The following is a 66,060-nucleotide window of genomic DNA, read 5'->3' on the forward strand; positions in this document are numbered from 1 at the left end:
CCGGGGAGGTGACTGAACCCCCATCCCTGGAGGGGTTTCAGAGCCACAGAGATGTGGTGCTGAGGGCCACGGGCTAGCACCAGACATGGCAGAGTTAGAGAACGGCTGGACTGGATGGACTTAAAGCTCATTTCCAACCAAAACGATTCCACGACCCCGAAGTCTCCCCCAACACCGAGAGCCCCGAGAGAGGTCTCTGCTGCGGGGCGCGGGGGTGCGGGGAGCTGCAGCGGACCAAACCCTGTCCCAATCCTCCTACTCCTCCCGCTGCTAGGTCAGCCCCAAAAATAGCCCTCCGGTAACTCCCTCCCCCAGCTATTGTCATCGTGGTGACGACGTCAGCGCTGCCCCGGTGCTGAGCTCAGCCGCACTGTGCCAATGGCTGCCGCCGCGCCGGGGCCGCCTCCCGCCGCTGCCCTATTTAACGGCAGCGCCGAGCCGGAGGCTCAGACTGAGCCCAGCACAACCCAGCGCGGAGTCGCCGCCGTTACCGGGACCCTTCCGCCTCGCCGGAGCCCAGCAATGAGCCAGCGCCAGAACCAGCGCCGCGGCCCCCGGCCCGACATGGCCCCGGAGATCGCCGCCGCCGTCGGTTTCGTCTCCAGCCTGTTGCGGACTCGGGGCTGTGTCAGCGAGCAGCAGCTGCAGGTCTTCAGCGGGGCGTTGCGGGAGGCCCTCGCAGGTGAGGAGGAGGAAGAGAGCAGCTGCTTTGTCGGGAGGAAGGATCGGGGTTGAAATCCACTCCAGCCTCTTTCTGTCGTCCCCCCACCCCGGGGCTGTGTGCCCACCGGTGTCCTTCCTCAGATCCCCTCGTGTTGCTCTCAGGACCTGCTGCCCCCTTCCGGGTGCCCACCCCTGCCTGTCCCTGGCACCCGGCTGTGTCCTCCTTGATGCCAGGTACCTACGTGTGCGCCTCCCTGGCTACCCTCCCGTGGGGGACCATTGTGTGCCTCTCCCTGGCCACCCTCCCGTGTCCCCGAGGGGTGCTGGGCAGCTGCTGCCTAAGCCCCGAAGGTGAGCAGGTTCCCTGCCTGGTCTGAGGGTTTTGTGCAGCTCCCCCCCTGCCCTCTCTCAGCCGTAGCCCATCTGCTTGAAGCCCTTCCTGCTAGGGCTTGATAGGGATAATCCAAAGCTGCTCTGTATCCCCCGGCAAGAAGAGCTCAGCCCTGTGGTGGAGAGGTTTTGGCACTCCCCGCAAGTGTCTGGGGTTGGGCACGGAGTGGGTGGGTCAGGGGTCCCCTCCCAGCTGAGCACAGCCCTGTGTTATCAGCCCGAAGGAGGGGAGGTTTGTTTGCCGCTGTGCTGAGATAAGGGACAGCGACATGCCCGGAACTTTAAGAGAATGACCTGGATGCTGCTCCCAGCTGTGGTCCTTTGTTGGTGGTGATACGGTATCTGCCCCAGCGGTGTGGTACCTACCCCAGCAGCTGGTGAGGAGGCCTCGGTTGAGGTCCCATCGCCCTCCGTGGCACCGTTGCCCTGCCTGGGGTTTCTTGGAGCCAAAGAGCTGCGCCGTGGAGCAGGCAGTGGCTGAGGATCTGAGTGCTTGGCTCTGGATCCTCCATCTGCGGGAGGCAGCTGAAGGAGGTCTCAGTTTCCTCCACCCCCGCAGCGAGATCTCGGAGCCCCTTGGGGAGCCGCGGCGGGACCGCGCACGCCGCCTGCGAGCCGCGGCTGACGGCTCCTCTCCGCTTGCCTTGCAGAGCACTACAAGCACCACTGGTTTCCCGAGAAGCCCTTCAAAGGCTCCGGGTACCGCTGCATCCGCATCAACCACAAGATGGACCCCATCATCAGCAAGGCAGCCAGCCAGATCGGACTCAGCCTCCCGCAGCTCTACCAGCTCCTGCCCAGCGAGCTGACGCTCTGGGTGGACCCTTACGAGGTCTCCTATCGCATCGGGGAGGATGGCTCCATCTGTGTCTTGTACGAAGCAACTGCGAGCAAGGCTGCCGGCCCCAAAGCCGCCAGCTCCTGCGGGATGCTCACCTGTAAGAACCAGCTGATGCTGGGCCGCACCAGCCCCTCCAAGAACTACATCATGACTGTCTCCAGCTAAGCCCTCCCTCCTCCTCCTCCTCCTCCTCTCGTCCTTCACCCGCTGCCAAGACACAGCCTACTGTAATACCTCACCTGAGGATTTATTTTTTAAGATGAAGAGCTATTTATATATTTTTTAAGAAAACAGAAAACCAACCAGAAAACAGCCAGGAAAAGAACCCCAAGAATTAAAATGTTTGGGTGCTGCTGGGACCAGCGGCGGTGCCCCAGGTGCCTTTTTTTTCCCCCCCTCTCCTCCTCTTCTGTGTTTTTAAAGCTGTTGCAAGCTCGTGAGTTTTTGATCCTGAAGCTGAGCTCTACCTAAGCTAGTGTTGGATGGCGACTCGGGGCTGGCTCTGGCTCGCTGGAGGAGAGGCAAGAGCCAGGCTGGGAAGTGTGGCTTGGTGGTGGGAGATGCCTGCGTGGCCTCCTTGCCGTCCTGCTGCCCAGCGGTGCTGGGTAGCTGTTGGAGGAGGGATGGAGGAGTTGTTGTCTTCCCTCCACTAACTTCAGCACTCCCCAGCTGCTCTGCTCCCTCTGAGGCCTGGATACGCTGTCTGGGGAGCCTTGCCTTGGGGCTGGGTGATGCTGGGGACCCTCCTTTGCTCTTGCACATCTCCTCTGGACCCATTCACTCCGTGAGTGCTGCAGCTCTGCTCTGCCCTGCTCCTGGGCACAAAGCAAGGGGGAAAAAGGACCTGGCCCCAGCCCCTCCATCTTTCCTGCCTGCTGCTGGGCTGAAAAGGGCCACCCCTGGCTCTGTGTGCTGTGAAGTGGAGCAAGGCAGAGCTGAGCTGGGGGTCAAGCTGTGCAGAGAACCCTCCCCCCAAGATGAACTTTGCAGCTCCTGTGGTGGCCTTGGAGTGCTGCTTGTTCCCAGTGCTCCCCAGTGCCTGGCTGCCACCCACTGCTCGTTGCACACTGAGAAGGGTGCTCCAGACCCTGAAACCAGCACCCAAGAGCTGTGAATTCACAAAGCCTTTCTGCTGTGGGTGGCTTAGACATCAGCCACCACCTGCTCCTGTGTGGCCTCTCTGCACTCCCAAGAGCAGACTCTGGCCCCTTGCTTGCAAGAGTTGCCTGATCCGATGCTGACGACTTGCTGTGGCACTTCTCCGAGCTGCTTCAGCTCCTCTGCCTTGTGCTGTAGAGGTTGGTGTGAGAGAGCTCCCTCCATTGCCCTGGCTCTTGGAAGTGTTGGGGGGGGTGTCTCTTTCTCCTGTGTGTGGGGTGCTCAGGTGCTTTGGGGTCTTCACATTGCTTTTAAAGTCACAGCACTTCTTGCCCCTCTGAGTGATCTGTCCCTGGGAGCTGTCTCTGTTGCTACCTTGGCAAGAGACAGCTTTTGGCTCTGGCCTCTTGGTGCACACCTGGTTTGCACGACGAGTGCCTGCTCCTGTGCCCTCTCTGTCCAAGCAAAAACTCTTCCTGGACTCCTGGTGGTACTCAGGGAGACTTTGCCCGAGAATTGTGCAGGATGTGGCCTTCAGACTGCTGTGGCTTGGGTGGGAGCTGGAAGTGCTGCCTTCAAAACCTCTCCCACCTGTTGGGAATGAGCCTTTTTGCCAGGATGCTCTCTGTCCACTGCCTCTTTGGTGGGTTTCCCTCACCAGCTGGTGCTCCTCCAGGGCTCCTGGGAGAAGGGATTGGCAAAGCAGGGCCTTGACCTGGTGGTTTGTAAGGAAACTTTCCCAGGTTTGCCTCTCAGCACATCTTATTTGTGTGCTGTTTCTTTTCCACCTTTCCCTTTCCTGAGCTGGCAGCTTGGTGGTGGAAGCAGAGCTGCTCCTGCCCAGCCTTTGGTGAACCAAGTTCTCAGACATTTGTGCAATATATTTCCAAATCTTGGGTGCTCTGGGGGAGAGAGAGAGAGAGAGGAAGGAAACCTCCCTCCCCATCATCTGCCACAGGCTCTTAGCTTCTCTAATGTCTCAGACCTGCAGCCCAGTGCAGCTCCCCAGCTCTCACCTCAGCTCAGATGTTTTCTATCAGCTTCATAAATCAAAGAATTCCAGAACTGGAATCCCAGACTTCCAATTCTGTCCCTTTCAGGTGTCAAGGGGTGAGCTCTGTTTGTCCTTCAGCAGCAAGAGCAGGCTGGGTTGGCTCTTGGAAGTTGCATCACTTCCCTCTGCATCACTTGAAAACTTCTCCTGGCAGCACAGCAGAGGCTGAACTGCAGCACTGGGGCTTTACCCTTGGTGAACTTGTGCAATAGGTGACCTCACCAAGAGGGGAGTTTGGCAACTTCCAAAGAAAAGCCAATTCCCTTTTCAGGGAAAAAGGGATCTTGGGGTTTTTTTGGGGGGGAGTCCTCACTTCCCCTGCTTGCTTAGGTGGGGGGAAACACAAAAGCCCAGAGGGAGAACTGCATCCAGGAGGAGCAGTGCTTGCTTGGCTGAGCCTCCTCGCCTGCATGTGGAGCTTCCTGAGGGCTGCTACTTCCTTGGCACCATCCAAAGCAGTCTCAACATTCACCCCCACCCCCACACTTTTCTTTACTCTCTCCCCTCCCTCTTCCCAGCATCTTTTGTTCAGGAACAGCCCACACCAAAGGAATACACTAAACCTGCTCCTACCGCTGCACCCACCCCCAGAACCAGCCCAGCCTTAACCCCTGCTGCGGAGGAGTCTGCTGGAGGGGGGGGGGGTCTGGTGGTTTTGTGTTTAGCTTCCCAAACCTGGGTGAAATCCATTTCTCTCCTAGCTGGTTGCACATGAAAGCTGTGAATTAGTCTCTCTGTTGCCTTTTCGGTGTTGCCTCCAAGCCTGCCCCTGACAGTGCCTCGGAGGTGCTTCTGTCTGGGCTTTGTCTGGGGTGGGTGGGGGTTGTGTTTAAGGAGCTGGACTGTTGAACGGGACCTGCTGCTTGCTCTGTTGTGGTGGTGTTCCTTTTTGTACCCCAGAGAAGGGGAAGGGAGCTTGTGAGCTGCGCTGGGAGGAGGGGGGTGGCCGGTTCCCGGTTGTACAGCAGTGTTTTTATACCCAGGGTGTACAGATCCTTTTGACAGAGGCTTTTGTTACTTTAATAAAAATGTAGCAGGAATAAAAACCAACCCAAAGCTGAGCCTGGTTTTCTTGCTGGGAGCTGGAATTCCACCCTCTGAGTGCTGGGAGGCTTTTGGTTGGAGCCTGGCTTTGAGGCTTGGTCATGACCCAGCGGTGGCAAGGAAAGGGGTGGTGGAAGAAAGCTGCTTAGTCAATGTGCTGACTCCAAACCTGCCCAGCTAAACCTGAGGAATTAAGGCTGGGAATTGGTCTGGTGACTAATGTGGGCTGTGGGTGCCCTGCTGTGTCCTTCCCTGTGCTGCCTGCTGGCTTCTGGCTTGGGCAGAAGGGGATTTCTCCAGTGCAGGGCTGTAGAACTCCTCTGTCCTGCCAGGGCATGAAGGTTTGGTGTAGTCCAACTGCCAGATCTCCCACCCAGGCCCTCAGAACTTCATACAGGCTTGGGAAGAAGGGATTCATGATGCCAGCTCCTGGGGAAGCCTCCCTGTCCCCCAGTGTCCTTTCCGGGGTGACTGAGCGGGGGGAGGAGGAAGAGTGAGGATCACAGGGCTGCAGTGCTGAGCTGTGTGCAGGATGCTCTGGGCCTGTCATGATAAAGGCAGCTGGGGCTGATTCACAGGAGATCCTGTTTGCATGCTGACTCCAGCACCAAGCTCTGACCCTGCTCCCTAGCATGGGGATGTCCAGTGAGTGCTTGACCTTCATCTCCACTCCTCTTTGGACTGGCCTGGCTTAAGGACCTTGGCTGTTTCCAGCCCAAAGCTCCATTTTCCCAGGCTCAGGAGGATTTCAGTGCAGCCTGCCAGGGTCACAACCTGCTCCCTGTGCTGGTGCTTTCCTGGAGAGGTGATGCCAAGGGTGTGTGGCACAGCCCTGATCCCACTGCTCTCCTTGGCTGGGGGCAAGGCTTCTTCCTCCCCTCCTGCTTCTCTCATAAGGTGCCAGCACTGAGGGGAAAAACAACTCGTGGGCCCATTTTGGTGCTGTGTCCAAGCTGCTCATCCCTTCATTAGTGTCCCTGAACACACCCAAATTGCTGCTGCTTGTGAAAGAGGCCTGGAATGGGCGTCCCAGGCAGTTGCTGATTAGCTGGAGAGTCATCAGGGTTCAAAGGCTGGGTGCAGTCAGATGATGGTCTCCTTCCTCCCTCCAGCCTGCCCAGACCAGTGTGGGCTGCCTGGACCTGTGTGCCGTGGCCCAGCTGGAGGCTGGCACAGTCCATGCCACGGCCAGCCTGGTGTGCTCCTGCCTGCTCTGGCCTGTGGCTGGGTTTGGGGCCAGCAGGCAGAGCCCAGGATTATCTAAACTCTTGAGCTGCTCTCAGCCAAGATAAAAATACAGCTCTTAGGCCAGGGAGTGCTCAGTGAGGAGTCAGCACTCCCTGTGCCACATCCAGCTCCCCCCCAGCCTTTCAGCAGCTGACTCAGCTGCTATTTTTATTTTGCTTGACATTTTTTTCTGGTAGGGTCATGAAACCCAGAGCCCAAGCTGAGTTAATTTGGGGCTGCATCTTCATCTGCCCCCCTCCTGAGGCTTTTTTTGGCTGCTTTGGCTCAGCTCTCGCCACATTCTCTCGCTGTGGGATCCCTGATCCACGTCACAGGAGCTGCTCGGGGATGCAGGAGGGGAGGCACAACCAGAGCAAGGCACTGGGGCCCCAGCTGCCTCCCAGCACGCTCGAAGCAGCTCTGGAAAAGACCAAAAGTAGCTCAAAACCACCCTGAGCCATCACTGCCTGCCTCCTGCCGGGGGAAGCCTGAGCCTGGGGGCTGTGGAGCCTTCTGCTGGGTGTTTTTTTTTTCCCCTCCAGGAAATCCAATCCAAGCAGCCTGGGTCGAGCCTTGTCCTCTGTAACCGGAGAGCCTCGCGTTGCGTAAACCCCAGCCTTCGCCTCTGACGTGGGCTGGCCGAGAGCTCAGCCCTTCGCCCAGCAGCCCTGCCTGCTTCCCGGCACCCTGCGGCGGAGCCGAGCCCTGCCCGCGCAGCAGGCTGGCCCCCAAAGCCCGGAGAGCGTCCCTGTGCTCCCCACCTAGAGATAATCGCCCCCCAACAAACCCCCTGCTGCAGGGAGGAAGGCTGGTACTGGTTCTTGGAGGGGAAAACCCCTCTGCTCCCAGCCCGGGAGGCTGTTTGGTGCCTGCTCAGAGTGGAAAGTGCGTGGGCTTGAACGTCCTGTCCCCTGCCCTCGATGTGCTGTCCCCTGCCCTCGATGTGCTGTCCCCTGCCCTCGATGTGCTGTCCCCTGCCCTCGATGTGCTGCCCCCCTGCTACGCCTGGAAGGCTTCCCAGCCGTGGGTGTGCTGCAGCAGGGCTGTGCTGCCCTTGGCTCGCTGGGGCTGGGCTGGTTTTGGGGGGGCTGGGCTGGTGAAGAAAAGCAGATTGTGCCTCCTGACCCAGCACAGCAGCAGCCCCCCCCGGATGGGGTTCCCCACCCCGAGTCTGTGGGGGTGTTTAGGTCTGAGGGTGCAATGTTTGACTCCTCTGTGTGTTTCTCTTTCCTGGGGTCCCTTCAGCGGAATTGGGCTGTTCCTAAATTAGCAGAAGGGCAACATCAGCACTGAGGATGTGAAACTGCTGGGGGTGGGGGTGGGGGTGGGGGTGATGTAACTTCTGCCCTTCTCACAGGAGCCTGAGCTCATCCCACACCAGCCCCCATGGTCCCATCCCTGCCTTCCCCCTTTGAACCCCGCAGGAGCTGGAGCCCTCCAAAATGGGGCAAGAGACAGAGGTTGCTTAGGAGGGGAAGAGGTGATGGGGACAGGGATGGCTCTGGTGTGGCCACCACAGCTCTGAGCTCTCCCTCCTTTGCAGCTGGAGGAGGGGGCAGAAGCAAAACTGAGTGCTGCTGAGTGCTCCTCCCCACACCAGCAGGTTCACCAAGGGCTTGGCCCCCACCAGGTGCTTCCTGCCCTCCTTGTTTGCTGGAGGGTGAGGGGAAGCCAGCAGGGATCTCTGCTGGGCTGAGGCCAGCCAGGCCCCGGCGTGGGTGCAGCCTTGTCTGTATCTGGGCAGACACAGCTGGCAGAGCCCAGCCCTGGGAACAGGGAGAGGCTCAGGCCCTGGGGTGCTCCATCACCTGCGGTGCTCCAGAGCCTGGATCCTCTTCCCAGCATCCACCAGAGCCCTGGAAACTCAGCACCACGTGGCCCAGCAACGGGAAGGTGGTTGGTGGGCTTTGGAGGGGCTGGTGTGGTGCCAAGCCCCTGGTGGTTTGGGCTGCAGCCCTCTGGCAGGCTCTGGCATCGCTGCTGCCTGCCCTGGCAGTGTCTGGCAGTGCTGCCTGCCCGGCTGGAGCTCTGCCTCCAGCTCTGCACCCTGCAGGGCTGAGCTCAGCCCTCCCCTGGGGCATGGGAAGACATCAGGCTGGTTTCTGTCCCTTGGCTGGGGTGGCAGAGGGATTGCTGGCTGGGGACTCTGCTCCCTACCTGCCCCTCTTCCTGGCAGACCTTCCTCTCCCTCCTCTTCCCTCCTCCAGCTTCTGGCCTCCCTTTGCAGCTGCACAGAGGCCATGGCCAGACCTTGAGCTTTCCCCAGCCGTATCTTGAGCTCTTCTTGGCCAAACTTAAGCTCTCTGCAGCCATGACCCTTCCTTCCCTACCCATGGCAGGGGGGGTGGAACTAGATGACCTCTAAGGTCTCTGTCCAGCCACAGAATCACAGAAGGGTGAGGGTTGGAAGGGACCTCTGGAGATCATCCAGCCCAACCCCCCTGCCAGAGCAGGATCACCCAGGGCAGAGCACCCAGGAACACATCCAGGCAGGTCTGGAGGCAGAGAAGGAGACTCCACCACCTCTCTGGGCAGCTCTGCCACCCTCACAGTACAGAAGTTCCTTCTCACGTTGGGGTGGAACTTCCCATGCTCAACCTTGTGCCCCCTCCTCACTCTCCTGTCTCTGCCCCTCCACCTCCGAGCACCCCAAGGGCTTCGCACGCAGCTGGGGCTCTCCAACCAGCACGGGGAGAGGGGGGAAGGTGCCAAGCACTCTGCCTTTCCAGCCCTTGCTGAAAGCTGAAGCAGGCAGTGGAAAGTCCCCTTCCTGCCTTCCTGCCTGCCTTCTTTCCTCCCCCCAGCGAGGTCGGGGCAGCTGGCAGCGCGTGTGCCCCATGCCCACTGGCCTGCCCCCCACGCGCCGCGGGAGCTGCCTCGCTGCTCGCTCTGCTTGGAGGGACTCCAGCAGCAGATGGGACAAGCTGTGGCACGGCTGAATGCTGACCTGAGATGAACAACACATCCCTCCCCCCCGCCCCCAGCAGGCACAAAACCTGCCAGCAGGCTCAGCCCCACCTCTGCTCCCTGCCTGCTCTGCTGCCTCCCTCGCCGGCGCTGGGGCAGCAGCACACAGAGAGGGAGTCCTGTGCAGAGCTCTGCGTGAAGAGTGGGGAGGGAGGAGGGAAAGGGGTCCTGAAAAGGGAGTGGGGGTCCAGTGGCCTGAGAGCAGAGCTCTGGGAGGGGTCATCCCCCACCCAGATAAGCAGCTTGATGAGGGCAGAAGTGAGGTCTGGAGAGGGGCAGCTCACCCTGGCCCTGCCGTGGGTCCCTGTGACTCCTTGCTCCAAGGGGCTCAAGGGCCCTGGGGGCCAACTCACCTCAGCCACCCCCTTGCTGAGGGCAGCTGGGGGAGAGGAGCCACTTCCAGCTGCCTTTTTTGTGTGTTTGCTTTCCAATGAGCATCCCACAAGGAAAACCATCCCCAACCCCTCTACCTCATCCCCAAACTCATCCTCAATCCCCCCCCATCCCCATCCCCATCCCCAACCCCTCTACCTCATCCCCAAACTCATCCTCAATCCCCCCCCATCCCCATCCCCAACCCCTCTACCTCATCCCCAATCCCCATCCTCAGTCCCCCAGCCCCAGTCCCAAATCCCCTTCCCCAACCACAACCTCATCCCCAGCCCCCATCTCCAATCCCCATCTCCAATCCCCCATCCCCAATCCCATCCCCATCCCCATCCCCATCCTGGCCCCTCCAGGAGCGGCTGCTGCCCTGTGCTGGGGCCAGCTCCAACGCCCTCCTTTACGACCTGTTGGGGGATAAAAAGGGTTTGCTGGCCCCAGCGAGCAACTGGTGTGCAGGGACAACTGTTGCCATCTGTCTGCTGGGGGCTGGGGTTTTGTCTCTCCTTTCATGCACCACTAAACTTTGCACCTTTTGTTTCCCAGAAGCAGGGCTGAGAGCCGGGGAGCAGAGAGGCCTCTGTGCCGCCTGGGTCAGGGCCGAGCTGGCTCAGCTCACAGCAGGGCTGTGTGTGAGTTTATTAACTGTTCTAAGAGTAATTAATGGCGTTGGAGGAGGCTGTGGGTGGTGGGCAGCGTGGTGCTGAACCCCCCTGCATCCTGTGCTCTGTGCAGCAGCAGGCAGCAGCCATGGCCACCAGTGCCACCCTCGGGCACCTGAGGTTGTGTGGTGCTTTGCCATCTCTGAGGGATGCTGTGCCCCAGGACCCAAGGGGCACCATGGCTCTGTCACTAAGGGATGCTGTGCCCCTGTCCCTAAGGGGCACCATGGCTCTGTCAGTAAGGGATGCTGTGCCCCAGGACCCAAGGGGCACCATGGCTCTGTCACTAAGGGATGCTGTGCCCCTGTCCCCAAGGGGCACCATGGCTCTGTCACTAAGGGATGCTGTGCCCCAGGACCCAAGGGGCACCATGGCTCTGTCACTAAGGGATGCTGTGCCCCAGGACCCAAGGGGCACCATGGCTCTGTCACTAAGGGATGCTGTGCCCCTGTCCCTAAGGGGCACCATGGCTCTGTCACTAAGGGATGCTGTGCCCCTGTCCCCAAGGGGCACCATGGCTCTGTCACTAAGGGATGCTGTTCCCCTGTCCCCAAGGGGCACCATGGCTCTGTCACTAAGGGATGCTGTGCCCCAGGACCCAAGGGGCACCATGGCTCTGTCACTAAGGGATGCTGTGCCCCTGTCCCCAAGGGGCACCATGGCTCTGTCACTAAGGGATGCTGTGCCCCAGGACCCACCAGCTCGAGTTGGGATGTGTTGGGGCATCCCTCCCGGGCATGGGTCGGGTACCACTCGTCCCTGCAAGGTCCATTTGTCCCTGTGGGTATCCCTGTGCCCGGCACAGCAGTACCCAGCCCCGCGGGGAAGGGACAGCTCTCAGGGTCACCGCCGGGGTGGGGTGCAGCAGCCGGGCGACCCCCACCCCCGTGTGAAAGCTGCACCCTGAGAAAGCTGCAGCCTCACCTCGGGGGAGCCGCCGGGGAAGCGGCTGGAGGCGACCGGAGGCGACAATATCGCTAAGCCCTGCGCGTCGGCGGCGTTCCCAGCTGCCAGACGCAGCGCCAGCCTCATTTTCCCTCTGACAAAGCCCTTTTAGCAGGGAGTTTGTTCCCATTATAGCCCCGGATAAAACCGAGGAGGGGAAGGAAGGGCTGGAGCGGAGCAGCTGCCCTCCCCGACTCGTTGGCTGCTTTGTTGTGAGTTAAAAGGCTGCGGCGGCGGCGCTGAGACCCCAGCCCCGGCGGCCTTTAAAGCATGAGGGCTTGGGTCCCCCCCCCGCCCCTTCCTGACCCCCATGGGGGGGATTCAGCAGAGGGTCTGGCTGGGATCTGGGTGGTCAGCACAGGCTGTAGCACTGGTCTGGGGTGCAGAGCCTGCTGGGGGTCTCTGCCAAGCTCTGCCAGCCTGCAGGGAACTGAACTTTCCTCTTTCTTCCTTTCCTCCTTCAGGGCAGCTTCAGTGATGGGCTTCCTGGATCCTACCGATGGTTGAGGTGTCAGAGCAGTGCAGCCCCTCTTAGTGCCAACCCAAACCCCTCCAGGGGCACGAGGAGGGGCAGAAGCAACGCTGAGCCTGTGCCCCAGCGCCCCAGACCCCCCCGACAGCAAAGCAGGGGGCACGGAAAGGCCCCATGGCTGTGCCAGCCCCCTGGCAGCTTTAAGGCTGGCAGCAGCCGCTGCTGGGGAGGGCTGGGGGCCACGCCAGGGCTGGGGCCTGGGGTGCAGGCTGCCTTTTGAAGCAGAGACAAAGGCTGTCTGGGTATTTATGGCACGTGCAGGGGGGTGCAGGGCTGCGGGACAGATGGCGACGAGGACAAAAGGGGAGGCAAGAATGGGACCTGAACAGATTGGGAATTTCCTGCCTGGCCCTGTCCCCCCAGAGCCCAAACACCGCTGGGGAGTGGCACTGCCGGTGCCCAACGGTCCCCTCAGAGTGGTCCCTCCCCTAGAGGGGCTGAACCCCCCCCCAGCTGCTCTGCTCTGGAGCCCCCAGACCCCGGCTCCGGGTTGCTCCTGAGAGGGAGCTGCATGAGCAGGGCCTGCGCTGATGCCTCAAGCCTCAGCCTGCTCCGGTGTGAAGTGGGACCTTAGTTTGTCCCCCAGGAGGCGAGGAGGTCCTGGTGAGCTCCAGCAGCACCGCTCCGGGCCCCTCCCCGCCGTCCTTTTCCTGCTGCCTCGGCGCTTTCCTTATCTCCTCCCAGCGCCGTCGCAGCTGCCGCGGGCCGGATCCAAACAGCTGATTAATGATCAACTTTTACTGCTGGTCCCCGCCCGGAGCACGTCTGCAGAAGGCTCAGGCGTGGTGACCTGGCCACCAATCCTTTTGTCCTTGCAGCTCCTCCACTCAGCGAAGCTTTGAGGGGAACTCCAAGAAGGAGGAGGGAGAGAAGGGAAGGGACCAAGGATGTGGCTCTGGGCTCCACTTCCCTGGGCTCCACAAACACTTCGGTGTCCCAAGGCGCCTGGAGCTCACATCCCTTTACTGGGGGGGTGAGGGGGTGCTGCTCTGCCCACCCTGGGCTCCTCCAGCCCTGGGCTCCTCCAGCCCTGGGCTCTTCCACTCACACCAGGGTCAAACCCACTGCTTGCTGCCTCGCTGCCTTCTTGCATACATCCCCCAGGGGAAGGGCTGTGGGGGGCTGTGTTTAAGCACAAATCCTGGGGAAGCCTCCTAAGGGGGGGCCAGGCCTGAGGGGTGCTGCAAAGGGGACAGAAAAAACTTGTGGGGGGGAAGAGAACCTGGGGGGAAGAGGCTGGCAGGAAGTGGGAGTGGAATCTGGGGGGGGTTCAGGGGAGCTCTGGAGAAACCCTGCCTGTGCCCACAGGGCACCCAGTGGGAGCTGCTGGGTTTTAGGGTCTCGTGCAGGGCCAGCCCCAGGCTGGGGGCCCAGGCCCAAGCCCATGGTCTGATCCCACAGGGTGATGGTGAGGGGCGGTGGGGCTGGCAGGAGCGGTGTGGGGAGTGGGTGTGGGGTGTGGGTCTTTGACATCCCACCGAGGAGAGTCCAAACCAGACCTTGGTGGGGGCTGCAGCTGCTGGTGCCTCCTGCAGCAGCCCCACAAAGGCTCTGTGCTCAGAGCACACCTCCAAGGGGGGCTGGGGGAGCTGGGTTTTGCTTGCTTTGGGGTTTCCCTTTCCTTTATGTTTCTCTGTGGATCTGGACAAAGCCCTGCACTCCCCCCACCTCCTCCTCCTCCTTCCTGGTGGGATACAGGCTGCTGGGGCCCCTTGGACCCAGCATGTCCTCCCAGCAACAGGAGGAGGAGGAAGGGGATGAGAAGGGGGGGCAAGCCCCCATCTCTGCTATCCCCACCACAACAAGGCAGCGATTGGTGCCTGTGGGCTTGCCCAAGGCCAATCGAGTCCTCTCCTTTTTTGGGAGGAGGGGGAGAAGCAAGGCAGGAGTTGCACTGACCCTCTGCCCCCTCACCTCCACTGCTGTGGGATGCAGAACCACTGCCCCAGCTGGTGTCAATCAGCACTCCCAGTCCCCCTGCCTGCATAAAGCAGCTGCTGGAGGCAGCAGTGGGAAGCTGCCTCTCCTGGGCTTCGCTCTGCTGCCAGGTCTCCACCGTGGTGATGGGTGGGAGCCTCTCTGCAGCCACCCCCCTGGACCCTTCAGCTTCTGCAGGCTGCTGTTGGTTTGGGAAGGAAGCAAAAGGCAGTGGTGTGCTGTGGTGCCTGGGCAGCTCCTGGGCATGGGCAGGAGGAGGCTTCTTGACTGCTGTGTGGGTGAATCCTGCCAGCATCCTCCCCTGCTGCTGTTGAGGAGATGTGGCATGGGCTGGGGGCCTTGTCACTCTGTTCCCCACTCTCCTCTGGCCTGCTGGATGAGGGGAGGAGGAGGAAGGGCTGTGGCATGTATCCCTGGGGGCTGGTGAGCATTGCTGGCCCCTGGTACCTCAGAACCAGGGGCAGGTTTGCCTCCCTCTGAGCTGGGTTTCCCCCCATGTCTCAGCCCAGCTTCACCCAAGCCTGCACCGGGTGGGATGAGTCCCCCTGGGGGCAGGGCACCTCCTGGGCCTGGCTGCTGCTCCCTGGGGAGGGAAAGCCAGGGTCACCCTTCCAGCGTGGGTAGGGTGTGACAGGCAACACCAACACCCAGTGATGGTCCTGGGCCAGCTGAGGCTGTGATGGGGATGTGCCTGTCCCTGTGCTGCCCTGGGACACAGGACAGGGTGGGGAAGGGCATGGATTGGGCTCTTCTGGCCTCCCCTTCTACCTGGTTTCTGCAAGAGCCTTGGCTGGAGTTGGGGGAGGGCTCTTTTGGGGGATGCCAGTGGGGAAACCCCCACCTCCTGCACCCCCCCTCCCCCCCCCCCCCCCCCCCCCCCCGGAGTGCCCAAAGGCTCTGCCTCCCTAACTGGCACCAGCCCAGAGCCCAGCGAGCCCCCAGCGTGCAGGGGAGAGGCTCCAGGCTGGGAAATGTCACTTTCTGTGTGACTCCAGGTCTGGAAAACGCCTGCCCGCGGGGAGCTTTCCTCCAGTTTAGCTGCTGAAGATGAGCCGGGATGAAGGCTGGAGAGCATGAAAGCACTTGGGAAGTACCCAGAGGGGTGGCCCCAGCGTCCCTTCCCTCTCAGCTGCCGCTTTTCCGTGTCTTGTTTTCCCCTTTCTGTAAACGTCCTTGCGCGGGGCTGAGCCGCGGGGCCGAGCCGCAGCGGGGCCGAGCCGCGGGGTGCTTGGAGCCGCAGCGGGGCCGAGCCGCGGTGCGCCGGAGCCGCTCTGTGCTTGGAGCAGCAGCAGCAGCTCCCGAGCCGCTCTGTGCTTGGAGCAGCAGCAGCTTGGAGCCGCGGTGCGCTTGGAGCCGCGATGCACTTGGAGCAGCAGCAGTTCCCGAGCCGCTCTGTGCTTGGAGCAGCAGCAGCTCCCGAGCCGCTCTGTGCTTGGAGGAGCAGCAGCTCGGAGCCGCTCTGTGCTGGAGCAGCAGCAGCTCCCGAGCCGCTCTGTGCTGGAGCAGCAGCAGCTCCCGAGCCGCTCTGTGCTGGAGCAGCAGCAGCTCCCGAGCCGCTCTGTGCTTGGAGCAGCAGCAGCTTGGAGCCGCGGTGCGCTTGGAGCCGCGATGCGCTTGGAGCAGCAGCAGCTCCGAGCCGCTCTGTGCTTGGAGCAGCAGCAGCTCCCGAGCCGCTCTGTGCTTGGAGCAGCAGCAGCTCCCGAGCCGCTCTGTGCTTGGAGCAGCAGCAGCTCCCGAGCCGCTCTGTGCTTGGAGCAGCAGCAGCTTGGAGCCGCGGTGCGCTTGGAGCCGCGATGCACTTGGAGCAGCAGCAGCTCCGAGCCGCTCTGTGCTTGGAGCAGCAGCTCCTCGCTGCGGGCAAGGTGGGGTAGGGACCAGCCGCGTCTGCTCCAGCCGCCAGACGGCGAATCCAGCCCCGGAGTGCGGCTGCGGGGAGGATCTGGGCTGCAAGAGAGGAGCTCGGAGCCGCTCGACCTCTTCCCCCCGCGGCCGCGGTTCCTCGGACACGTTCAGTGCAGTTACAGAAAGGGCTTTATTGCTGGGTGTGAGATCTACAGTTCATGCGGTGGTGACAGCACGGGGAGGGGGCTGGGGGGGTGGGTTTGGGGTCTTTTGGGGTGGTTTTTTTTTGCATGCAGTTTAAATGTGGAGGGTCTGGATGTGGCCTCAGCAGCTTTGCAGAGGTCACCTCCAAAGCTCGGCTGCTCCTTGGGGTTCTCAAACGAAGCCATCCGAGGCAGCAGGCTGGGGGGGTTGTGGTGAGCTCTGATGTGCTGCAGGTGTCACTGGGGGTTGAAGTGGGTGATGCTGGGTGCCTGGGCAGGGAGGGAGCTCAGAGCCAGGTGGGGGGTGGTGAGCTGGGTGGGGGTGGCACCGGGAACTGCCCCATCCTGCTCTGAAGCAGTGGTCTGGGAGGAAGATGTGAGACCCCTCTCAGCCCTGGCCCATGGACTGGCTGCTTCCCAGGGTGTTTCTCTCTGAGCTCAGCAGTGGCAGGAGAGCTTCCTCTGCTTCATGAAGAGGGAAGAGTGGGATTGCCCTTCCCCATCCCAGACTGAGGGATGCTGGCAGCCAGGAAACCTTCAACCCTTTACCCATCCAGCTGCCAACCTCCTGGATGTTCCTCCCAGGGACCACTCTCTCCTGGCCCAGGGTGAGTTGGTTTAGATCTGCAGGTCCTGCAGGACCCAGCCCTGACCCCCTCCCCGCTGGGGTTGGATGCTCAGTGCCGTGCCTGGGAGGTGGGAGGAGCTCTCCCCCATCCCTGCCGCATCCCACCCAGACCAGGAGAGATGGTGAATGGTGGGGTGGCCGTGGTGGGGCCAGACAGGTGTAGGGGAGCAGTGCCAGGACCTGTGTGGCTGGAAGGAAGGGTGGGGGGGAGGGGGGAATGTTCTGGGGAGAACAGCTCCAGCCCACCTGTGTGGGCTGCTGCTGGAGCTCCCTTGTTGCACTATTGCAGAAGCCAAATCAAACCATCAAGCTGCGTTAAAACGGGGGTGAGGGTCTCCCCGGAAAGGGGAGAGCCAAGTCCTGAAGGGCAGGGGGCGCCGGGCTAGATCTCGATGACGGTGGCACGCCGCAGGCACAGGGGGGCGTCGGGTGGCACCGCGTTCCGCTTGATCTCGTTGCCGTCGAGCCGCAGGACCTGCAGCCTGGAGTAGTTCATGACGTCCACCACGGTGCAGAAGCTGCTGATGGAGAACTCTGGAGGGGGAGGCAGTGAAGAAGAGAGGGAGAGCTGAGCTCCGACCTCCGTGGCGTGACTGACCTCGGGAGGAATGTCCGCGGGAGGCTGCTCTGGGGACGGGGCTGAGGATACCGAGCTCGGAGAGCTGGTTTGTGTTCAGGTGGGCAGGGCAAGACCTCCCCCCGCCCTTCCCTCCCCCCCCATCCACCCCCAAATTGCCAATTCCTCCAAATTTGGGCTCCACACTCTCTGCTCTTGAGCTGAAAGGGTGATTGATGCTCCCAGCTGCAGTCAGAGCATCACAAACTGGTTTGGATGGGAAGGGACCTTGCAAGCTCATCCAGTCCAACCCCCTGCAGCCAGCAGGGTCAGCCCCAACCAGAGCAGGTTGCTCAGAGCCCCAAACAACCTGACCTGGAATGGTGCCAGGCATGGGGCAGCTCGGGGCAGCCTGGGCCAGGCTCTCACCACCCTTGGTGTCAAACATTTCTCCCTCCTCTCCAGTCTCAGTCTCCCTCTTTTAGTCTCAAACCAACCCCCCCTTGTCCTGTCCCAACAGTCAGAAGGAGCCTGTGAGTTTGTGCCCGTTTGAGGGCTTGGCAGTGGTGGCAGCCCCCACCCCTGGCTGCCTCTGCCCAGCCTGCCTGGAGGACTTACAGGGTTAAAAGCTGTTTGGAGGCTGAGGGCTTTTTTGCCTTGGGAATTGCCTCCCTAGGCTGCAGCTTCCAGCCCCTGCCCGTAGGACCACCCAGAGAGTGTGCCTAGGAGCGAGGACATCCCCGTCCCTGTGCCCACCCGTGTCCCTGTGCCCACCCGTGTCCCTGTGCCCACCCGTGTCCCTGTGCCCGTCCCCGTGCCCGTCCCCTCTCCATTCATCTGCCACCCGCCGGCGGCGGCAGCAGGCAGGGAAGCTGCGGCCCGGGGCTGGGTTTGGAGGGCAGAAGCCGATTGAGCTGCGAGGATTTTGTGCGGGATGTGGGACAGGAGGCACCGACTAGATGGCAGCAAAGCTCCAGGCCAGGCTGCTGCAGGGGAAGGCAGCGGGGTGCTGGGGGACCCCTGCGCCCACAGACTGCAGGCTTGGGGGGCTGCAAGCCCTGTGGTGTGCAGGGAGGCAAGTGAGGACCCCCCTGGGTGGCTGGGGGGGAGGGGGGGAGCAGGCGGCACAACCTTGGCTCTGATGCCCTATGGGGTCGGATGTGTCCCCCCTCAAAAGAGGTCGATGCTGCACGCCTGGACCTGCAGCCCCTCGCTCCTGGGGCTGCTCTGCAAGGTCAGCAGCAAAGCCTGCGGCTGGAGGAGCGAGCACGGGAAAGGCTGCAGGGCTCCGTGGTGGTCTGGTGGCAGCTGTGGGCAGGGTGAGCAGCTCCAGGGGCTTTGGAAGCAAACGTTTGGGAGTCTGCTCTGGTTTGTTTCTGTCGATTTCCCTCTGCGGGGTTGTGAGTTCCCTCCGCAGCAACCTGAGGGCTGCCCCGGCTCAGCCCCAGCCCCAGCCCTGGCTCAGGGGCTCCAACGCTGCTCCAGGAGGGTCCTGCCCTGGGCTGAGAGCAGCCAGCCTGGGTTTTTCCAGGAGGCTGCTGGCTTTGGGGTGGTTGTTTTCTCCCCCCTCCCCAAGCTCATTGTTATAAATAGCAGCCCCAGAACAATCTGTTCCCTTTTATTTATTTGTGTATCAGTGGAGTGAGTTTCAGCCCTGGCAGAAGCTGCTGCCTTGATGGCTCTGATAACCAGGAGCTGCTGTCTGTCCCTGTGACAGCCACAGCAAGGATGTCCCCCCCTTGGCTGCAGACCACCCCCCTTGGAAGGGCCTTTGGGGCCATGGGCTGTGCTGGTGCCCTGCAAGGCCAGGAAGGGTCCCCAGTGCTGCAGACCCTTGGCCCCCACACAGCATGTCCCTGGCCCCTGCTGTAGCTTGGCCAGGCTGAGGTCTGTTCCCACCTGCTGGGACCCCCACCCCTGTTTGTGATCCCCCAGCCTGTGTGCAACACTGGACTGAAGCCACAGCCCCCTCCCCATCAGCTGCTACCCACAGCTGGCTTCTGGCACCTCCAAGCAGCAGATGCTCAGCAAGAGCTGCAGGGAAACCACTGCAAAGCTGCCGTGGATGCCACAGGAGGGCTCAGAGCTGGCAGCTTCTCAGCTCCAGGTGTGCTGGGCCACAATGAGCTCTGTTCTTGCCTTGCTCAGGGCCACCTAGAAGCCTCCCAAACCCCATCCTCCTGCACCCCCATCCCCCATCCTCCTGCACCCCCATCCTCCTCATCCTCACCCCCATCTCCTGCACCCTCACTCCCCTCCTCCTCATCCCTCTCTCCTGCACCCCCCCATCTCCTGCACCCCCATCCTCCTCCTCCTCACCCCCACCCTCCTCACACTCACCCCCATCTCCTGCACCTCCATCCTCCTCATCCTCACCCCCATCTTCCTCACCCTCCCCCCCATCCCCTGCACCCCCATCCTCCTCCCCCCCATCCCCTGCACCCCGCTCCCCTCCCCGCGGCCGTTGCCTTTCTGCTCACCATCGATTTGGTTCCCTTGCAGGTAGAGGTTCTCGAGGCTGGTGCTGACCCTGGGGATCTTCTGGAGCCTGTTGTAGGAGAGGTCCAGCTCGAGGATGCTGCTGCTGTTGAAGGTGTTGGTGGAGAGGCCCTGGTTGGTGAGGCTGTTGTGGGACATCCGCACGTAGAGCAGCTTGGGGGAGACCCTGAAGTAGTCCTCGGGGATGGTGTTGATGTAGTTGTACTCCAGGTAGAGCTGCTCCAGGGACGCCGGGAGCCCCTCGGGGACTTTCCTGAGGTGGTTGTAGCTCAGGTCAGCAAGGATCAAGGACTTGAGCCCTTTGAGGGAGGCTCCCATCTCGAAGATGAAGTTGTGGCTGAGGTACAGAGCGGTGAGGTTCTCCAGGCCCTCCAGGGCGTTGGAGGGGACCTTGGCGATCTGGTTGTAGGACAGGTGGAGCTCTCTCAGGGAGCGAGGCAAGGGGCTGGGCACCTTGGTGAGGTTGTTGTTGTTCATGTACAGCCTCTCCAGCCTCTTGAGCTTGGCAAAGAGCCTCTTGCCCATCCTCTCGCTGCTGATCTGGTTGTTGTGCAGCGCCAGCCACTCCAGCTCGGTGGCGTTGTCGAAGGCTCCCTCCTGCATGGCGGCGATCTGGTTGTTCTGGAAGTAGACGTACTTCATCCTGGAGGGCACGAAGGGCAGGTACCTCAGGTTCCTGGTGTCGCAGTACATGGCTGAGGAGAAGTTGGGGGGGCAGTCACACTCCTGGGGACACTGCCAGGAGGTGGCTTGTTGAGGCTCAGGGCCAGGCTCTGCCTCGGTGTCCGGAGCGGGGAGGTAGGAGTAGACGTAAGGAGGGTTCTCGTCCTCGTAGTAGGGCATGTAGTTGTAGGAGGACATCCTGGACTGCCTCATGTAGTACTGCAGCCAAGCCAGGTCTTCTTCCTCGTTGTACTGGCCCAGGGAGGCTCCACAGAGCCCAGCCATGATCAGGATGCTGGCCCAGTGCATGGTGCTGGTGCTGGAGGGACCTGGGGTGGGGGAGAAATGGGGAAGAGGAGGCTCAGGGGAGACCTTCTTGCTCTCTGCAGCTACCTGAAGGGAGGTTGGAGCCCGGTGGGGGTTGGGCTCTTCTCCCAGGCAAACAGCACCAGAACAAGAGGACACAGTCTCAAGCTGTGCCAGGGGAGGTTTAGGCTGGAGGTGAGGGGAAAGCTCTTCCCAGGAAGAGGAATTGGCCCTTGGGATGTGCTGCCCAGGGAGGTGGTGCAGTCACCACCCCTGGAGGTGTTCACCAGGGGATTGGATGTGGCACTTGGAGCCTTGGCTTAGTTGTCAGGAGGTGCTGGGTGGCAGCTTGGGCTTGATGATCTCTGAGGTCTTTTCCAGCCTGGTTGGTTCTATGATTCTAGCAGCAGTGGTATGAGGGCTTGGGGCAGGGGAGCTGCACCCCATGGGCTGGGCATCCAGCCAGGTGTGGGGCTGGTGGGAGACCCTTCCCCAGCTTCATTGCCCCCCTCTGGACCTGCTCCAGCCCCTCAATGTCCCTCTTGGAGTGAGGAGACCCAAAACTGAGCCTTACCAGTGAGGTGCAGCCTCACCAGTGCCAAGCACAGGGGCACAATCCCTGCCCTGCTCCTGCTGGCCACACCACTGCTGGTCCAGGCCAGGAGTGGAGGATGGAGATGTGAAGTCTGAGCCTCTGTGCTCCCACAGCTCTGCCCTGAGGTGCCAGGCTGTGCCCAGGAGGGAGGAGGAAGGCCTTGGCCCCTCTCTGGCCAAGCAGAGGAGAGCATTGGCTGTGAGAAGGGTTGCTGGAGCTGCAGGCATGTCGTGGTGCAGCTCTGTTTGTGCTGCTCTGGCTGGTGACATGATTTGCTGTGGGCTCCATCCAGCTCTCCCTTCCCACCCCCAGGGGTGCAGGATGCTGCTGCTGGGGACTGAGGCAAAGCTGCTGAACAACTCCTGGCTGATTTGTGAAATGAAACCACTTTCAAGCTTCTGTTTCCCCCAGTTCAGCCCCACCAGGACAAGTGGCAGCATTCAGCTGGGAAGGACTTCTGGCAAGGGATAGGATGAGGGAGAATGGGTTGAAGCTTGAGGAGGGGAGGTTGAGACTGGAGATGAGGAGGAAATTCATGGCACTGAGGGTGGGGAGATGCTGGCACAGGCTGCCCAGGGAGGCTGTGGCTGTCCCCTGCCTGGAGGTGTTCAGGGCCAGGCTGGGTGAGGCCCTGAGCAGCCTGGGCTGGTGTGAGGTGTCCCTGCCCATGGCAGGGAGGTTGGAACTGGCTGAGCTTTGAGGTCCCTTCCAACCCAACCCCTTCTACTCTGTGACTCTCTGGACACCTCCAGACCTCCTGCTGCTCAAACCCTGCTTGTGCCATGCAGCTGGCACTGCGTGGTGCTGGTGGCAGGAGGGCTCCAGCTCCATCCTTCACCCTGACTCCTGGTCTCAGGGCTGAAGGAGCTCACAGAGCGGCCTGGAGCTAGGCAGCTTGAAATGCCTCCAGGAAATACGTGGGGCTGTGCTTTCTGGAGGGGGAGAGGAGCTGCTCCTGCCTGCTGGCTCCTCTCTACGTGGCTGGGAGCAGAGGGCTGTGGGGCTGCTGCCACATGGCTGCCAGCTCCGCTCCAGCAGCGCGGGCAAGCGGCAGGCAGGGGCCAGCGGCAGCTCCTCGCTCTGGGGTCACCTGATGGAACCTCACTGTGTCCCCACCCCACAGCTCCGAGTGGATCTTGCCTGGCAGACAAAGAGGGCACAGTTTGCTGCTGGGCAGCAGCTGCCCTGCCACCGAGGCACCCTGGCAGGCTGCTTGTGCTGGAAGAAAAGAGGGATTGAGGCGGCGGCAGGCAGGGGCAGGGGCCCGGAGCCGTTTGGGTTGGAAGAGGGCTTTGAGATCATCAGCTCCAGCCATGGCTCCCTCACTTTCTCCTCCTCTCCCTCCTTCCTCCTTCTGCATGCTCCTGAAGCTGAGGGGCAGAGGAGACGTGGCCCTGTGGGATGCTGTGTGCCACAGAGGAGCTTGGCAGCCACAGCGGAGTTTCTGCTGCTGCTGCTGCTGCAGGGCACTCTGCCTGCTGACATACCAGAGCTGCCCTGCTCTGCCCCGGGGGCTTCTCCACCCAAGCAGAGCTGCTGGGCAGCCCCTTCCAAGGGGCTTCTCTGTGCAGGGCAGGACAGACCCCTGGGGCCCCTCCACCCTTCCCAGTGCCCCTCTTTGACATATTGGCAACTCCAGAGCCTGTCCTCAGCAGGCACCGCTGCTCCCTGCTTCCCTTGAAGGTTGCTTCTCCCCTCCCCAGTGGCTTTCAGCCCTGGTTTTGGGGTGGGATCTGAGCTGAGTGCATCACCCACGAGACCTCTGTCATCTCTGGTCCCCACTCTCCTGTGCCAGAGGCTGCTGGAGTCAGCTGCTCACCTGGAGAGGGAGCAGGTCTTGGAGCCAAGGGGCTTCGCAGCCTGTGGTCAGCCATGGGCTGAGGCCAGTGCTGCTGTGCCAGGTGTGAAACCAGTTTGCCCCACGCTGCAAGAGCTGGGATGGGCAGTGAGCAGGCACTGCCAGAGGTGCCCAGCTGAGCGGGCAAGGAGCTGCCAGCCGGGCAAGAGCTGTGGCCAGCAGGAGAGGGCTTCCCCACCCTGGCAGCTCAGGAGTGCTGGCACTCCAGCTGTGCCACCCCTGTGGCTGGCATCAGCTTGGCATGGCAGCTGCCTGCCTGCCGGGGCGAGGGGATGGAAATCAGCCTTCAAAGGGGGAGGAAAAGAGAGGCAAATAATAATGATTAAAAAATCCTGGGAGAGAGAGGGAGAGAGAGGGAGAGAGAGGGAGAGAGACTTACCAGGCTGAGAGCCTCCTGTGCAAAGCCTTTGCTGCTCTTGGCCGGGCTCTGCCGTGTGGCAAGCAGCATGTGAGTTGTGCCTCCTGGTCTGCAGGGGCTGCTGCCCGCCCCAGATCCCAGCTCGGATGCTGTGCTTGCAGGTCACAGGCTGGGCAGGTTGGCTGGGGAGTGACCTCCCAGCAGCAGCAGCAGCAGCCCAGTTTGCAGGAGAGACTGAGGAGACCCTAACGCTGCCTGGCGTTATAAATAACCTGCTTTTTTCTTTCCTTCCCCTCTCCCTCCTCTCCCTCTCTCTCTCTCTCTCTCTCTCCTCTCTCTCTCTCCAGTCTTTTCTCCTAGGAGTGTTGGCACTTTTCAGGCTCTCTCTGTTTAACGACTTAGTGGAATTGGGGATGTTGTTTTTTCAAAGGCTGTTGTCAGCTCTCCTGCGTTTCTCATCAGGAAGCAACCAGGAGGCCTCTGGCCAGATGAAAAGAAGGACAAAAGCCTCTGACCTGGGGGGCTCTGGGGACGTGATGCTTAGGGAGACACCAGAAAGTGCCTTTGACTTTTGCAGTGCCCAGGGAAGAGGCATCAGAGCCTGCTCTGGCTGCAGCGTGGGCTCCTGCCCCAGGAAGCCTCAGTGTATGCAGTTCTGCCCTTAAATATTTGGGATAAACATTTCCATGAACGATAAGGTTGCAGCATCCAAGGTAAATAAATTGCCTAGCAAAGGGCCCCTGTGTGACAGCAGGAATCTGCCTTCAGCTTGCTGGGGGAGAGAGATGCCAAGCTGGCATTCCTGCAGGCTGTGCCCCTCCACCCGGGAGGAGGGGTCCACACCACCCCAAGACTAACCCAGGGATGGCTGCAGGGGGGAGTGGGGCAGGGGACAGCTGCTGAGGGCACCCACGAGTGGGCAGAGAGCTCAGAGTTTGCAGCTCTGCCTGCCACAAGGCTCAGCTGCACCTCCTGCAAAGCTGGGGAGGGGGGAGGCTGGTGGCACTGCCCCCGGTCCCCATCTTGGCTCTCTGTGCCCTTCGGCTTGGGGATCAGCTCCTCCAGAGCTCTCAAAGCATTTCCTCCAGCGAGGAAAGGAAAGGAGGAGCCCTGACCGCTCCTCACCATCCCATGCCCGGCTCCAGCAGCACGCCCAGGTCCTCCCAGGAGCCTGGAACTACTTAGTGAAGCTCAGCAGGTGCCAGACTCCCTCTGGGCTTGTTTTCTCCTTGCTTTCCACTGGAATTTCCCAGCCCAAACATCCTCTGCCCCCGGGGAGCCTTACAGAGATCTTTATCGTGCCGAAGGTCCCGGCTGGAGGGGGGAGGAGGGCTCGGGGCGGTTGGCTGCCGGGGGACACGCTGTACACTGGGGACTCTGCCAGGAAGCCTTTCGAGCTGGGAAGGAAGAGTGTGCCTGGAAAGCACAACAGCACGGAGCTGGGATCGGCAGGGAGAGAGGATTCAGAGAAAGCTTTGACTTGGAGTGCTGGGGGGGGGGGGGGGGGGGGGGGTTGATGCTGCCTAAAAGGAGGAAAAACCCTTCTGGGGTAGGGGGAGGTCATCGCTGGTAGCATCTCCCCTTGCCACTGAGCACTGCCGTGGCAGCGGTGTGGGGCAGCTGGAGGAGGGCTCTCACCGCAGGCAGGGAGGTGGTTGGAGGCTCTGGGTGGATGTGGAGAATGAGCCGGCGTGGAGGGAGCTGTTCCTGCTGCCAGGGAGCTGGATTCCAGGGACAGTGGTGGGGAGGGAGGTGGCAGCCAGAAGGAGCTGCTGCTGGGCGCTGGGATGGTGTCAGCCAACCTCACATCTCTGGCAGCTGGAGGTGTCCTGGGGGCCAGCACCTCAGAGGCTTCTGCAGGGCTTGGATGTTGCTCTGGAAAGTTGTCCCCAGCTAGGTCAGATAAGAAGAGAGACCTCTCCAGCAGCTGCAGGCTGGAAATGGTCCTGACCCAGGATGTGCACCCACAGCACCCACTGGGCTCAGGCACCCACTGTGGGTGCTGGGGCTTGGTGGTCCCACAGGAGGTGCTGAGGAGCCCTCCCTGCCTGAGCTGGCTCTGGGTGCTGCCACATTCTCCTTTCCCAGGGTGAGTCAGGAGCCAGCCCCATGCCTGAGCTCGGTTTGTGCACTCCCCAGGCTCCAGGGCTTCCTTTGCTGCAGCAGGGCAGGCTTAGGTTGGACCTGAGGGACAATTTCTTCCCCTTGAGGGCTATTAAGTCCTGGCCCAGGGCTGCCCAGGGCAGTGGTGGAGTCCCCATCCCTGGAGGGGGCTGCAGGGCTGTGGTGCTGAGGGTTAGCAGTGGAGAGGCTGCTTGGGCTGGATGCTCTCAAAAGGCTTTTCTGTGATTCCATGAAACTTTTTCAACAGCTAAACCCTTCTGACAGTTCAAAGCAAGCCCTGAACTGGTGACAGGAACTGGGAACACAGAGTTCTGCGTGCTCCAGGGCAATGGTTCCTCTCCCTCTTGCAGCCTGGGTCTCATCAGGGGCAGGCAGCTGCTGGCTCTGCTTTGCTTGGGTTTTCTAGCCCAGGCTGATGTGCACAGAGTCTGTTTGGGTTGGGCTCCTTCCAGCTGTTTGGTGATCAAATGCTCTGGAGCTTTTGTCTTTGAAACCACTGAGCCTGGCCCCAGCCTGCCCTTGGTTTGCACATCCTGCTCTGGGGGCTGGCAGTGTTGTCCTCCATGCCTGGGTGAGGGCTTCTCAGGATGCTGCTGGCACAAGGACCAAATGCTTCCCAGTGGAACAAAAGAACCAAAGCTCCTTCTGCCTGCAGGAAGGAGCAGCCCCCTGTGGGGACAGGCTGGCAGAGCTGGGGCTGTTCAGCTTGCAGAAGAGAAGGCTCCAGGGAGACCTGGGAGCAGCCTGGAGTACCTAAGGGGGCTCCAGGAGAGCTGGGAAAGGACTTCTGGCAAGGGATGGGATGAGGGAGAATGGATTGAAGCTTGAGGAGGGGAGGTTGAGACTGGAGATGGGGAAGAAATTCATGGCAGTGAGGGTGGGGAGATGCTGGCACAGGCTGCCCAGGGAGGCTATGGCTGTCCCCTCCCTGGAGGTGTTCAGGGCCAGGCTGGATGAGGCCTTGAGGCTGGTGGGAGGTGTCCCTGCCCATGGCAGGGGGCTGGAGCTGGCTGAGCTCTGAGGTCCCTTCCAACCCCTTCTATTCTGTGGCTCTCTCAGGGAGTGCTGCAAACCCTCTCCTGGGCATCCAAAAGCAGCCAGTGGCAGCAGGGTGGCTACCTCTGAGCTTCCTTTTCCACTCCCTGCCCCTGCTCTGTGCTCTGCTCTGTGGGCCTGGTGCCACCCCTGAGTGACAGCTCCTGGCCCTCTGTCCTTGCCCACCCATCCCAGCATGGCCCAGCAGTGAGGGGGGGTGGGGGTCAGGCTGTGCAGCAGCCACAAGCAGCTCCAATTTGCCTTCAGATCTCTTGGAAGGAGCTCAGGGGAGGGGGAGCAGACCCCAGACCCCTTGGGCCGTGCCCACTGACGTGGCATGGCCACCAGCACTGGGGAGCCCTGGTTTGGCTGGGGAGGGATTTGCCCCATCCCACCATAATTGCAGGCTGCCTCTGGAGCCTCATCTAATAACTCCCTGGTCTCCTGGGGGCTGTGGATTATTATGGGGTGGACTCAGCCAGAGCCAGGAGCGTCCCTGCAGCCTGTCCCACAGCTCCCAGCCCCACAGACATGGCTCTGGGTCCCCACTGCTCTCAGGGTGTTTGCTCTCATCCCACCCCCTGCAAAGCCAAGGCTCTGGATCTCCTAAGGCCCTGTCTCTGGGCCCTGGTGTCCCTCCCAGTGCAGCAGGGCTGGTGCCCTGGGCTGTGCTGGCAGGGGAGGGTCAGAGCTCCTTACAAGCCCTGTAAAATGTGTTTGAAAAGGTTAAGAGCTTAATTTGGAGCAGAGCTGGAAACTCTGAAGCGTTTCCTCATCCCTCCACTCCCTGGCCCTGCCCCTGCTACCATCTCCATGGCTGACAGAGCCTGGTTGTCAGCATGCAGTGGAGTACCTTGGGGAGCCTCTGGGTCCTGCAGAGGAGCCAGGAGAGCAGCTGGCACAAGAGCAGCCAAGGGCAAAGCCGCCGACAGGACAGGGAGGGAGCTGCCGTGGTCCTGGCAGGTGTCACAGGCTCTGCTGCTGCTGGCCTTTGTCACCTGGCATGCAGATGTGTGCCCACAGCTGGCTGGGTTCTGCTCCTGGGTGCCAGGAGCAAAGCTGGCAGGGTGCTGACCCTTTCCCAGAGTCATCTTTGGCACCACCACAGCCCAGTCTGCCGCAGCCTGGCACAGAACCTGCCCCCCAGGGTGATGGGTGGCCAAACCCAGAGCCCCTGTGCTCAGCCATCCCTGCTGGGATGTGGCAGCAACTCCCTGCCCCTTGCTGGCCCCTAGAAGGGGTCAGGGGCACAGCAAGCTCCAGGACATTTGCTGGTGGTGGCTGCTGTGTGCTGTGAGGCTGAGCAGAGGTGTCCCACCAGCAGCCAGCTCTCCACCAAGGTAGCTCTGAAGGCTGCCAGGTGCTGGCTGCAGCTGTCCAAGGAGCAGGAGGAAAAAATGCAGCATTTCCTTGCTCAGAGCCTTCAGTTCAGGTTTTCAAAGGCCCTTTGAATGCTTGGCTCCTCTCTGAAGCCTCCCAGCTCTCCTGAACAAACAGCAGGAGGGAACAGCTCCATCCCAGCCCATGGACTGAGGCTCCTGGATGGGGAAAACCTAACCTCGGGGTTCCTACAAGTGGGGACCCTCTGAGCCCTCTTGCAAAGCACTGAGCCCAAGGGATGGACCTCTGCCTGTCCCCCAGCCCCAGGCCTCTCCTCTCCAGGGCTCTGTGCAGAGCTTCTCCTTCTCCAAGGTGAGTTGGGTTCTCAAAGCTGCCTGCAGACAGAGCTGCAGCCCTGGGAGCCAAATATAAACCTGGGGAGAGATTAATAAATTATAACCAGCAGCCTGAGCTGCAGCAGGCAGCAAACAGGGAGAGGGCTGTGGAGCACAGAGCTGAGCTGCTGGGGGTCCCCTCCTGCCTCAGCAGGGACTGACAGAGAGGAGGAAGGTGACAGTCACCCACCCCAGGGTGCCTTTGAAGCCACCCAACTATCCCTGCTGTGCAATGATGCTGACACCCTTGCAGTGGAGGAGAGGCTTCTCCCAGAGGACAGAGCAGTGGTGGGAGGGCTGGAAGCCCTCTGCTGTGAGGCCAGGCTGGGAGAGTTGGGGTTGCTCAGCCTAGAGAAGGCTCCAGGCAGCCCTTCTGGTGGCTTTTTAGTGCTTCAAGAGGTCAATCATGAAAGCTAGGGACAGGCTTTCGAGCAGGGCCTGCTGTGCCAGGGGAGGGGGTGATGGTCTGAAGCTGAAAGAGGGAGCTGTGCACCAGGAACAAGGAAGAAACTGCTCATGTTGGGGCATGAGGGTGGTGAGAGCCTGGCCCAGGCTGCCCAGGGAGGTGGCAGATGCCCCAAGCCTGGCAGCAGGGCAGGGCAGGCTGCCTGAGGCTCTGAGCAGCCTGCTCTGGGTGGGGAGGTCCCTGCTGGCTGCAGGGAGCTTGGACTGGGTGAGCTTGCAAGGTCCCTGCCCTCCCACACCAGTTTGGGATTGCATGCCCATGCAGAGCCTACCTCCCACTGCCCAGAGCCTGGCATGGATCACCCAGAGCAGAGCTAGACCCGAGGCTGCCTCTAGCCTGGCTCCCATCACCGTGCTTGGGGTTTATTTCTGAGCTGCAAAGACTGCTCCAGATTAAAGGCAGGGGGGGGGGGGCTAGAATAAGGGGGAGGGGGGGGGTGGGGAGGAAGGGGAAGGGAAAAAACCCACATCCAAAGCTTAGGAGATAAACAGGAGGTGGAAGCAGGCCGTGGGCGTTCGCTGCTTTCGCTGCTCTTCAGCTGAATGGAGCTGTTCCGAGGGGAGCCTGGGGGTCCTGGCAGTGCCTCTGCGATGGGAGGGGGAGGAAAAGAGCATCTGGAAGGAGGCCGTGCTGCAAGGACAGGATTGCCCCCTCGGGCTCAGGCTGCTGATGCCCTCCCTGCCCTGCCCCGGGGATCTGGGGCTGCCTCCCTTGTGCCCCCTTCTGCCGGTGGGGAGCGGGCGCTGGGCTGCGGCTCAGCCCCCCGGCACGGAGCCCTTTGGAGGGGGGAGGAGCAGGGGCTGGGGTGGCGAGGGGCTGCCGGGGGTCCGTGGGCAGCCGCAGCAGGGCTGGGGGTGGGCTGGGTGCCGCAGGGCTCACGTGGGGGCTGTCAGCCCGGGAGCGATAATTAACAGTGATCAAAGCAGCTCCTTCCCCGCAGCCCCCGGCGGGGAGCCTCGGAAACCTCAGCGGCGAGCAGGGGGGAGCCAGCGGCACCCAGGGCTGCCTTCAGCACGCTCTGCTGCCTTCCTCATCCTCTGCTGCCTTCAGCAGGCAGCTTCTGCTGGGGCTGGGCTGCCCCCCGGAGCCCCAGCACCCCCGGGGGGCTTTTGCACCCCCAGAGCCCCAGCAAAACAGCCCTAAGAGCATCCAGCCCAAGCTTTAGCCCAGCTCTGGCAAGTCCTTGCCTAAACCATGCCCCTAAGCTGCACATCTCCTGAACACCTCCAGGGATGGGGACTCCACCACTGCCTTGGGCAGCCTGGGAACCCTCTCTGTGAAGGAATTCTTCCTGATATCCAACCTAAACTTCCCTTGGTGCAGCCTGAGGCCATCTCCTCTCATCCTATCACTTGTTTCTAGGGAGAAGAGACCAACCCCACCTGGCTCCAGCCTCCTTTCAGGGAGATGTGGAGAGCCAGGAGGTCTCCCCTCAGCCTCCTCCAGGCTGAACAACCTCAGCTCTCTCCTCCACTCCTCAAGGAACAAGCAACAGGTCCAAAGGAAATGGCCTCAAGGTTGGACATTAGGAAACATTTATTGCCCCCAAAGTGTTGCCCAGGCCTGGCCCAGGCTGTCCAGGGCAGTGGTGGAGTCTCCATCCCTGGAGGGGTTTCAGGGCCCTGGAGCTGTGTTGCTGAGGGCTGTGGGGTGGTGGTGCCCTGGGGCAGGGCTGGGCTAAGGTTGATGATCTTAAAGATCTCTTCCAACCCAGACGGTTCTAAGATCCTGTGCCAGCACACTGTGCCACCCTCACACAGTGCCCTGGGCAGAGGACAGCCTCAGGAGCAGGAAGATTCTCCTGGGTTTCCCTGGGCAGAGCCAGGCTGGTTGGGGCTCAGCCCCAAGCATGGCATTTGCTACCTGAGAGAGAGAGGTGAGGAGAGGAAAGGGGGTGCCCAAAGTGGGGCCAAGCTGAGCTCAGGGTCGAGAGGGAGGTGGCTTCTTAGCCCCCATGAGTAACCCCAGGGAAACCAGCTCCTGCTCTCAGGAATTCCTTCCTTTACTCCTTTCTTGTTTGGAGGTTGCTCAGCCCCAGCCCACAGCCAGCTCCCTCCCGGCCAGCGCTGTGCTGCAGGGAGGGGCTGGCTGCCTGTGGCTTTCTCCCTTTCCCCTGCAAGCCTGAGATGCTGATGTGTAAGCTCTGGGTCTCTTTGGCTCCCCAGGTCCTCCATGGCTGAAGCAGCAGCTGCGGGGAGGAGGCAGGCAGGAAGCCATCCCTGCGGCCACCACCAGGCTCTTCCAGCCTCCCGCATGTGCATTTCCACCGCCGCCTGCCCGCGCCGGAGCTGGGAGGTGTTTGAGCGGAGCGGCTCTGGGATCGCCGGGCTGGAAGGAGCCGGGCAGCGCTCTCCGTGCTGTGCCGATCCCTGCCGGCAGCGGGGGCAGCCCTGGCGCAGCTCCGCCGCCGAAGAGCCCGGCTCAAGGCAAGCTCCCAAGGGCTTCGCTCGCAGGGAGCCTGACCTTTTCCTTAATAAATCAGCTGCGTTGTTGGAGGGATGAATAATGCAGGAGCACGGCCGGCCCCGCGCTCAGCTCCGCGGGGAGGGTTTAATTAATCCTCTCCCGTAGCACCCCCAGGGATTGGTGATGGATGGGGACGGACAGCCCAGGCTGCCGGTGGTGCCCGGCGAGGGCTCCGGAGCGTCCTGCTCACCCCGGAGGGCTTTCCCCCCCGGCAGGTTTGGTTGGAGGCTTCTCTCTCCGGGTGTGTGAAAGGGGAGGGGGAAATTCCCCTCCACCGTGAAGGTGCTGGGGGGAACCCTGGCAGCCTCCTCGGGGAGACAGCAGCAACTTCCTCCCTCCCTGACCTTTTGCTGTTCATAAAGTGGAAGCCTAAGTAAATGTCTCCACCCAGGTGCAGGTAGCAGGGAACCATCAGCAAACACTGGCACTGCTGCTGCAGCTTCCAGGAGACCCCCAGGCGTTTAAATGGGACCCAGCCCCAAAGGTGGCCTTGGTCCCAGCAGGGGCCAGGGGTGAGAAGCTGTCTGCTGGTTTGTCAGCTCAGCAAAAGCTTTGCCCCTGTGGATGGTGCCAGGGACAGTGTTAGTGTGACTGCAGGGGGCACAATCCCAGTGTGGCAGAGGCTGGAAGGGACCTCTGGAGCTCACCCAGTCCAAGCCCCCTGCTTGGGAGCTGCAGAGAGCAAGGAGGTCTCCCTCAGCCTCCCCTTCTCCAGGCTGAACACCCCCAGCTCCCTCAGCTGCTCCTCCCCAGCCCTGTTCCCCAGACCCTTCCCCAGCTTGGTTTCCCTTCTCTGGACCTGCTCCAGCTCCTCAGTGTCCTTCTTGGAGTGAGGAGCCCAAACCTGAGCCCAGTGTGGCTGTGCCAGGATGGAGCTCCATGGGTGAGGAAGGGAGGTGAGTGCCACAAGGGAGAGGGCAGCATCACCTGGGGGCTGTGGGGTGAGCTGGCAGCAGTGCCAGCAGCATGGGGAATGCTCTTCCTGCTGCCCTCAGCTGAGGGCCAGCTCCTGGTGGCTGCCTGTCCCCACTGGAGCTGCTCAGGCTCAAGTGCTGCCCTTGGCCGTGGGCGAGGGCCCAGCTGCTGGGGGCCTGAAGGAGCTCCTGTGGGGGAGCAGCTGCAGCAGGAATTTGCCTCCTCCAACCTCTCTCTTCCTGCCTCCTTCTCCCAGCCTTTCCCCAGCTGTTGAGGGTGATCCTGGGGGTGGTGGTTATAGCTTTGCCCCCTGGCTGCCACCTGCAAGGCTCAGGGAGCATCTCCCTGGGCTGTGACAACCGCTGGAGCTCCAGCCCTGCTGCCAGCTCCTTCCCAGCGTTTGTCCCTGCTCCCTGCAGGCTCTGTACACCCCCAGGCTTCCTCCTCCCTCCCTCCCTCCCTCCCAATGAAACGTTTCCGAGCAAGGCTGCCTTGCTGTGCCTGCAGCTTCACAGCCCCCCAGCAGGTTGCCTCTGAGGAGCAATTTCAAAGGCTTTAGCCACTCTCTGACTCTCTGCTCTGCTCTGCTCCAGGGTGGCTGCTCCCTCTGGCTTGGGGGTGACCCTGGAACTGAGATGGCACAGCCCAAGGCACTGCTGTCCCCAGGCTTTGAAGAGATGCCAGGGCAGGGGCACCAAACCTGCCAGCCCCTGGTGCAAGGCTGGAGCCCTGGGTGTGGCTCTCTGCAGACAACCAGGCCAGGGCTGGAGCCAGCCTGGTATGGAAACCTCTCCTGCTGGCATCTGTGGCTGCAGCTGCTTCCTTCAGCAGCCAACAGCTATGCAGGGAGGAGTCTGACTGTACCTCAGAGGGTGTCTGGTGGAAAGAAGCTGGGTGGCAGCTGGGTGGCTGTGTGAGCAGTGCTGGGGAACACAGCCTGCAGTGGGGGAGCTCTGACTCCTTGTGGCAGCCTGGTGCTTGGCTGGGACACCAGCTCCCTGCTCAGAGAGGAGTGAAGACAACCTCAGGCTGTCAAGGGGCTGCTCAGGATGGACCCTCCTGGGCCCTGGGGACAATCCCCAGCTGCCAAGCAGAGGAGGCTGCCAGCCCCAGCCATGGCTTGGCTGATGGTCTAAGGAGTCACCAGGCACCTGTGATGTGCCCTGCTCCAGGGGGGGACCAGGCAGAGCTCTCCTGGGGGCATCAGAGGGCACAGCTCAGATGTCCCTCTCAGCTGGAAGACCACCAGGGCTCTCTGTGCTGTCCTCAGAGCAGCAAGGCTTTGCCTTCCCAGCTCCCCATCCATCTTCTTGGCTTCCACATCTGCCCTGAGCCATGGGTGCTGCAGGGTCCATCCCCTGCTCTCCTTGCTGGGCAGATCTTTGGTAGCCTATTTCTGTGTGTTGCTGCTGTCCTGCACACAGCCCCAGCTCATGCTGGGCAGGCTGGCCAGGTATGAGCATGGAGCTGGATCAGTGAGCTTCCAGCCTTGCCTGAAGCCTGCTGAACCCTGCTGGCACTTTGGTAAGAGCCAGGCCTCTGGGGGTTTGTTGTAGACATCCAGGAGCTTGGCTGGGAAGCATCAATGAATTCTGCAACTGTTGATGTGGTTGGGCATCCATTGATCCATCCACCCAGCAACCCAATCACCCATCCATCCACCCAGCCATTGATCCATCCATCCATCCATCCATCCACTGATCCATCCATCCACCCACCCACCCACCCAATCATCCAGAAACATCAAGGATTGGTTGTGAAGCATCAACATTTCCCTTGGAAGACAACAACTGCATCTATTGATGTGGTCATCCATTGATCCATCCATCCATCCATCCATCCATGCACCCATCCAATCATCCATCCACCCATCCAAACATCCATCCATCCAATCATCCAATCATCCATCCATCCACCCACCCACCCACCCAGAACCCCTCCAAGCAACTCCTGCAGCCCAGCCTGTGCAGACAGAGGCTTTGGAGGGAGGGAGGGAGTCCCTGTGGAGCCTGTGGGGTGCCCTGGGGGCAGCGAGGGGCCGGGGGCGAGCTCGGTGTGGCCCTGGCGGGGCAGCTGCCGGCGCTGCTGGCAGGGGCTGGGCTGCTGGCGAGACACAGCTGGAAGGTTCTGCTTTTTTCCAGGCCTGTGTCTCAGTTTCTCTTCAGTGCTGTGTTTTGATTTCCCACTCAAGCTCGCTGTCTCATTTCCTCCCTCGAGCCCTGCCGCAGGCTGAATTCCGCCAGCGAAGGCCCAGGGCTGCCCTGGAAAACAAACAGTGTGGGACCAGCACCTTCTGCCCCGCTGCCCCACGGCCCCTGCTGTGGGGCTGGGGGCAGCTCAGGGCAGGGATGCTGAATGCCTTCCCCAGGGGCCTCCCTGGGGACGCAGGGACGGCGTCTGCTGCTGACGCTCCTCGGGCCGGCGCCGTTCCCACCCTGCGCCTCCCCTGCCAACCCAGGAACCTCCCTTGGCTGGGGCAGGGGTTGGTGGTGGCTAAAAGGGGAGGCCCCAGCTACACATCTCCAGGCTGCTGTGTCCCCTTCCCCTCTTGGGAAGGTGCTGGGGACCGCAGCAAAGGGCTTGGATCCCTCTCAGTCCCCCAGCATCTGCATCCTTCCCCTCGCAGGCTGTGGGAGCAGCTCCCGGAGCATCTGCTTCAGCTGGAAGCAGCTTCAGGGATGCCTTGGAGATGAAAACACTTCCTCTGCTGCTCCACCTCCACCTGACATTTGGGAAAGCAGAGGCACAGGTCCCTGGAGCTTTGCTGGGGCTGTCAGACTCGCAGCTCAGAGTGCCCAAAGGCCTGAAGCTGCAGCCTGGGGCACGCTGGCTCCGGGAGGGAGCCTGCAGAGGAATCCTCCCAGCTGCTGGCTGGGGAAATGTCTGTCTGTCCTGGCCAGCAGTGCTGGGCCAGACCTGGGGGGCTGTCTGTGGTCCCTGATGCAGCTGGCCTGCTGGCTACTGACTTTGGTGGGTCCTCAGCCCCCATTTCTGACTGCTCTGAGGCGCTCTGTGGGCTGTGTCACCTGCAGCAGAGGTCAGTGGGTGAGGGGTGAATGCTTCCTGTACTTGACCTGCTGCAATGAGCTGGCAGGGCTGGGGCAGAGCTGAGTGCCTGGTGCTGGAGCACAGCCCAGCTGCCTTCCCAGAGCTCAGACACTCCAGGGAGGTGCCTCAGAGGGGTCAGCCCAGGCTGTCCTGCCCATCCCTGGGCTACAGTTCAGCTCCAACAGAGGCCCTGATAGAGCTCCAGATGGGACCCCAGGAGAGCTCCAAATGAGAGCCCAACAGAGACCCCAACAGAGCTCCAACAAAGACCCCAATAGAGCTCTGACAGACATCCAGAGCTCCAGCAGAGACTCCAGCAGAGACTTCAAGAGGGCTTTAAGAGAGACCCCACAGGGCTCCCAACAGAGCTGCAGCAGAGCCCCCCCAGGGCTGCAGATGTTCACCATTTGGGGATGAATCTCCTCCTTGGCCACGCTGCAGCCTGGCACCCGCCCTGGCAGCACGGTGCTGTCCTTCTGGGTGATGCTGGTGCAGCTGGCAGCTGTTGCAGGGGCGATGCCCCCAACCCCAGGGCAGCTGCTGTGCCCTCCAGAGCCGCCTGTGCTTGGCTGTGGCTCAGCTCCAGCCTTGTCCCTCCATGGCAGGCAGGCTGGTGGGCACGACCGGGGGAGGGCAGCTCCTGGGAAGGCTCCTGACAGCTGATTCCCCGGTGCTGGCAGCTCAGCACAGCCTCCTGACTGCTCCTGCTTCCATCAAAATAAATGTGAGAGATTAAAGTATCAGAGCTGAGCTCCCCAGGCAGGCAGAGCAACACAGAGATGTTTACTTTCCAGCCCTCAGCTATGTCCTGATTGTGAAAGCTTGGTGCTGGCAGCACTCAACCAGCCCTGGGGCACATGGGGATAGGACAAATGCCTCTGGGCAGATCCTGCCCCTGCCCAGCTCCTCAGGGAGAGGCTGAAGGGTGAGGTGGCCACAGCAGGGACAAAGAAAGGCACCCAGGAGGTTCCACCTCAGCATGAGGAGAAACTTCTTTGGAGTGAGGCTGCTGGAGGCCTGGAGCAGGTTGCCCAGAGAGGCTGTGGAGAGCTTCCAACCCCCTCCTGGATGTGTTCCTGGGTGCCCTGCCCTGGGTGCCCCTGCTCTGGCAGGGAGATTGGACTGGATGCTCTCCAGAGGTCCCTTCCAACCCCTACCATGCTGTGGTTCTATGATGCAGAAATGAGATGAGGCTGAGGTCTTGCTTTGACAGCCTCCCAGAGCTTCCTTTTGGAGGCTGAGGGCCACCAGAAGAAACTGCCCTGGGGCATGGAGCTGTGATGGTTTGAGAGGGGAGGGGAGGGCAGCAGGGGGCTGCCAGCACAGCAGACTGAGCTCTGACACATCAAAGGCAGGCACAGCAACACCCAGAGCTGGTGCTGCCTCCCAACACCCAGCCCCTGAGCAGTGTCTTGGGTCCTGCCAGGTGTGGGGTGGGAAGCAGCTGAAACCACTGAGCGCTCATCAGGCAGGGAGTTATCAAATGCCCTGAGCTGCCAGCAGCAGCTCAGTGACTCCTGGGGGGAGGAATGAGCGTCTGCAGCTTCAGCCAGTGGAAGGAGAGAGGGTTTCAGGCCCGGGGGAGCTGCCGAAGCAGCAGGAGGGGAGCCAGGGGAGCTCAAGCTCTCCACACCATGCTGGGAGCTGTGGATGGCCGGAGCCACAGCGAGCTGCACCAGGTGAGGGCTGGAGCCTGGCTCAGAGGCTCTTAAGCCAGGCCCAGCAGATGTTTGGGATTTGTGGGCTGTTTGTGTCCCCCTCTGAGGGTTTTCAGGGCTCTGCAAGTCAGAGAAGATGGAAAGTGCAGGGCCAGTGGTGGCCCAGGGGGAGCAGCTGTGTTTACCGGGCTCGGGGAGCGCTGTGCATGAAGGGAGGAAATAACAGATGCAGCAAGTCCTTGGAGGATGCAGAGCTGGGAGGCTTTGCACATACCAGAAAGGACAGAGAGAGGTTAGGAAAGTCAGCAGGAAGCACAAAAGGCCCAGCTTGGAAGAGGCAAAGCAAATCCATCTGGAGGGGACTGGCAGCAGCAGCTCAGGGATGCTGTGAGGGCTTTGGGGCAGCAGCTCTGGGGCAGGCAGTCAGGAGGTGCCTGCTCTGGGGTCCCTCTCTTTTGGGAAGGGGCTGGGGGGGGCCTCTGTCAGCTTTAACCACCCCACACTGTCCAAGCAGTTCAATGACTCCAGACATGGAGGCTCCACCACCTCCCTGGGCAGCCTCCTCCAGGGCTCCACCACCCTCAACACAACGAAGTTCCTCCTCATGTTTAGATCACCTGAGCGTGGCCAGAGCCCCCCCAGTCCCTCCTGCTGCTCTGTGAGAGCTGAGGCCATGCTGCTGCTGGGGATGCTTAAACATTCCTGGACCTCCTCCATCCCTTTCGACAGCTCCCAGGGAAGCATCCCCTCGCCGTGGGGCAGCCTGCTGCTCACCCAGGGGCAGTGGGGAAGCTTCCTGCAGCAGGAGGATTAAAGGCAGATTGATTGTGCCTTAATAGCTCCTGCCACAACCCCCCCCCCCCTTCAAAAGCTGTTTGAGGAACCCCGGCGTTCCCAGAGCTCCTCTTGCTTATTAAACAACCTAATGAAGTGATTTGATTAAACGCAGGGAAGTCTTTCAGCCTGCCCTGGTGCTTTGGAGCAACCTGGGATTATTGGAGCTGTTAGTTAGGAGGTGCCACGCTTGAAGATGCTCCTCGTTAGCTCCGGCTGCGCCCTGCTGCCGCCGCTGACTAATTGCCGCAGGTCGCTGCTCTGTCTCCGGCAGCGCAGGAGAGCTCCGGGCGCCTGCCCCCACCCCGGCCAGGGCTCCCGGCTGGGGAGGAGAAAGGTTCTGCCCCGCTGCCTCGCAAGGCTCACAGCTCCCCGGGAGGGTCTGAGTGGCTGTGGGAAGGCAGATCCAGAGCCGGGGGCAGGATTGCTCCCGCGGCGAAGCTGCCGGCTGGGGCTGAGCTGCAGCCCCGGGCGGCGAGGGGGAGGCAGGGGACGGCCGAGAGGGAGGGGTGGGCGGCCCGGGGAGAGGGAGGAGGAGATGAAAGCAGTGGGGAGAAGGTTCTGGCGCTGACCCCCCCTGGCAGGACCTAGCACCCGGCTGGTGTGGGCAGCTGCTGCCGGGGGCTCCTTCCGCGCCCATCATTAACTGCAGCGGCCGAAACCAGCGCCGGGGAAGGGAGGAGAGCGGAGCCCAGGCTGTGGAGGGAGAGTGGGAAGGAGCAGCATGAGTAACAGACAGGAGAAGAGAGGAGGCAATGTGACCTCTGCAGATACACGAATTACTCAGCTCCTTCTGGCGGCATCAGAGATTTTCTGACTCACCAGCCTGGGGATTTAACCCCTGGCTCTCGGGCTGGGCTGGCAGACCTCTGCCAGGATGCAGGGAGGTGGCTGCCACGGCTCCCTCCCCGTGCAGGAGCCTGGCAGGGGGCTGCCAGGCATCCCCCATCCTCTTCAGGGTGAGGAAGGCTCCCCCTGGGCTTTGGGGGAGCATGGAGGGTTTGCACAGGGACCCCAGGACTGAGCAGAGGGGTGAGGATGGGGGTAGAGGGATGAAGTCCACCTCTTCCAGCTCCCTGCACTCCTGGCTCTCAGACCCTGCAATGCAGCTTGTTTGCCCCCTCCCCTCTCTCTCTTCAGAGCCTTGGGAGCCACCTGGAGCTGGCAGGGTCCCGGGGGGGGTGGGGGTGTGACTGAGCAGCCACAGGGGGGATCTGCCTTGCCAGGCTGTCCATGCAGAGCTCCACAAAGCCCTCCTTGGTTTAGCTCAGCTTTGCCTTCCACCTCCCTGGCCCTGCTGGGGATGGAGGGCTTGGGTCCAGCCTCCAGACAGCTCCTGGCCTCCCCTGCTCCCCATCTCTGAAGGGGTTAAACCCTCCCAGCTCAGGGCTGTTGTTCCTTTGCACTGGTCTGGGGGAATAATTGGAACCAGGCTGCTGCTGCTGGGCAGAGCTGCTCCACTGGAGAACTTCTGAGCTGCTTCATCCCTCATGGAACCTGGCCTGAGAAAAGAGGGAAAGATGCTGATGGGCAGCAGGTTCTGTCACCCTGTCCTGAGAGCAGGAAGGGCAGGCCTGGAGGGAGAGGAAACTTTCTGCTGCCTCTCACCCCAAATCACCTGGAAAAACAGGAAGAGGAGAAAGAGATTCCAGCAGAGGAGGGAAGGCAGCTGCAGGAGGCAACCTAAAGCCTGTGCCCATGGAGCTGTGCCTGGGAAGGGCTGGGAGCAAGTGGGGAGAGCGAAAGGCTGATAAGGGATGGAGCTGGGCTAGGAGGAGCTTGATTTATTTGGTGTTCCCTTTGCTTCCAGCTCTCTCCTCGTGGTTTGCCTTGAACCTTGTGCAAGGCCTGGGGCCAGAAGCAGACTGGCAGCAAAGCCAAGCCTGCAGCTTGAGCTGGGCTCTGCTTGCTGATGGCTGGGGAGGGGGAGGCTCTGTTTGAACCAAGCTGGGATTTCCAGTGTGAGGTTCCCTGTGCTGCCAGGAGAGGCTGAAACCTCCTTCAGAGCAACCTCTCCTGGCTCATTGCTTTCCCCCTTCCCCCTCCCCTCCATTTCTGGGCCTTGGTTTGGGCTCTGTTTAAAGGCAGAGGAGACTGAGGGCAGTGGCTGGAGCTGGCCAGGGGCAGGGCTCTCAGTGTCACTGGAAAGGCCTCGAAGTTGGCTGCTTTGCTTTGCTTTGCTTTGCTTTGCCTTTCTTTTTTCCACTCCAAAATAATACCCAAACCAAAATAAGACTTTTCCTGTCAAACAGAACCAGTGGAACAACGGGGGGGAGGCAGGGGGGGGGAATTCATCTCTCCCTTTGGACTGGAAGGCAGCTGGGGAGGGGGTTGTGCTCTTGGTTTGCTTTCAGTGCAATCAAAATATTTCCCTCCTGTTCTTACCTTCCAGCAAAGCCTTCACTGGGAGCCTGAGCCCCAGCTCCCAGGGCTGTGCTTTCAGCCTGCACTTGGTGGCTTCTGCAGCACTCAGCTCCTCGGGGTGGGGGGGATGGATCTGTGCTGCTTGCTGGGGGGGGGTCTTGAGGTGCTGGCCAACCTCTGCCCCATGCTGAGGAAGGGGATAAGGGTGGGGGTGAGGTGAGGATGTCCCCCAGCTGCCTTTTACACCCTTTGCTGCTGGAGCTCTGCCAGCTCCTGCCCTCCAGATGGGGCTGGGGAAGCCTCAGTGCCCCAGCCCTGAGGGCAGCGCTCCTGGTGCTGCTGCTTCACAGGACAGCTCAGGTTGGAAGGGACCTCAGAGATCATCTGCTCCAAGCTCCTCACCATGGGCAGGGACAGCTCTCAGCTAGGCTCAGCTTGCTCAAGGCCTCATCCAAACCTGGCCCTGAGCACCCCCAGGGAGCAGCCTTCCACAGCCTCCCTGGGCAGCCTGTGCCAGAGTCTCACCTTCCTCACACTGCAGAACTTCTTCCTCAGCTCCACTCTAACCCTGCTCTCCCTCAGCTTCAAACCATCCCCCCTTGGCCTGTCTCAGACCCCCTACTTCTACACAGGAGATGCTGAACCCCCCCCTTTCAGGGTGGAATTTGGTGCTGAGCTCCTCTTGTGAGGGGCTGGACAGATTCCTGCTCCATCCCTCTGCACACTGAGCTCTCTGCACAGCCCAGCCTCAAATAGTTGGGTGATGAAGTGGTCAGGAGCAGCCAGGGGGAGGGCTGGCTGATGAGGACATGCTCTGGATGGTTCCCAGCTCTACTAAGCCTGGAGGTGATCCTGGGTTAATGACAGCCCTGCTCTTCTCCAGGGTGGAAGCAAAAGGTTTATAGGGAGAGGAGGAGGGTGTGAGGATACAGCCCTCCAAAGACTGCTCCTGGAAGGCCTTTGGATCCTGATGCTGCCTGTGGGGCTTTGCTGCTCAAGAGCTGAGCCCTGTGCAGAGCCCAGAGGGAGAGTTAACTCTGCCCTGTGTCCTGCTGCAGGGAGGGCAGAGGGCTGCCCTCACCCCCTGCTCCTGCCTGGCTGCTTGGGCAGGGCCAAGTGTGACAAGGAGGTCTCCCAGCGCAGGGAAAGGGCTGCTGGAAGGGAAGGGGAGAGCCCCACAGCAGGTGTGTGCTGGGGAGGGAGAAGATCCTTTTCCCAGGGGATCTTTGTTCCTTGAAAGAGACTGAGAGCAGGGCATGGAGCAGCTCCTTCCAAGGGACAAAGGCTGCTGGGCAGAGCAGCTGGGTTTGGGGTTTGTGGTGAGAGCAGGGGAGGCAGAAGGAGCTGTGGAGCAGCTGCTGCTGCAGCCTGAGAGTGTCCAAGCAGAGTCACAGAATCCTTTTGGCTGGGGGAGACCTCCTGGTGGCTCTTCAGTGCTGCAAGGGCACAGCAGAGAGCTGGGGACAGGCTTCTGAGCAGGGCCTGTGGGGACAGGACAAGGGCTGGTGGTTTGACAGAGGGAGAGTGGAGGGAAGGGAGAAGTGTTTGACACTGAGGGTGGGCAGAGCCTGGCCCAGGCTGCCCAGGGAGCTGCCCCATGCCTGGCACCAGTGCAGCTCAGGCTGGTTGGGGCTCTGAGCAACCTGCTCTGGTTGGGGCAGGGGCAGCAGCTGGGGCCGAGGCAGGGCTGATGTCATGCGAGGAGCTCGGCCGCCTGGCTCCTGCCTGCCGAGAGGAAAAGTACTGGGCAGGGAGGAGGAGGCCAGGATGAAGGCCAAGCCCAGGCAGGACCAGACACCACTGAGGTGTTTCCATTGCAAACAGCAGCTCAGTGCTGTAGCCCAGACAGTGCAAGGGAGGTGATGGAGGCCCTTGGCTTGGGGCACTGCCTGTAGCAAGCCAGCAGCTGGGCATGGGGGGAACCCACTGCTCCCAGCCCTGCAGGGGCTCCCCGGGGGCACAGCCAGCCCCAGCCAGCGGTGCCAGGGCTGTGCCAGCCAGGAAGAGCAGAGCAGATGGCCACAGGATGGTTTGGTGACTTTCTTCTGCACCCTAAAGGTCTTTTGGATTGCCCAGGTCTCTGCCTTCTCTGTTTCCTGCCACTCCATTGCCCCCCAGCAGAGCTGCAGCCTGTGCTCATGGCCCCGGGGGGGCTGTGGCTGTGCCCTCCCTGGGGGTGCCCAAGCCCAGGCTGGGTGAGACCTGGAGCAGCCTGTGCTGGTGGGAGGTGTCCCTGCCCGTGGCAGGAGGTTGGAGCTGGATGAGCTCTGAGGTCCAGTCCTACCCAAACCATTCTGTGGCTAAATCTCTGCCAAAGCCTTGGCCACAGCAGCCTCTGGTGGTGCTGGGTGCCACTGGGTGCCACCAGCCAGTTGTGTGCTCAGCTCCCAGGCTTTGCTGTCCTGGTTTCCAGGGTGCTTCACTCAGAGCTCAGTCCCCTCCTTGTTCTTCTTCCAGCCACCACTGGCAGCTCCTCCCAGCCCTGAGCTGGCACCAGCAGCCCCTCCAGCACCCACAGGGGAAGCCTTGCCAGCCTGGCACCCACCAGCCCTGCTGGCAGCGTGCTCTGGAGCCTGACCCCTCTGCAAGGCAGGCAGCAGGATGCTGGGATGAGCAGATGGCCTCTGAGAGGGAGCAGAATTCCTGCAGGAGGGAGCTGCTTCCTAGGGAACAGCCCTGGGAGCCTCCCTGGGGAGCTTGGAATCACTCAGCTGGTGTGAAATGTCAGCCCTGATGCTGAAGAGGTTAAGGCCAGGCTGGATGAGGCCCTGAGCAGCCTGGGCTGGTGGGAGGTGTCCCTGCCCATGGCAGGGGGGTGTGGAACTGGATGAGCTTTGAGGTCCCTTGCAACCCAAACCATTCCATGACTCCATTCCATGAGCAGAGGGACCAGGACCTTTCCTAGCACCTCTGCACCATGCCAGGAGCTGCCCAGCTGGGGACCAACAGGAGGTTGCCTTCTCTGGGGGGTGCAAGAGGCCAGGCTGGGGGGTCCCTGGGCTTTGCTTCCTCCCGGCCTGGGGGCTCCAGCTCGGCAGAGGGGGCAGGGGGTTGTGCTGGGAGGGGTCCCCACCTCCCAGGGCCCCTTGGTGATGCTGTGGCCGTGAGCTGATGTGCTCAGCAGCCCTGGTCCTGCTGCCAAGGGCTAATGAGAGGCTGCTCAGCCCTGCAGGGGGAGAGAAAAATAGAAGAGAGGGTTTGGACTTCTCTGCCTTGGAGAAGGAGAGAATGAGCTGGGTGACTTAATCCCCCAGCAATGTGAGGCCTGATGCATTCTCTTTCCCCTCCCTGCACTTAAAGCAGCCACAAGAGCAGTGCAGAGGGTGGGAGGTGGGGTAGGAGAGGGCTGGGGGCAAGCAGAGAGGGCTGGGGGGAGGGCTCAGTGGCACAGGGCTGGCTGGCAGCTGTCCCCTCCCCCCCTCCCCCCCTCCCCCCCATCACTGCCTGGGGACAAGGCTGAGCTGCTGTCACCCCCTCTGTGCCCCTGGGTGCCATCCTGGGCTGCCCAAGCCCCTCCCTCCACTCTGCCTTTTGCTTGGCAGGGTCCAAGCCCCATCCAGGCTGTCCCAGCAATGAGTTTGTTTGGTCTCAGCTTGCTCCTTCCTCGAGGGGCAGGGGGGGACCATGGCTTGCAGTTTGGCCTCGTTCCTGGGTGGGCTGTGGGGACTGGGGGAGGGGAGGGTGCAAACAACCCTGGGGGGGGGATGGGAGTGCTCTGGGGGAGTGTGCACCAAGCCCTCTGTGCCAAGGCTGCAAAGGAATCCAAACAAGAGCTCTGGGAGTATTCTGGGCTGCCTGAGCTGGCTCCATGGCTCTGCAAGCACAGAGCTCCTCCTGCCTCAGTTTCCTCTGCAGATGGTAGGGGATGCAGAGCCCTCATTTGTGCTCTCCTTGCACCCTCAGCTCAAACCAGGCTGGGGGCAGGACTGGCTCTGGGGGGCAGGACTGGCTCTGGGCAGTAGCCAGCAGGACCATCATGGCTGAGGCTGGCCCCTGGTGCCTGCTGGCTGTGGCTGGGAAGCTGTGGTGGGGCTGCTGTCCCTCTGCTGTGTCTGCACCAGGAGCCAGCACCCAGGGCAAGCAGCTCAGGGGAAGTTTCTCATTCCCTGACCCTTCCCTGGCTGCTGGCTGCAGCTCCTGGCCTGGGGCACCTGATGCATGAGGCTCTTCTCCAGGGCAGCTCTGTCTGTAGGTTTAATGACCAAAGCAGCAGCTGTGCTGCTTCCTTGCTTTCCCCTCTGCTATTCCTTTGAGCACCTGCCTGGGGCAGATGTCAGCTCTGTTCCTGGCTGCATTTCCCACTCTGGAGCAAGTGCAGCTTGCTCTTCCCAACCTGGCTCTGGCTCTATCCATCTGTGCTGCTTGAGGCTGCATGTCCTGGTCCAGAGGTGCTCTGTTCCCTGGGTCCAGCACTGTTAGGGGTGGGTGGAGAGGTCTGGCACCTTCCTGAGCCTGGGAGGAAGGAAGAGCTGTTTGTGAGGAGCATGTCTGCATGGAAGGGCTGCAGGCCACCTCCTGCTCCTCTCTCCTCCCTCCCTTGCTGAGTGCTGGGGTGACCAAAGTGACCCAAACAACCTCCCCAGGCAAGCACTGAGCTGGGCCTGCAGATCTTGGTGCCTCTGGAGTGTTTGGGGCTGGGGGATGCTTCAAGCACCTTCCCCACGTCCCCCTGGCAGCCACACTCCTGGAGCAGCTTCCAGGGAGCTGGAGAGGTGGGAAGGGAGCAGACAAACTCTGCCCCGAGTGCAGCCAGGGGGAGGGGGAAGTGCAGCCTGCAGCACCTCAGGGAGGGGGGAGCAGGATCCATGCATTACACAGAGCATACTTTTCCCCTTCCCTCACTTCCCCCTGCAGAGCTTAGCTGGGAGCCAAGTGCTTCTCCCAGGCCCGTGGTGACGCTCTCCCTGCTCTCCGGGCGTGAGGAGCCTGCTGTGAGCTCCCCCCGGGGTGGAGGGGGCTGCAGCCCAGGGCTGGGACGAGCAGGAGCCTGTCCCTGGCTCCTGGTGAGGTCTGGGGAAAGCTGAGGTGGATTTTCCAGGCTGGTGGCCACCCAGCAGCAGAGACACCACCCTGCGAGGCAGGGCCTGGGGGGGAGCCCCAGGAGAGCCTGAAGGGCAGCACTGCACCCTCCTGCCATGCCCCTGTGGAATGAGCCCATCCTGAGCTGCCAGCCCTCAGCTGGGGGGGCCTGGGGCTCCTTTGGGCCCTGCTCAGTGGCCACACCACCAGTGGCTGATGCTGGAGAGCAGGGCTGGGGTGTGAGGCTTTGCTGCCAGCCCCTGGGCTGTGTTTGGCACCAGGCACAGCTGCAGCTCAGGTCTCCTCCTGCCTATCAATGATCAATAATCCCCTTCCTTTATCAAATCTAGGAGGGCTTCAGCTGGAAGCTCTCTGAAGGGAGCTTCAGGATGTGGCCCTCAGGAAGCAGCACTGCAGTGTAAGTCCCTGTGTGGGAACAGCACTGAGCACTGCAGAGGCTCAGCTGGGGCTGGGGGGGCAGCAGGGGCAGCATCTCCCTCTGGCCAAACCAACCTCCTGAGCTGAGAAGTTCAGCCTGAGGAGCCCAGGCTGTGGTGTGGGGAAGGTGAACCTGGCCTGGGGACAGAACTTTGCTTGGCTGTGGCTGAATCATGGAACTGTTGTGGATGGAAAAGATCTTGAAGGTCACTGAGAAGCTTCCTGCACTGCTTTGCTCTGCAAGATCCCCTTGGGGACAGCCTTGGGGCTGGCACTGGCAGCTCTCAGCATGCTGCCATGTCCCCTGGAGGCTGTGCTCCCTGCCTTGCCCTTGCCCAGGGGGAAGTGGGGATGCTGTGGCAGCCTGAGCTGCAAATGGTCACTGCTGGAATGTGAGGAGGTTCAGAGTGGGACCTTCTGCCAGGAGAAGGAGAAGCTGCTCTTAATCATAGCTGGCATGGGCTGCTGGCAGGCATCAGCACCGTGCTGTGGTGCTTGAGGGGCCTGGGGATGGCTGGGGGAGGCTGGAGAGGCTGCAGGAGGCAGGTGTCACTGTTCTGATGCTTCCCAGCTGGAGCCAATGGAGCCACAGGAGGAGCTTTGCTCTGTGCTCTCTCCTCTGAGCTGTGTGGCTGCTGTCAGCTCCCTGCTGGCACGGCCAGAGTGGCCAGGGCACGGCCAGAGTGGCCAGGGCACGGCCAGAGTGGCCAGGGCACAACTGGGTGCTGAAACCTCGCTGTTCCTGAGGGGCTCCAGGCCTGCTGGGGACCACATTCCTCCCTGTTGAGCCTCTTGATGCTGTCCCTCGAGCTGCCCTTGGTGGAGACAAGCTGCTCCTGCAGCCCTGGCTGTGCCTCCTGCTGCCTTCATGCTCAGACATTTCCTCTCCTACCTCAGCCAGACCAGAGTGGGGGTTCTGTTACAAACCTCTGCAGAGCAACCAGGCCAGGGCTGGGAAAGGGACAGACCCAGGGGACAACAGCAGCAGGGATCAGAGGAGCAGGGAATGGGAGGGGCTGGGAAGGACCTCTGGAGAGGATAGAATCATGGAGCTGTGTCTGCTGGGCAGGAGCTCCAAGCTCACCCAGTCCAACACCAACCCAACCCCACCATGGCCCCAGGGATGGGGACTCCACCACCTCCCTGGGCAGCCTGTGCCAATGCTTGGCCATCCTGGCAGCCAAGAAATTGTTCCTCATCTCCAGCCTAAAGCCTGGCCTGGATCTCATCCTGTCCCCCTTGACAGAGGAGGCTCACCTGAGGGGTGTGGGGATGCTGCTAGAGCTCAGCAGCACTGAAACTGGGCTCACCCCAAGGCAGGGAAAGCCCTGGGAGCAGCTTTGCTCCATGGCCACCCTCCACCACTCCCAGGGCTTTGGGGCCAGACCCAGAGCAGGTGGTGCCCAGAGCCACCTCCCAGGCTGCAGCAGCACCCCAGAGGGTGGCTGTGAAACCTGGAGCCTGGAAGAAATCCCTGCAGGAGGAAAACTCAACAAGCAAAGTCCCCTGGCTGAGGGCAGGGCTCCTGCTCACCACGCTGGCTGCAGGCTTTCCTGCTGCCCAGCTCTGGGAGCTGCAGCAGAGGCTGCCCAGGTGAGTGAGCACAGGGTGGGGGGAGGGCTGGGAGAGGAACCTGTTCCATGGTGGAGTTGCCCCCTTCAGTGCCTCAGTTTCCCCCTTCTCCATGCCCAAGTGAGGAGAGAAAGCCAAACACAGACCTTGAAACAGACCCCTGGGGATCTGGGGAGTTCTGAGCAGTTTGTGGAGCAGCTGGCAGGGATCTGCAAGCAGCTTCTCCCCTCCCTATTGATTCTGAGCCCTCTCCAGCTGGCAAGCAGCAGTCTCCATCTCAGCCTTGCTTTCAAAGACCTGGAACACCGATGTGGTTGCTCTGTCCCTGGCCACTGCTCAGGCTACCTGCTGGCTTTCAGGCATCCCAGTGCCCCAGCTCAGTGCAGACCTCCCCCTCCCAGCAGCAGGCACCAGCAGCCCTCTGGTCTTGGGGGGCAGGGCACTGTGCTGGGGATGCTTGGACCTGGTGATCTCAAAAGGCTTTTCTGACCTAAATGGTTCTGGGATTTTATGGTTTAGGAGTTTGGAGCAAAGTGGGGGAGTCCAGTGGGGTGGGGGGAACAGGGAGGGGAGGCTCTGGTTTGTTCTGTTGGAAGCTGCTCTTGGTATCCACTGTCAGTGCAGGATTGGACCCTCCTGGATGGCTGCCAGGCTCTGGTGGGGTTTGGATTGGGGTTTTTAATGAGGCAGAGCAGCTCAGGTTTCCTGGCCCCTGCAGCAGATGGGCTTGGCTGGAGAGAGGATGGCTTGTGGTGGGGAAGAGGACCCCTGAACCCCTCAGCTCAGGGCTGCCTGTGAGGGGGAGGTCCCCACGGCCACTGTGCCCCCTGGGACTCCTCATTCACACCTGGGCTGTGAACATGCAGCAGGTCCCAGGCTGCCTCTAAGCTCCTGGGAGCAGAGATGTCCTCTCTGAGCATCCCCAACCATGGAGTGTCCCAGGGGTCCCTCAGCCCTGTCCCCTCTCTGCTCAGCAGTGTCCCAGGGGTCCCTCAGCCCTGTCCCCTCTCTGCTCAGCAGTGTCCCAGGGGTCCCTCAGCCCTGTCCCCTCTCTGCTCAGCAGTGTCCCAGGGGTCCCTCAGCCCTGTCCCCTCTCTGCTCAGCAGTGTCCCAGGGGTCCCTCAGCCCTGTCCCCTCTCTGCTCAGCAGTTTTCCACTCCAGGATCTGGCAGAGGCTCCACACAAGCCCAGGGGCTCTGTGTCCATGTCCCCCTCGGCTGCATGGCAGTGCCACAGCTCTGCCCTCTCTGTTAAGTTCCCCCAGGATTTAAATTGAAGCTGGGAGCAGCTGGGAGGGAGTGAACCTCGCTTTGTGTTTTCCGGGACCCCCCCAGCACGGGGCTGAGCCGGGACCCCCCCAGCACGGGGCTGAGCCGGGACCCCCCCAGCTCGGGGCTGGCTTCCTTCCGCAGGCAATGAGGGGCAGCTGGAAGTCCCTGGGAGCCTGGTGACAACCAGACTGGCTCCTGACACACTCCAAGCCCTCCCCCTAACCCCCCACCGTGTTCCTCATCCCTGTCGCGACCGAGCTGCGTACGGCTCCAGGGCTCCATCCCAACCGCAGGCTCCTGGCAGAAAGAGGAGGAGGAGGAGGAGGGGGGCGGGGGGGAGGGATGGGGGGAGCCATGGCGAGGGAAGGGCTTATTGGAATTATTATTAATTAGCTTTGTTTTGCAAGCCAGGCTGGGAGCAGCCTCTGCAGCAGGAGGAACCGCGCTGGAGCGCCAGCCCCGGCCGGCCGTGCGCGCAGCCGAGCCCGCGGCGCTTGGCTGCCAGATAAAGAGGTTATTGTTGCGCTGCCTCGGTCCCAGCCTCCTCAGCTCCCACCCAAGCAGCTCCCAGGAACAAAACCTCCCCCCCGTGCTCGCTTGAGGTTCACTCGTGGCGGAGCTGCGGTGCTGAGAGGAGGAGGAGGAGGAGGAAGAGGAGGAGGGAAAAGAGCCAGAGCAAAACTTGTCTTGGGGATTAATAGGAGGCAGGAGGAGGGAGAGGTGCACGCAGGTAAGATGTGGGCAGGTGCTTTCCCCCAGGTTCTTCTCACCTTGCCTGAGCCTCCAAGCCATGGTCGACGATGCTCCTGCCCTCTCCAGCCTCTCTCACCTGCAGAGCAGCCTCTGCCCTTGCCTTGCTCTCTCCTCTCGCTGATCTTTCTGCTCCTCAGCAGCTGCAGTCTTTGTTCCTTCCTTCTCCTCTTGCCGCAAGAGTTTGTTCTCTGCATGGGGCAGGCTGAGGTGGAAGGGGGTGGGGGGCAAGCTGGGGCTGCAAAGTCAAAGGCAAGCCCTGTGTAGGGGTAAATGCTGCAGCTACTGCCAGGAGCTTCCTGTGGGGACCCCGACCTGTGCTCTCGACGTGCTCACAGCCCCTTGGATGCTTGGGGTGCTGTGGGGGCTGCACACCCTGAGCCGTGCCCAGGGCAGTCCCCTGCCTTGGGAAGGAGTCTGAGGGGAGGGGGAGAGGTTGAGAGGGGAGCAAACACCTCCAGAAGTGCTACCAGGGAGCCTGTGCTGACATCGGGTCTCCCCTTGTACTGGGTCCAACAGGCAAGCTGGGGAAATGAGGGGGCTGCAGGGTGCTGCCCCTGTGGGAGGGGGCTGTGCACAGCCTCTCAGCCCCGTGCCGGAGAGAGGAGCTTGCGGAGGGGACCAGCCCTGCGCTGCTTGGGGATTCAGGAGCAGCCCAAGTGCACCTCGATGCTCCCCGGGGCACTCGAATGCCCCAGACGCCGGTGGTGAAGCCCTTCTCCCGTGCCTGGATCACACTGAGCCTCCCCTGGGCTTGTGGCACCACTTTTGCTGCCTCTGTCTCCGAGATCTGAGCCACCTCTGCCGCAGGCAGGCAAAGAGCTGCAGCCCCCTCCCCACGCCTCCCCGCGGTGTGAGCTGCTGTGTGGGTCCCGTTTGGAGCCAGCTCTTTGTCTCTGCTCCCAGCTGAGGCAGGAGGTGATGGGAGGAAGCAACAGGGCAGAGATGTTTGCTGAAGTCTTGGGCTGGAAGGGATCTCTAAAGGTCCTGCAGCCAGCAGGGACATCTTCAGCTGGACCAGGTTAAGTCCTGGGGGGAAAGAGTTCTGTGGCATGGGAGGATCTCATCCCAATCCTGCCCTTCCCTGGCTGTTTGAGAGCTTTAGGAAGAGCATGGAGAGGGCAGAAAGTGGGGATTCATCCCCTGGGCAGCTGCCTGCAGAGCAAGGCACACAGGAGGGCTTGGAAGCTTTCCTGGCAGCCTCTGACCGTGGCCCTGCCTTATGTGGTGCTCAGCCGATGGCATCCCACGAGCCTGCTGAGATGCCTCCTGGGAAGGGCCTCAGCCAGCCCAGGACAGGCAGGGATGCAGGGTGCTGGGTGTCCCTGCTCCCCTGGGAAGGGAGGGGGTGAGGGCTGAGTGTTATCACCTGGGAAGAGATTAAAGTGCAGCTGTGGGAGGGAAGAGGCTGGAGGGGAGGGATGAGGCAGCAGCAGCTGATAAAATATCAGCAGCTTCCCACCCTTGGGAAAAGCAGATCTGGGGGGGACCACGGTGAGGTGGCCTGGAGGGGGTGGGGGGTGCAGGGGGGGCAGGCTCGGGGGCCAGGCTGTGGTGGCTTAGGCAACATTGTCTCCCACCCTTTGCTTTTGTCTGTGTCCAGCCAGTTCCACCGTGTGTGGCACAGGGATCTGTGGGCAGGCAGAGCCAGGAGCAGCCCTGGGAAGAGTTGGGACATGCAGGGAGGGAGTTGCTGACATGGAGAAGGCAGCAGAGAGATGGTTTCTGCCAGGGCTGCCTTCCCACAGCCCCTGCTGCAGGAGGAGGTTGCTGGAGGGAGCAGTGAAGGTGAGAAGCCTTCTGCAGCCAGTCTGGTGGCTGTGGTACAGTGAGGAAATGCTCCTGGCAAGCAGAGGGATGCAGGAGCTGTGCATCAGCATCACCCTTGTGTCTTACAGCCCTCGGGCTGAGCCTCAAAGTCTATCTCCAGAGCCCAGGAGTGTGTCTGAGCTGCTCTGTGGCAGGTTCTCCACCCCCTCCGTGGCCACAGCACTGCCCCTGCAAGAAGAAACAGCACAGCTGAGCCCCTTGGGTGCCTGGACCATGTCCAGGGACAATTTCTTGACTGCAAGAGCAGCCAGGGCTTGGCAGAGGCTGCCCAGGGAGGTGGTGGAGTCCTCATGGCTGGGGGTGGCCAGGGAACGTGTGGCACCTGGGGACAGGGTTTGGTGGCCGTGGTGGTGCGAGGCTGAAGCTCAGCCTGGATGCTCCTGGAGGCCTCTGCCAACCCAAGCAGCTCTGTGAGTCCAGCCCCAGCTGAGCTCGCTGGGAAAGGCTGAGAGGAGAAGCTTCTTGCATCAGGACTCTGCTCTGCAGAGGGCCCTGGGGACGTTGGTGACACTGTGCCTGCCCTCCCCAGGGGCTTGCACTGGCTCTAGCCCTCTCCCAGCATTCCCAGCAGATAAAGAGCTGCCTGTGCTGCTTCCAGCTGCTCAGACCCAGGCTGTCCTGGAGGTGCTCTGGTGGTTGGCCACGGGGGCAGCTTTTGTTTCCTTTGGGTTATTTTTAGCTTGGCCTCCTCCCCCTGCTCCCAAGTGCAGGTTCCCAGGCTGGCTGCGGGGAGGCTCCCAGGGCTGAGAGGAATTGGGGGTCTCGGTGGGGAAGCTGTGAAGGGATCTAGCAGGGCTGTGGCCGATGGGCTGGAAAGGATCCCTGGGCCAACCACCCAGGCTCTCCCCCCTCCTCCCCAAGTCAGGAGGTCCTTTCCTCCCTGCCGGCCGCTCCGCGGGAGCAGAGCTCCTGAGCACATCGGTGACAGCCATCCGGAGCCAGCTGCTGCGCATCGAGCTGCCACAGGGGGAGGTGGGGAGGGCAGGAGGCTCCCGAGGGAGGACGTTGGGACCTCTGCCCGTGCCAAACATCCCAATGCCCCCTCCCCTCCTCCCCCCATAGGTCACTCTTGCCTCGGAGGTTGTGATCTCTGCCTGCCCTTGGCAGCAGTCCCTGGGCTGGCAGCGAGAGCTGCTTGGGAGAGGCAGGGAAGATAAACTGTTTGGAAAGCAAAGCCCAGTGGCATTTGGAGCTGGAATTTCCAGCTGTTGGCCTGGAGTTTGGTCCCTTGTAATGGGATTACTGGAGGAGCATCTGCCTCCTGCTGGGAAGCATCCCAGGCTGGCATCTGTTGGGTGCCTTGGTCAGCCCAGCCTGCAGCTCAGGAGGTGTCAGGGCTGGTTTGTGGCCACGAGTCCGTCCTGCTCTCCACACCAGCCACTTGGTTTCCTGAATGCCTCCATTGCTTCATGGCTGAACTTTGTTCCAGTTGCATGGATTCCTTGTGGGTGCCTGGGGTCCTGAGCAGCCCTCTCCACCGGGGAGTGGTGAGGAAGGTCAAGGGGAGAGGTTTGTGGAGCAGAGGCTGAGCCCTGGCTCCCCTGCAGGGTCAGGGTGTGGGATCTGAGATCTGACTTCTTGCACTGGTGCCAGCAAACCCAACTGCATGGAGCTGGATGGAGAACAGACTCTCACTGTGTAGGGGCCAGGGGGGAGCTGGCTTTGAACGTTCCAGCGTGCTGGAGGCAGCTGGAGAGCTGGTGGTGGCCTCAGGCTTGTGGCAAGGCTGCAGCTGTGCATGCAGGGCTCGGGAGGGGACCCTGCTGGCACCGAACTGCTTTCCTGCAGGTTTGCCTGGCTGTGGGTCCTGCCTCCCAGAGCAGGCTGGGCTGTGGTGGGCAGAGCCTCGGCTGGGAGCTGCAGCCTTGCAGGGAGAGGCTGGTGGGGGCCAGCAGCAGGGCAGGGTGGGGGCAGTGCTGGCTCTGCCCGGCTGTGGGGGGCAGAGAGGCCGTGCCAGTCCCCGCGGGCACGGGGGACAGCAGATCGGAGGCGCTGCCTCTGCCGGCTGACACCTTCCTCCTGTGCTGACAAAGGCCACACGGTGCTGCTGCTCTCCAGCCTGCGTTTCTGGCTCGCTGACTGCCGCCGAGTCCCTGAACATCTGCAGCCCGAAGCCTCCCGCGGAGGGGATGCTGCAGGCTGGGCTGGGCTGGGCTGTTCCTGGAAGGGCTGAGAGCTCAGCCAGCCCCCGAGAGCAAGCGGGTGCCAGCTCTGCCCCGTCCCCCACCCCCCCTGTGACATTGCCCGGGGGGGCTGCCGGGTGGCCCGAGCTGAGCATCGCCCTGGGAGAGGAAGGAGCTGAATGCCTGCTCGCAGCACGTCCTGGGCTGGGCTGTGCTGCCTCCTCCCTGCTGCAAAGGGCCAAAGGCAGCCCCCGGCCCTCGCTGCTCCCCCCGGCTGTGGTGGGTGTTAAAATCCAGGTCTGAGATTTGGAAAGGAGGAGTTTGGAACAAGGTGGGGGGAGGGGGGAGAGCCAAGTGCAGGGAGGGACGTGGCTGGGGAAGGAGCAAGGTGCTCCCGGGGCAGGGAGGAGGCTGCACGTAGAGCAGCTGCCTGTCGTGAGTGCCTCTGTGCTCTGCTGTGCAACCTGAGCTCCACGTCTGAACGGTTACAGGACAGAAGCACAGACGTCCCTCCCCCGAGGGGACTCCCTGGCTGCAGCTCTGCTGAGCTGAGTGTCTGGCAGCGTTTGGGCCCCGCTGCTCTTTCCCCGTCCCTCCCTTCCCCCAGCGAGATGCCAGAGCTCTGATTGAAACCAGCAGCCACGGGAGGCTTGTAGGGTTAACCAGAGCCAGATGGGAGCCAGTGAGACAAAAAGGAAAGTAACAGCCTGGATGTGGAGGGGGGAGAGGGAGAGCAGGCTCTGTGCTTGGAGGAAGTCCATGACTCGGAGCCCCAGGAATGTGCTGGGAGTGCTTCAAAGGCAGCTGGGCTAGCACAGCACTGGGAGCAGTGGCCCACTGAGGGGCCCTAAGGGCCTCCCTGGGTGGGATGAGGACCCTGCTGGGAAGCTGGCAGCTGAAAGGGGGTTGGTGTGGCAGGGCTCTGCCCCAGCAGTGGTGGTCTGTGCTGCTTGCTGGTCAAATGAGGGCTGCAGACGTGTCCCTGCTGCTGGGCAAAGGCAAAGAGGATGTGCACAGCTCAGCCCTGCCTGCTGGCTGCTCCTGCCAGCCATGCTGATTCCAGTGCCAGAGCCACTGTGGCCACCAGAGCTGCACTGTGGGCCAGTGAGCTGAGACCTCTGCTCCCTCTTGTTGTGTGGCAGAAAGCAATGAGCCAGGAGAAGCTGAGCTGTACCTTCAGAACCACCAAGTGCTGCTGCCCCCTGCCCCAGCAGTGCTGGCTCCCACACTCCATTTGCCCTGGAGATCCATCTTCCTTTGAGCCTCCTCATCTTTCTTTGAGCCTCCTCATCTTCCTCCTTCTCTTCCTCCCTGTCTCATCTCACTTGATTCTCTTTCCCACCCTGCCTCTGCCAAGCTCCTCCATCTGCCTCCCCATGCCTCCAGCTCGGCTCTGTTCCTGCTGGGTGACAAAATGCTGCTGGGAAGAGCCTGGCCAGCACCCCGAGGTATCTGCCCAGGAAGCCCACAGCCTGCTCTCCTCCAGCTGGCCCTGGGGAGTGTCACATCATCCAAAGCACCTTCTGCACAGGCCTTGCTGGGGAGCTTGTCTGCAACAAGCTGCTTCCCTCCCTCTTCCAAGGCATCAGATGGAGAGCTACCAGCAGCAGTCTTGCAAGGAGGAGTGCTGCTGTTGCAGGCAGCAGCAGGAAGGGCAGAGATGAGACAGGCAGAGAGAGATGGGAGAGGCAGAGATGAGACAGGCAGAGGTGATGGGACAGGTGGAGATGGGATAGGCAGATGAGGCAGCCAGAGGTGATGGGACAGGCAGAGGTGGGACAAACAGAGGTGGGACAAACAGCCTTCATGGGCTTGGTAACAACCCAGAGAGGAGGGAGAGGTGGTCTGTGTAAGGTGTTGAGCTGATGCCCAGGAGAAACTCTCTGGCTAGGGGCAAGCAGAGACCTCTCTTGATCCCTCCAGGTCTCCTACTTCTCCTGAGACGCTCCCCAGGTAACCATCCCAGCCCCCTGCAGTGGGTCTGGAGGGGATGGGTTGGTTATCTGGGCAGCTCAGGGAGCTGTAGAGCCAAACACCTTTGGTATTGCCCAGGAGCCACCTTGCCAAGGCCCTTTTTATCCCCCAGCCTTGGGAATGGGCTGTGCTGCACGACATCCTTGTCCCTGAAGCCCAGGCCCATCCATCTCTGCTGTCCCACTGGCTGCTGCTGGCCTCCTGATGCTGTGGCTCAGCCAATTTGCTCCTGACTCATTGATTTTTTGGCTCAAGTGCAAAATGAAGCCTCATCCATCAAGGCCTCTGAAGGAGCAGAGACCTTGCTGGAGTGGTGCTGGTGGGTCCCAGGGGCACCCAGGCTTTGTGGGGTACTGCTGGGGGTGGCATGCAAGAAAAAAAAGCCAAACAAACAAACAAAAAGCCCAAACTGAATGCAAAATGCCTCAAACCACCTCCCCCAGCACGCAGCTGAGCCAGGGAGAGGGCAGCTCATGGTCTAGAGAAGTTTGGGGGTTGAGGCTCCCCTCCGAGGGGGAGGGAAGGAAAGAGGCTGCTGGCAGGGACGAGAGGTGAGTCCCTGCCTGCCAGGTGATGTGCTGCCCACGCTGGGCCCCCTCCTAATGCCTCTCCTCTCGCTGCCTCCCTCAGGGACACGTCTGGACCATGAAGGTGGCCCTCGGGTTGCTCCTGCCGCTGGTTCTGGCGCTGGCCTCGGGGGCGAGCGGGCAGCGCAGGAAGCCCCCCCGGAAGCCCACCCGGCCGCCTCCTGCCTTCGAGGAGCCGGTGGAGCCCACAGAGCTGCCCCCGCCCCTGCCCCCGGGGCCCCCCTCCGTCTTCCCCGACTGTCCCCGGGAGTGCTACTGCCCCCCGGACTTCCCCTCCGCCCTCTACTGCGACAGCCGCAACCTGCGCCGGGTGCCGCCCATCCCCCCCCGCATCCACTACCTCTACCTGCAGAACAACTTCATCGACGACCTCCCCGAGGAGGCCTTCAGGAACGCCACGGGGCTCAAGTGGGTGAACCTGGACAACAACCGCATCAGGAAGGTGGACAGGAAGGTGCTGGAGCGGCTGGAGAACCTCATCTTCCTCTACATGGAGAAGAACCAGCTGAAGGAGGTGCCAGCCTTCCTGCCCCCCAACCTGGAGCAGCTGCGCCTCAGCAGGAACCAGATCTCCAAGATCCCCGCCGGGGTCTTCAACAAGCTGGAGCACCTGGTGCTGCTGGACCTGCACCACAACAAGCTGAGCGATGGGGTCTTCAACAAGAACACCTTCAAGGGGCTCAAGAACCTCATGCAGCTCAACCTGGCCCACAACATCCTGAGGAAGATGCCCCCCGGCGTGCCCAGCGCCATCCACCAGCTCTTCCTGGACAGGAACAACATCGAGGACATCCCCAGCGACTACTTCAAGGAGTTCCCCAACCTGGCCTTCATCAGGCTCAACTACAACCAGATCTCTGACAAAGGGCTGCCCAGGAACTCTTTCAACCTCACCAACCTGCTGGTGCTGCACCTGGCCCACAACAAGCTGACCAACGTGCCCTTCATCAGCCCCAAGCTGGAGCACCTCTACCTGAACAACAACTCCATCGAGAGTGAGTCCCAGGCTGGGCTGGGCTCGGGGGGTGGGGGGCAGGTGGGCTTGGGGCTGGCAGCTGCCTCCTTCTAAAGGGTCACTTTGCACCCAGGGAACCCTCCCGAGGGGGTTGCAGTGGTGAGGAGAGCTCTGGGTGAAGGAGGCCCGAAGAGGGTTTGCATGTGGGGGGAAGGATGGCCTGAGGGTCAGGGTGGTGGCTGAGGGGCAGAGAGGAGTTGCTCCTGGTGCTGCAGGGCTGCTCCTGTGGCAGCCTCTCCTCTGGGGCTGTGGCCAGGGAAATGGTTACCTCCCCAGCAGGGGATGGGGCCAGGCTCTTTCAGTGGTGCCCAGGGGAAGCACAAGGGGCAATGGGCACAAACTGGCACCCTGGAGGTTCCATCTGAACAGGAGGAGGAGGAACTTCTTTGGAGTGAGGGTTCTGGAGGCCTGGAGGAGGCTGCCCAGAGAGGCTGTGGATGTGTGGAGAGCTTCCAGCCCCCCCTGGCCATTGTGCTCCTGGGCAGGCTGCTGTGGGTGCCCTGCTTTGGCAGGGGAGTTGCAGTGGATGATCTCCAGAGGTCCCTTCCAACCCCTCCGTGCTGGGGTTCTGTCAGGCAGGGCTGTGTTAAAAAGGAGACTCTGAGCACACACTGCAGGAGCAGCTGCCAAATCCCCAGGCAAGATGGTTAGAAATAACCCAGGCTGGCTCTGGGGCTGAGCCTCACCGGGGAAGGAGCAGGGAGAGCAAGGCTGAGCTGGAGGCTGCCTTGGCAAACCAACTGGGACAGCTTCACACCCTGGCAGGCAGAGCACTGCAACTTCCTGGGAGAGAGGCTGGCTTGAGAAATGTGTGAGCACAGCCTGGAGGTGTGAGGGGAAGGCAGAGACCCCCTCCTGGCCTCCCCAGGTGTTTCTGCTGTCAGAGAGGTCCAGCAACCCATGGGGCAGCAAGGACCTGGCACCTCTGCCAGAAACCCTCCATGAGCTCCAGAAGCCTCTCCCTGGCTGTGGTGGGGGCTGCAGGACCCACCCAGGGCTTTACCCACCCTGTGGAGCAGCTGCTGGGCAGGAGGGTGGTCCCCATGAGGGGAGTTGTGCCCACAGAGCTTCCAGGCTGTGGTGTTTGTTGTGCAGGGATGGCTTGGGCAGGAGTGCTCCACGCCCAAAGGGAGGCTGTAAAACCACCCAGCAGCTTTTAGTGGCTCCTAAAGTGGGCACTGGCTGAGCCAGGAAGGGATGAGCCAGGGAGCTGCTCCTTGCAGGCCAGCACTCAGCACCTCATGGGAGGTGATGCTGGGGAGAGGGACACGACCCTCCCCGAGTCACATCCCATCCCTTCAGGCTCAGCAGCTCCTAGAGGAGAAGGGCACAGTGCTGAGCATCTGCTTCAAGCCTGCACTTGGTTTAACCACCAAAGGGCAGCCAAGGGGCACCTTGGGGCACAGGTGGTGGCAGCTGCTGCCTTCACACTCACTGATGCCCAAGTCCTGCTGGGGCTTTCCTTGGAGGGATGGCCCCAGCTCATGGCCCCCAGCTCATGGCCCCCAGCTCTCTTTTCCCCTCCAGCCTCTGGAGGCACAACCCCCCCCAGGTTTATATTCCATAGCACAAGCCCTGGGGTGGGGAAATCCAGCAGAGGGCAAGGAGCTGGTGAGTGACATGATCTGCAGTGTAAGGTCCTGGGCCCTGTCTCCTTGGCAGGTGTTTCTGAAGGCTGAGGGCTGGCTCTGCAGGTTGCATGTCAGGAATAATCCCTTTTCCTCTTCCAACTGACACCACATCCCCCCCAGAGCCTGGGCTCAATGTGACCTACTTCCTGCCTGAACAAAAGCAGATTTTCCTCTCCCTGGGGCTGTGCTGAGCTTGGTGATTCTCCTCCTTGGTGCCAGAGCAACCTCATTTTGGGGTTCAGCAGGCAGGTGGGGGTAGGGGTGGTGTTTCCAGCATCCCTCTCTGCCTTGCTTTGCCCCCCAACCTCCCTCCCACTTTTGCCCCCAACCTCCCTCCCTAACCTCCCTCCCACTTTTCCCCTAACCTCCCTCCCCCTCCTCTCTCCTCGCAGAGATCAACGGGACGCAGATCTGCCCAACCTCCCTGATGTCCATCCACGACTTCTCCCCCTCCGACCTGGAGGGCGTGCCCCGGCTGCGGTACCTGCGGCTGGATGGGAACCTCCTGAAGCCGCCCATCCCCTTGGACCTGATGATGTGTTTCCGCCTCCTGCAGTCCGTGGTCTTCTAGCCCTGCTCTGCAGCGCTGCCCTCCCAGGACTTGGCTTTGCACACAGACTTGAGCCCCACCCCGAGTTGGTATTTGATACGTGGGACCCTCTCTGCCTCCCTCTCCCCCTCCTCACACCCCACCTCCATCCCTCTGGCCCTTCTCCCCTTTCCTCCCCCGTGGGGGCCGTGGTCACTCGTGGCTGGGGCATCCTTGGGGACCACTGCCTGCAGGATAGCAGCACCGAGCCGCAGCAGCCGGCCCAGGCTACAGCATCATCCCCTGCCCCTGGGCTCTGCCCTCTCTGCCCTCACCCAGGCCAGCCCTGCAGCTGGCTCTGCCTCTCCCCTTCCACCCAGCAGAGTTTCAGGAGATTGGATCCGATCCAAGCCGAAAGCATCTCCAGACGGAGCTGAGGAGGCAGCCCAGAGGCCACCTCGCTGCGGGCCTGGGGGGGCAGCACCCAGACAGCCCCGAGGGGAGATCAGCGGCGGAGCTGGAGCAGGGATGCCCTGGGTTGCCCTCGGATGCAGGGTGGTGCCAGCTGGGTGCAGGGGCGGCGGGTGGCCAGGGGAGCAGAATCAGTGCGGGCAGAGGGTGGCCGGGCCCGGGGGTGGCCGGGGCCGGGGGTGACCGGCGGGGCCGGCAGGACCGGCAACGACACCTCGCGGCCAGAGCCACATCCGCGACCCCTGCGTGAGGGACAAGGTGCTCCTGCCCGGGCCCTCCCGGGGGGCTTTGGCCTTGGTGCCACATCGCTGTTGGCAGGAGGGGAGCAGGGAGGGTGCCCAGCCCCCGCAGCTGGAGCTGGGCTCTCCTGCACCCTGGGCTGGGCTGCAGCTTCCCCACAGCAGTGCCCCACATCCCCTCCAGCCCCTTCCCCAGCTTTCATCCCACCCAGGCTCCCTCCCAGCCCCCACCCCCAGCAGCTGATGGTGCTGCAGCCCCCTCCCAGCACCGCGGGCTGCAGGGCTCAGCGCGTTGGCCTCATCCTGCTGCTCGCAGCCAAACCCAGGCCCCCTCCCTGATGCAGGCAGCGCCCCAAGCCTCCAGCACCCCAATGCTGGGCACCTGCCATGAGCATGGGGCCCAGCCCAGGGGGGAGAGCAGAGGGAGGCCAGTGGGACACTCACTTTGTGTGTAGGTACTGGGGGGGCAGATGCTGGTGTGGGTGCAAACCCAGGCTGTGGCCCCTGAGGTGTCCACTCTGCCCTCCTGCCTGGACTCCCCCCTCTTGGAATTGTAACTCCCTCTTGCTTCCTTGAACCAACCAAGCAGGCCTGGGCTTGCTTTTTGTTTGAAGAAGAAGGAAATGAAAGAAAAAGGGAATTTTAGAAGCCATTTTTGTAGCCCCCCCTCTCCCCCCTTGCCTCTCTGCCTGCACATTTAGGGGGTCCAGGTTCAGGAGGGGTTAGTCTCTCCTTTTTCCTTCCTGATTCTCAGGATTTGGGTTTAAGAGGGAAAAAAAAAACCCACCCCAAAATCCAACTGAGAGGTTTTTCTTGGGGGGGTGGGGGGAATCCATCTGAAATCAGCCTTAAAGCACCAGACCAAAGGAAGCAGCAGAAACCTCCTGCCTGTTCAGCCACCCACAGGGCCCCTCCTCCCAGCTGGACATGGACAGGCACCGTGTCCTGCTCCCTGGGGAGGCCACAGGGATGCTCCCTGCAGCCTGGGCACAGCCCAGTGAGCTGGGTGCTCCCTTCCTTCCCAGTGCTAAAAAGCTCAGAAGCCCTCCCCCTGCCCCCTTCTCACCCAGGCTTGTGCTCTCCTGGCAAGGGTTGGGCTGGAAGGACAGGGAGCTGAGGGAGCAGGGCCAGAGGAGGGCTGGAGGGGGGCTGGAGCACCTCTGCTACGAGGACAGGCTGAGGGAGCTGGGGCTGTTCAGCCTGGAGAAGAGAAGGCTCCAGGGAGACCTTAGAGCAGCTTCCAGTAGCTGAAGGGAGCTGTGAGCAGGCTGCAGAGGGACTGCTCCCAAAGGCCTGCAGGGACAGGACCAGGGGCAGTGAAATGAGAGCAGAGCAGATGGAGATTGGGTGTGAGGAACAAGTTCTGCCCCAGGAGGCTGCTGGAACCCTGCAGCAGGCTGCCCAGGGAGGTGGCTGAGGCTCCATCCCTGGAGATCTTCAAGGTGAGGCTGGAGAGGGCTCAGAGCAGCCTGCTGCAGCGGAGGATGTCCCTGCTGGGTGCAGAGGGCTTGGACTGAACGAGCCTGGGAGGTTCCCTTCCAGCCCAACCCCTTCCAGGATGCCTCTGTGCTCTTCAAGGTCTTTCCCAGCCCTAAGCCTCCACGCTCCTGTGCCCCAAAGTCTCTTCTCCAGCCATCCTGCAGTGGGCTTTGCAGGGTGGGACAGGTCCCAGCCTGCCCCCCTGCAGCCCCTGTGTGTATATTTCTCTGTGATGTGTAAATATCTTGGTAGACTGTACAGATATAGCCAGAGACAGACGCAGCTCTCCCCTGACTGCAGCTCAATGGCATTTTCACTCCTACTCTCCACAGCAGTGGAAATAAAATGATTCACAAGGGACCCAGCACCGTGCCCGGGCCTGCCTCCCCCTCTGCTTCCAGCCATCCTCATCCTCCCTGCTGCTGCTGCCTTCAGGACCACGTTTGCCCCCCTGGGGACAAGCCTCCCAGCAGCTGGAGGGCAGGAGGCCACTGAGGTCCCTGCAGCAGGAGGTTGGGGAGCTTGGGGTGGGGGGCTGGGGGGCTGCTCTCTCTCGAGCAGGTGATGGGATGGACTCCCAAGCAGCACCAGGTAAGGGGCAGGTTGGTGGAGCATGGGGCCTGTCTTAATGAGCTCTTCTGCTAATTAAGAGAGCCTGGATGCAGTTCCTGGGACTGGAACTGCAGCTCCCAGTGCCGTGGCTGCAGCTCTCAAGGCCATGGCTGCAGCTCTTGGGGCTGCAACTTCCAATACCATGGCTGCAGCTCTTGGGACTGTGGCTGCAGCTCTTGGGGCTGGCTGCAGCTCCCAGTGCTGTGGCTGCAGCTCTTGGGGCTGGCTGCAGCTCCCAGTGCTGTGGCTGCAGCTCTTGGGGCTGGCTGCAGCTCCCAGTGCCGTGGCTGCAGCTCTTGGGACTGTGGCTGCAGCTCTTGGGGCTGGCTGCAGCTCCCAGTGCTGTGGCTGCAGCTCCCAGTGCCGTGGCTGCAGCTCTTGGGGCTGCAGCTCCCAGTGCCGTGGCTGCAGCTCTTGGGGCTGGCTGCAGCTCCCAGTGCTGTGGCTGCAGCTCTTGGGGCTGGCTGCAGCTCCCAGTGCCGTGGCTGCAGCTCTTGGGACTGTGGCTGCAGCTCTTGGGGCTGGCTGCAGCTCCCAGTGCTGTGGCTGCAGCTCCCAGTGCCGTGGCTGCAGCTCTTGGGGCTGCAGCTCCCAGTGCCGTGGCTGCAGCTCTTGGGGCTGGCTGCAGCTCCCAGTGCCGTGGCTGCAGCTCTTGGGGCTGGCTGCAGCTCCCAGTGCCGTGGCTGCAGCTCTTGGGGCTGGCTGCAGCTCCCAGTGCCATGGCTGCAGCCGCTGCTGTTGCTGTCCCTGCAACCCACCCAGGGGAAGCCGCTGGCTGTGAGCTGGAGCAGGGGATGTGAGCTGCCCGAGCTGCCCCACATCCCCTTCCCCCTCCCAGAGGAGCTGGGCAAGCAGTCCCCAGGGTGCGTTGTGGCCGCGGGGGAGCAGCAGAGGGGCACCCTGAGGGCAGGCATGAGAGCAGCCAAGGGGGGGCCGGGGCTGGCGGGGGGCCGGGGCTGGCTGCGGGCCGGGGCTGGCTGCGGGCCGGGGCTGCGCTCACGCCAGGCACACGTGTTTGCACACCAGCAGAAGGGCTGTAGGCAGCGATTCCTGCTCCTGCCCGTCTCCAGAGCTCCCAAACCCCTCCTCCCGCTGCTGCTGCTCTCCCCACGTGAATCATGAGCGGAGCAGGAGGGAGGCTGCCCGTGGGAGGGGGTGCGAACGCAGGGGCTGCTCACGGGGGGGTGGGGGATGTGTGTGCAGAGCCAGCACAGGCACTCGGCTCCCCTCGGGGGGTTTGGGCTGTTGGGGTTGGGGGGGGAGCTTAAGAGTAAGAACTTCATATTTCGTGATGGGGGTGGGGACCAGGAACCCCCTGGGTAGGGACCAGGAACCCTCTGAGTGGAGATCCTGAACCCCCTGGGGGTGGATCCTGAACCCCCTGGGTAGGGATCCTGGGTGTGCATCGCTGGCTGCCTCCAGGGGCAGCTCAGAGAAGCATTTAGGTTGGAAAAGACTTTCAAGCTCAGGGGCTTGTGGTGCTGGGGTGAGAGGGGATGGACTGAAGCTTGAGGAGGGCAGATTGAGACTGGAGATGAGGAGGAAATTCTGGCCAGTGAGGGAGGGGAGGCTCTGGCACAGCTTGCCCAGGGAGGCTGTGGATGTTCCCCCCCTGGAGGTTCAGGGCCAGGCTGGATGAGGCCCTGAGCAGCCTGGGCTGGTGGGAGGTGTCCCTGGCCATGGCAGGGGGTTGGAGCTGGCTGAGCTTTGAGGCCCTTTCCAACCCAACCCATTCTGTGACTCTCTGAATCAGTCCAACCTCAACCCCACTCTGCCAAGTCCATGCCCCCAGGCACCACATCTCCACAGCTCTTAAACACCTCCAGGGCTGGGGACTCCACCAGCTCCCTGGGCAGCCTGACCACCCTCTCAGTCAGAAAACAATTCCCAGCAGCCCACTCAAGCCTCCCCTGCTGCAGCCTGAGGCCATTCCCTCTTGTTCTGTCGTGAGCTGGCAGAGCTCAGCCCTCTCTCCCTGGCAATGAGCGCTGCAAAGGCAGGGGAGGGTCATTCCTTCCCCCTGCAAGCAGCCCCTGGCCACCTTGGGAGTAGGACCTGGGCCATCAGAGGGGGACCTGGGCCATCAGAGGGGGAAGCCTTCCCCTCGCTGTCTGTGCCCTGGGGTGAAGGGGGAGGCTGGAAGCCCCTTGTCCCATGGGGGCTGTAGGGCTGCTGGGGTGGGCATCAAAGAGGGCACTTTGGAGCAGGATCAGGCACTGTCAAAGCAAGCTCCCCTGGCAGGTGGGGACCCTCCCCCAGCCCACTTGTGGGGACCTCCCTGCCTGTGAGGGTTTGCAGCTGCCCCCCCAGGCTGGAGCCAGCTGAAGGCCAAGTCCCTTGCAGCCACTCCCTGGGGTGGGGGTGTCCCAGCAGACCCCGGCCGAGCTCCTGCAGCCCCTCCGCGGAGCAGAGGCTCTGAGTCAGCTCTGCTGCCCACCCCCCTCCCCCCCCAGCTGCCACATCGCCTCCGTCCCGGCGCCTGAGGAGCTGCCTAATGAGAGCCTTAATGAAGCTCAGTGCTGACCCTTTGCTCCCCTCCGTGCTGAGCAGGGCTGGGGCTGCCCTGGCAGGGGGAGACACCGTGGGCTGGGGTGGGGGGAGGGAGCTGTGGGTGCATGAATGAGGCTTGTGCCCACCGGTGAGGGGGCTGCCAGGGTGTCCCTGCCTGCCCAGTAGGCGCTGGCAGATGGGTGCAGTGCCTGGGGGGGGGCTGCGGCGTGGGCTGCAATCTGCCTGCCAGAGAAGAACATTTTTACAGCAGTGGGAGGCTGTGTGTGCACAAAGCTGCCCAGAGCTTGCCAGGAGCCCAGGGGGCTGCCGTGCCCACCCTGCCCGCCCTGGCATGTCCCAACCCCACATGACATCCCCCCCCCTCCCCCCCGGATGAAGCAGGACCATGGTCCCCTCCAAGCTGAGCTCTACCACAGTGGGTATGGAGCAGTGCCCCTGCCCCAGAGCGTGGGGGTGCACACAGGGGGGCCACGGGGGGTGCCTCCCACCCTACCTTGCTGAGGGGAGCAGCATTGCCATCCCCCCCACCCCCCCAGCAGCTGCACCAGCTCCCCCTCCCCAGACCACCCCCAGGTTTCCAGAGCAACACAGAGGGGTGAGCAATGCTGAGCCCTGCGGGAGAGGGGGGGAGAGGATGAGCCAAATAGCAGCAGCAGCCTGGGTGCTGGAGTGCCCCCCCCCCAACCCTTGGGGGGCAGCAGCTGCCCCCACTCCCTCCCTAGGGCTGGGATACTCCCTGGACCTCAAGGGCCCACCCAGCTGCACCCCAGAGCAGCACCGGGGGGGGCTGTGGCTGCTGCTTTGTCCTTCCTGCACCCCTAGGGATGGCCACGGCTGGAAATGGTTTTGCAGCCTGGCAGGGGCTGGGCTGGTTGGGGCAAGGGTGGAGCTGGCTCTGCCCCCTCTGCCACAGGCTGTGTCCCCATTGTCCCTGGGGACAGCAGGGCAGAGGGAGCACAGCACGGGCCCCATCCTGCCCCCCCCGCCAGTGGGAGCGCAGCCACCACCGGGGCTGGCTCAGCCCTGGGGGGTCCCAGTGGGGGACTGCAGCCTTGTTTGGCTGCATCCTGCCTCTCCCCTTGCCAGCAGCCATGCCAGGCCCCTCTGTGAAGCCCCCTCCCCCCCTGCTCCGCACGTTAAAAGCCCAGGAGCCCTTCCCTGGCCAGCGCAGCAGCCCAAGGGAGCGTCCTGGGGGCTCTCCACGGCCGGGAGGAGGCAGGGGGTAGGTCCATGCTGCCTTCTGTCTGCTCCCCCAGCGCTGAGCAGAGCCCTGCTGGGCTGGGGTGAGCTGTGGGGAGGCAGGGGGGGTCGGGTGATGTGCGGGGGGGCTCACTGCACTCATGAAGGTTGGATCTGAGGGAATCCAGCAGAAACCAGAGAGCAGCATTCCCAGTCTGGGCTGCAGAACTCCTGCCCTGGCTCTTGGCTTTGGCATTTGGATGGGGGGAGACAAGTGGGAGGCTGCTGGGTGCTGGCCCCCTCCTCACCTGCTCTGCTGTGGGGGCGTGGGGGGCGATGCTGCAGGGCTGGGTGCACAGTGGGTGCTGGGGACCCAGGGGCAGGGGCCAGCTTCAGGTGGGAGTGAGATGCCCTTGGGAAGGGGGGGGTGCAGTGTCGGGGGTGTCCCCGTGGAGGCAAATCCTGTGCTCAGAGCTGAGCCACAGCCAGGCCCCCCCAGCCCAGCGCTGCCTGGAGGCTGAGAAACATCCCCCTGGGCTTTGGAGCTGGGTGTGGGGGCAGGAGGGGAGCCTGGGGCAGTGCCAGGACCCCTGGGGCTGCTCCTGCTTGGCTGCTGCTGTGAGGGGCCAGGCCAGGACCTCAACCCCCTCATCACCTCCTGGCCCCTTCGTGGCCTCCCTGGAGCTGGGAAAAGTGGGAAGCAGAGGCAGCCCCGCGCGGTGCTGAGGCCTCTCCTGCCCAGGCATCCACCCGAGCGTGAAAGGCTGAAAGGAGACGGCTCTGAGCAGCGCTGCCGGGCGGGGGGCGCAGGAGGCTGGTCCTGCCTGGTGGCCGCAGTCCCCAGCAGGGCTGCAGAGCTGGGGCCGGCTCGGGGCTGCTCCTGCCTCCCCTTCCCTCTCTGCTTCCAACCGTTTCAGGGCGCTCAGCCCCATCCTGACCTGCGCTGCTGGCT

The 66,060-nt window shown here is 62.1% G+C and overlaps 3 protein-coding genes across 3 annotated transcripts; 2 read left to right on the top strand and 1 right to left on the bottom strand.

Annotated features, from left to right (window-relative positions):
* Positions 1–343: 343 nt before the first annotated feature.
* BTG2 (BTG anti-proliferation factor 2) lies at positions 344–2,282 on the top strand. The gene is made up of 2 exons (XM_009906199.2): positions 344–682; positions 1,704–2,282. Exons 1-2 carry the CDS (start codon positions 379–381, stop codon positions 2,057–2,059), a joined length of 660 nt encoding a protein of 219 aa, XP_009904501.2. The 5' UTR covers positions 344–378; the 3' UTR covers positions 2,060–2,282.
* A 13,983-nt stretch (positions 2,283–16,265) lies between these two features.
* FMOD (fibromodulin) lies at positions 16,266–23,658 on the bottom strand. Its single transcript, XM_009906201.2, has 3 exons — positions 23,275–23,658; positions 19,455–20,465; positions 16,266–16,952 (listed from the first exon to the last, which is right to left on the bottom strand). Exons 2-3 carry the CDS (start codon positions 20,443–20,445, stop codon positions 16,801–16,803), a joined length of 1,143 nt encoding a protein of 380 aa, XP_009904503.2. The 5' UTR covers positions 20,446–20,465; positions 23,275–23,658; the 3' UTR covers positions 16,266–16,800.
* A 24,938-nt stretch (positions 23,659–48,596) lies between these two features.
* Positions 48,597–59,093, top strand: PRELP (proline and arginine rich end leucine rich repeat protein). Its single transcript, XM_054176405.1, has 3 exons — positions 48,597–48,908; positions 55,486–56,437; positions 58,481–59,093. The coding sequence occupies exons 2-3, from the start codon at positions 55,501–55,503 to the stop codon at positions 58,657–58,659; spliced, it is 1,116 nt and encodes a 371-aa protein (XP_054032380.1). The 5' UTR covers positions 48,597–48,908; positions 55,486–55,500; the 3' UTR covers positions 58,660–59,093.
* The last annotated feature ends 6,967 nt before the right edge of the window (positions 59,094–66,060 follow it).

The sequence above is a fragment of the Dryobates pubescens genome, chromosome 35 (assembly GCF_014839835.1).
Source record: "Dryobates pubescens isolate bDryPub1 chromosome 35, bDryPub1.pri, whole genome shotgun sequence".
NCBI classification, from domain to species: domain Eukaryota; kingdom Metazoa; phylum Chordata; class Aves; order Piciformes; family Picidae; genus Dryobates; species Dryobates pubescens.

What these genes read in the sequence shown, in the direction of transcription:
- PRELP (XM_054176405.1), top strand. Translation starts at nt 55,501, where the DNA reads ATGAAGGTGGCCCTCGGGTTGCTCCTGCCGCTGGTTCTGGCGCTGGCC. An exon ending in GAACAACAACTCCATCGAGA is followed by an intron (nt 56,438 to 58,480) that starts GTGAGTCCCAGG and finishes CTCTCCTCGCAG; the next exon opens with AGATCAACGGGACGCAGATC.
- FMOD (XM_009906201.2), bottom strand. Translation starts at nt 20,445, where the DNA reads ATGCACTGGGCCAGCATCCTGATCATGGCTGGGCTCTGTGGAGCCTCC. An exon ending in GCAAGGGAACCAAATCGATG is followed by an intron (nt 16,953 to 19,454) that starts GTGAGCAGAAAG and finishes CTCCCCCTCCAG; the next exon opens with AGTTCTCCATCAGCAGCTTC.
- BTG2 (XM_009906199.2), top strand. Translation starts at nt 379, where the DNA reads ATGGCTGCCGCCGCGCCGGGGCCGCCTCCCGCCGCTGCCCTATTTAAC. An exon ending in GTTGCGGGAGGCCCTCGCAG is followed by an intron (nt 683 to 1,703) that starts GTGAGGAGGAGG and finishes CTTGCCTTGCAG; the next exon opens with AGCACTACAAGCACCACTGG.